At 34.3% G+C, this 72089-nt stretch overlaps 1 protein-coding gene across 2 annotated transcripts; it reads left to right on the forward strand.

The window, feature by feature from the left end:
- The first annotated feature begins 986 nt into the window (after nucleotides 1-986).
- On the forward strand, nucleotides 987-28983 carry LOC103574577 (POU domain protein CF1A). Of its 2 annotated transcripts, XR_008403402.1 has the most exons (2): nucleotides 987-4819; nucleotides 28575-28983. XR_008403402.1 is itself a non-coding variant. In XM_053737449.1 (1 exon), exon 1 carries the CDS (start codon nucleotides 2205-2207, stop codon nucleotides 3558-3560), a length of 1356 nt encoding a protein of 451 aa, XP_053593424.1. In that variant the 5' UTR covers nucleotides 987-2204; the 3' UTR covers nucleotides 3561-7829. The 2 variants fall into 2 exon arrangements, 1 of the variants encoding a protein (XP_053593424.1); XM_053737449.1 differs by lacking the exon at nucleotides 28575-28983 and having other exon boundaries at nucleotides 987-7829.
- The last annotated feature ends 43106 nt before the right edge of the window (nucleotides 28984-72089 follow it).

Consider the following 72089-nt stretch of genomic DNA (forward strand, 5'->3'; position numbering starts at 1 on the left):
ATTGTTAGTATGTTAAAAAGTTGAATATAACACAAGTCTCTTAACCTGTTGCACGACTTTAACATTATTATATTCATCCGTATAATCAAATCGTAACAATCCCATTGCGATAAAATATGAAAATTCACTCTAACGATATACCATTATGGATATTCAACGAGTTCGAGTAGTGTGAGGTATAATACATAATAATAAGTAATATAAAGACAACCTCGCGCTCTCTCTAGCTCTAGTTTGCCTCATCTATACATCATCATACTCGGCAAAACATATATCTATATATATGAATATTATATCCACAGCTGATCGCTAGACACTGACTTACAAATTCTAGCGACATCATCATCCAGACACCGTCTCAGTCTATCCCAGTGTTCGGTAGTCGGGGTCTTTTAAATTTATTCTTTCTTACTCCCTCGCTCGCCCTTCTCTTCTTACTTAACTATTCATCATAAATTTACAATTCTGCATTAAATAATTAGTAACCTGTTGCTCCAAAAAAAGTGACACACGTACATTAATGCCTCAAGTTCAGAGCTACAAGTGTATTGTATGAATACAAACGTGTTGGTAATGTTGTTTAATATCTTAAACAAAGCATATGAGTAGTAAAAGCTAGTATGCGCAGATGGTCTTTCTGGTTCTGTCTCTGAGACTTTATCTACTGGCATCAGTAGTAGCTACAGAGTTGATATGAGTTGGCGGATAAACTCGGAGTGTCGGATAGGAGTTTAGTATTGTGAATAAGGCTGCTGCTGGTGGTGCTGGTGGCTGCAAGCATGCATGCAGGCAGCCAGAGAAAAGCGCTTGAGGGGTAAAAAGAAGCTACAGAGAGTCGGGGGTTTGACAGGCGGTTCTGGTAACCTGGCACCGCCCAATAGTGACGTAGTACCGACGGCCACCTTGCTCGTCGGACGAATGAACGGCTGAAAGTTAAGTGGTGGGGGCAGAGACAGAAGGGTCGCGCGCATGACGCGAACCGAGCTGGAACCTCGGACGAGCTGCGAGGCGAGGCAGTCAGTCGCTCTCAGCTACGACATGCATAACGCATGAGAGCCAACAAGATATCTTTCTCTCCCGTATTATTATTATATATTATTATTATTTCTTTTTTATCTCTCTTTCTCTCTCGTTCGTGTCCTCGTGTGTACAGTCGCAGTCGTTGTCCCGCGAGCCGAGTTGAGTTGAGTAAAGTTAAGTAGTAAAGTTTTATAGTTACACTTGATAGTTTACTTGTACTACGGGTGTTTTACTCCAGTGTAAAAGATATTCGTCAAAGAGTTCAAGTCTTTTACTCGTGACTTTCGCGGACTCGCGTCAGCATTGCCCTCATAATTGATATTTTTTTTGTCATCGTCTTGACAGACGAAAAATTCGTGCGACGGTCGATTTTTTTTTTTTTACGTCAGAAAATTTGAAAATATATTTAACGAACGGTGGATCAAGTGCGCCGATAAATTGGGAGTGAATCCCCATCAATATTTATTGATGAGTTGATAAATTTGTTCGGGACAAAATTAAGTGAATAACTCGACGAATGTAGGCATGGGTGATAGTGCGTGACTTTAACACACGGGACCACATTTGTCGCTTGATAACAAGTGAAAAAAAAAAAAAAATAAAATAAAAATTGTTAAATAATTGGGTGTTGAAGTGACATAAATAAATATATAAAAAATGCGTAAGAACTCGGAAAGAGATGTAGTGAAAATAGTAAAATCGTGTAATCCACCGCCGAACATTGGCAATGAATGAAAATATAAATAAATAATATTAATTAATAAATATAAAATAGAGAAGGACAAGTTTTATTGAACATTATTTTACTATTATAATAATATAATAATAGTAATTGTGCTAACCCTTGGATTCGGTGAATCGAATCGAGTCCCACGGTTGTTGCAACTCTGTATACCTAGTACCCAGTACCTAGACCCTTAAAACCCAATCTCGGCAAGTGCTTTAATCGATCAATTGGATTGCCGACAGGTTGGCATACACATACACATATATAATATTACTTCTTGAGAGTGTGTTGTAATAACAATAATAATAATAAAGAAAGAGGCAGTAAGGGTCTCAGTTGTTGAGGTGAAATTTGATAAGCCGAAAAGTGGTATCCTGCTACAATCTAGTGGGTGCTACTCGGACTTGTAAACAATTACGAGGGCGGACAGTCTTCGCGTTGACTGGGCAGGGAGTAGATGGCAGCTACCACGTACATGCCGATTAGTAGCGCAGTATCGGCCGACCTGGACGGTGGTTCAGGTACAGCTCTCGGGATGAATATTGCTGTAAGTGGGTACTCATCGGGTTCGCCTCGCAGCGCTGCCGATGCCGGAGAAATGAAATATTTATCGGCGGCGCAGCACCATCATCACCATCACCACCATCACCAAGTGTCGTCGTCGCCGTCGCCAAACGGATTGTCGCATCCGGCGAGCTTGTCATCGGCAAATCCATGGGTCAGTTTGCAACCAGGAAACGACCCTTGGGCGGCATCCATGGGGATGCACCATACAACTCACCATCCTCATCACCATCCGCACCAGGGTAACTCGAGTTTAGATGTAAAACCTCTCACCGCCGCGGCGACGGCCACGGACTCCGTCCAGGGTATGCATCATCGGGGTCCACATCAGTCACCCGGCATGGGATCACCACACTCTTGGCACGCACCAGTTGTTCCGTCGGCTCATTATAATCCGAGCGGTGGTGCAGCATCACCGACTACCCTGCAGCAGTATCATGCTGCAATGAATGGAATGCTTCATCAGCACCCACATCAGCATCCACACCAGCTCCATAACCACCAAACGGGACTGCCACATCACCTGAGAGAGGCCCATAATCACAGTCCACCCTCGGGACATCCACTTCATCCGGGACATCCGCTTGATCGGGATCACAGTGCCGGTGAAGAAGACACTCCCACGTCCGATGACCTCGAGGCGTTTGCCAAGCAATTCAAGCAGCGACGGATCAAGCTCGGCTTCACTCAAGCAGACGTTGGTCTTGCGCTCGGTACACTATACGGCAATGTGTTTTCCCAAACAACGATATGCAGGTTCGAGGCATTACAACTGAGCTTCAAGAACATGTGCAAGCTAAAGCCTTTGCTTCAAAAGTGGCTGGAAGAGGCTGATTCGACGACGGGCTCACCTACGAGTATCGACAAGATCGCGGCCCAGGGAAGAAAACGAAAAAAGCGCACGTCAATTGAGGTGTCAGTAAAGGGTGCCCTCGAGCAGCACTTTCACAAACAGCCTAAGCCATCAGCTCAGGAGATAACTTCTCTGGCAGACAGTTTGCAGCTGGAAAAAGAAGTTGTGAGGGTGTGGTTCTGCAACCGTCGGCAAAAGGAAAAGAGGATGACACCTCCAAACACGCTGGGCGACGGTATGATGGAGGGTATGCCACCAGGACACCAAGGCCAGGGTGGTCTTCACCAGGGTTACCATCCGCAGGATCATCTTCACGGCTCGCCGATGGGTCACAGCCATAGCCCACCAATGTTGAGCCCTCAGGGTCTCACGGCACACTCGCTTGCGGCCCACTAGCGTTCGCCAGGGCCTCCCCCGCTGGGCCTCGCTATAACCAGCTCGCAGTCGAACCCAACCAGCCCTGAAGGGTTACCACCCTTCTATCATCACTACCTCCAGGCGCGAACCACCGGATATGGTGCTTCGTAGCTGCAGTGGCAGCCGCAACATCACTACCAGCCACATCACCATCATCGTCAGTTGGTCCGCGGTATGCAAGTGCCAACTGCTGCTGCTGCTATTGACGACGACGATGACAACGATCAGCTGCCATCGGAAGAGGAATTTATTGCGTTCGATTATGTGAGACGGAGCGAGGTCTCGTCGGAGCACCGGGGAGGCCGTCGGCCGTACGTCCAGCTCGATCAATTCGCGCTGCGACAATACGAATTACCGCGAGTTTAATTTTTGTTAATAAAAAAATAATATATATGAACTCTTTTTATTAAATTCGCGGCAACGAAATACTTATAATAATTAAATTTAAAACATGAATTAAATAAATATAAATCAATGTACATTGTGTCTCGCCGAAGAAGAGGACGTTTATTAATACAATTATTAAGTTAAGGACTGCCAGAAACTAATGACAGTTTTAAGGACAATCTATTGTAACAAATAATATATATATATAAATATAATTATTATTATTATTATTAATATTATTATTATAATTACGGACCTCACTCTTCGTCGTACCGACGTTGTTGTTATTAAATTGTTGTTTGTTTGTTCTGTGACGTGTGTCTCTCTCGACCAAGTGGCGTTCGCGTAGTGACTCGCCGTCGGGCAGTAACGCATTGGTTACGTCAAGACACCCTATTATCATCATCATAAACGTAGTAATAACTTAAATTTAAAAAGAGAAAAAAATTTTTCACGGTTAAATTGTATTGCTAAAAAAAGTGTCGTATTAAATATGTCCGTAAGCCCTTTGTTGTTCGTACTCATATCCGGGTGTGTTGTCCAAACCACTAATAGTTTATTAAAACTCATTAAACATCTCTCGCGCAGGGATCACATCATCAAGAGACAAACCGACCGCACAACATACATTTTAATAGTAATATAAATAGTAATGATACAACAACAATAACAACTACTACTACTACTACTACTACTACTACAACTACTTAATACTACTGCTACCTTCTACTACTACTCACATACAACCCAACCAGAAAATAGAGAAGAACGAAAAATGTAACTTCTTCTTCTTCTTCTTCTACTTCTTCTTCTTCAAGCGTTCCCGAGAACTGGCTCTCGTTCCAGTGAGAGTGAGTACTGCATACTCAGAACAAAAAAAAAATATAAATACCACCCACCCTACGACGGCAGTTGCTGCGCTTATATTTTTATTTTTTTTTTATTTTACAAATTGCAAAGTAAATTATTTTTCCGCAATTAAAACCGCGACGCGTTATTTTTTAAACTATAATTTTTGTGAGGACACACACCGAGATTAAATTTTGAAAACGGTCATATATATATTTGTATTTATCATAGATGTTAAATTAGTTAAATTGATGGCTATACGTGGTAAAAAGTTAAAAAAAATTGATCTAAGCGTAAACGCACCGATGAGAGAGGGACGAACGCATACAGGCAAACTTTACTATTACCTATACATGTAGGTATGTATATTTATATACATATGTGCATGGATAGGGGAGTGCTTTGCGACCGTGTGGAATTTGTCGTGTGCAAATCCACCGGGTGATGTAACATACGTAAATATGAACTGTAAATAATGTAACAGATAAATATCGTAAGTTAAGTATGTAAGCATGCTGCGTCGCGCGTCACCGGCGTAATTATCCTACGGCCCACCCCCCGATTTTTTAGAAAAAAATTCAAAACTAAGCATTATTGATGAGTATATATATGATAAATATTTTGAATGAGCGAAAATTGTATGTTAAATTAATAATGAACCGGAAAAATTAAATTATCAATTTGTATTTTTATTTTTTGGAGTTAGATAATTTTTTAATCCGCTAAATTATTTTTCTGATAAGTTTTATTAGTAAGTATGGAGGTGAGATTAATTGGAAAAATAAAAAAAAACATTAATGAGGAAAAAATAGTACGTGTAATAAAAGTCTATTAATTAATAATTTATATTAATTTTATGAGCGCATTAAAAAAAGAAAAAAACAACGCAAAAATTATTGCCGCGTTTTATTGTAAAAAAAAAAATGAATCATTCCGAATATTATTTTTATTAATTATTTTTTTTGTTAATTTGTTTAGTTAATAAATTATTGTAAAACGCTTGTGGCCAGATGTTAAACGAGTGTAATTTTATCAATTTTATTAATTAAAAACTTCTTTTATTTTATTCATTGAAACGGATCGCAGAAAAATAAAAAAGTAATTTGGAAAATGTATATATATATTTATACATTTATATATGGTTTTAATTGTTTGGGGATGGGCTGTCGCGAAGATTTTTCATTACAAAGGTATTTAATAAATGTAAACAAGCAAACAGAATTCGATAATGTGTGTTTAAATATATATAATAATACAATAATGGTAATTAATAATAAACCCGGTATATAAACGCGCTCGCTGTGCAACTGGCCCCGAGAATGAAACAAAGCGTATTATCATCGTCATATATATATATATATATATATTTATTATATACTTTTGTGTAATACTAGTATTACTTGCATTGTTCCTACATATTCTAAGTCTTGGGTTTTTTATTATTATTATTATTATTATTTTATTATTATTATTATTATGATTATGGTTATTATTACTTCTAATATATATATACATATATTATCTTCTAATATATGCATATATATACGCTTGCAGTGGATTTATCTCAACATAAGTAAAATTTTGTTCTGATGTTAATACTAGGATCTAAAATACCCAAGTGACTAGGTCTTAAAGTGGCCGTAAGGTTTATTTAAATGTACGAAGTTTAAAAAAAAAAAATTAATACGTATGCGATTAGACCATTTTTCGGAGAGAGAAAGATTTTTTAACAAAAGAATTTTTTTAAGCGAATATTGTTAAATTAAATTTATTAAAGCATGTAAATCGCGTTGACGCGGTACTGTAATATTTAAATTTATCAAAAAAGAGCGGATTTATTTATAAAATAAAAAAGATTATTGAAAATCCACTTTTTCATTTCTCGAGGATTGGTGACCACATCGCAATAATTGCGCTTTCTGTATCTTTTTTTATTCTTTTTTAAGATAAATATATTTTGTAATATATTTTTTAAGGTGTTTTTTTTTTTGTATAAAAGTAGATGTAATATTTTACGCATGGTTTTTTTATTTAAACGAGAAAAAAATGAATCGGATTTTCTGGTGATACATATGATATGTAAATTATTTTAAGCTATTTTTATTATTATACTTATTATCTTTATTATCACTATTTTTTATTAATTATATAATTATTATTATTATTATAAATATTATTAATTTTATTGTAATTAATCGATTGTTGTCATTGTTATTACCCACCGATTATTATTTTTCTCGTAAGCGCGTGTGTAAAATTTGTTGATTTTTATTTTTATTAAAATAAAACCGACGGAGAGAGAGATAAAAACAAATGTTTTGAGAAAATATTTGGGTATTACGTTGATGATAAAATAAAAAAACTGTAAAATTGTAATGAAAGCGGAATTATTGCGAAGATAACCGATCGCTTGGTGCGTTGTTTAATTATTGCATATTTTGGTTTTTGTTATTTTAATAAATAAAATAATTAAATAGGTAAATAAATAAATGAACGTGTGTACAGCAAATTGAGAGTAAAGAGAATTTAAAATAATAAAAAATATAAAATTATATAACGTTATGATTGGATGGGGAGTGAGGTTAATTATAAAGATAATAATTTTTTAAAATTAATTAATTAATTAATGATAAATAATTAAACAGCGAAAATATAAATTAGCCAATAGAACCCGTATTCTCTTTGTACATATTACCTGAAATCCGTACACGAGTTAAGAATTACTGTGAGAGACGAGTGCGACGTATGCGAGTTGACGTATGTGAGATATGTGCAAAAAAGACAGAAAATGACAAAAGGTCACTTGCGAGAAATCCATTCCAATTCCCCTGTATATTATTATTATTATATATTATTAAATATTATTATTATTAATTATTAATTATTATTAACGTAAAATAATATTAAAGATGACAAAATAAAATCTGCAGGCGAGTGGTAACACGTTTTGTTAGAATGGCAGAAAATTACTACTGAATTTTAATTAATAAACGAGATGAAAGTATACAATAATTCATTGACTACGGTTTTATTTATACATCCTTTATTCCATTATTACCTTTTTCTCCAATTTACTAATAATTATTTATTAGTCTTGATTATAAATATTTATTTTTAGTGATCTCTTCAATAAGTAAATTAAATCAATCATTTTTTATGTCTCAAATAATTGCATGCTCTTTATTTAAATTATAATATTTTAAATTTAATATACATTTTTTTTAAAGTAGAGTTTCAATATATATATATATATATTATTAATTTTTATTAGTGTTAAAATAAAATTAATAAGTCGTTGATGTGACTTGAGATATATTAAACGTCCTTGTATGATTTCTTAAAAATATATATGTGTATATTTATATATATATATATATATATATATATATATATATCTGCTCATTAAAAAAAATCAAATTACCATAAGATTGATTTATACAAGTGACAAGTGATTTTGGAAATAGATATAGATATCACGCAGATGGTTTGCCAGACATCGGTGAATACTTTCACTGTGTCACATGATCAGCAAATCTTTTTCTATTATTTTTTATCTTTATCTTATAATAAAGAAATTTAATTTATGAAGGCTACAGAGTTCAGCTGCAGACTTTTTTTTAAAATAAAATAATAATTAAGAGTCCAAAGGGAACATAATCAGTGGATATTTTATTTAAGTATTGGCTCACATTAAAGTCAAAATTATTATTTAATATTACATTGAAAAAAATCGCGAGTTCATTTGCAGTGATTACGGATTTTATTTAAATACAAATTCTCTCCGTCACTCAGAGTTTTTGAGTTTAAGAAAAAATTACTTCGCATAGTTTGTTTTTTCAGCAGAGTAATTTTGGAGTAGTCTAGATTTTATCTAAATCCGCATTTACTCCGTTTCGGAGTTTCAATATTAAAATAAATTCACCGGAGTTATTTCACTCCGTAAATTTTTTACAGTACAATAGTTATCGTTAAAACTTAATACTTCTCAGATATTAAAAATTGCGATCGTTATGCATTAGAGAAAAAAAAATCACGTGGATAAAAGTTAAGACTACTGATCGCGATGCATTAGATTGCGTGCTGGCGTGAGATTAATTTAGAGTAGAAATGCAACTAGTGGAGTGTGTTTATGCGTTTACACACGATAAACCCAGTGTATAGTACATATATAAAATAATATAATAAAACAGCAGTCATCATCAACGTATAAATACTTCTATACAAGTAGCATGCAAATATGCAAGAGCGGTTGATTGAATGAAATCGAGTTGCTTAATTGCAGCACTTGATATGAGCGCGACACCATCTATCCATCTTATTTATCTATCACATCAGGTTTAAACTCTGATATAATTGAAGGCTTCAAAATTTTGCACCCGATCGGATACTCGTGTTTTTATATAGAATATGAGTATACCTATATGTTCGCTGTATAGGTAAATATATATTATTATCTATAAGCTAAGTGAATGAGAAGTAAAGCGGTTGGTGGTTTGAGACGATATTAGTTATGACTACACAGTTTATGAGCATGTGCTCTCATGTTTCGATAGTCTCGATCGCTTGGGACTTTACTCGCGTATTATACAGTAGGCATAGTAATATATTGTAATAGTAGTAATCTCCGGGTTTGAAACGACGACGACAACGAAGACGACGACAGGCCAGTAACCAGTCGTTTACTTTCTGATATTGAGCGGTCTTTAAAATTTTTTTGTTCTGATAATTTTTTAACTTCAATCCCAAGTATATTTATAAATAAAAGAAAATATCTTTTTCCTTGGATCCTAAGCATTAATGCATAAACAACAAAATCTTATTTTAAAAAGTTAAAAACATCTAAACAAATCTGTGTATGTAAAGTAACATTGTTTGTAGACTAGGGGTCTGGAGTTGTAGTATAGTTTAAAAAAAGTAAAAAAAAAGGAAATCTAAAAAAAAAGTTGAAATAAAATGACAACCCACACGGTAATAACCCGAGAGTGTGAGATAGGACGAGAACGAAACAACGTGCAAGGGGAGAGATTACTGTGTGTGTAAAAAAATGTATAGCAATAGCGGTAGAGGCGAAAAAAATATAAAGAAAACGAGTGGAACCAGGTGTCATCAGGAAATCGTCGGACGGTTTCCCCGCAGGACGCGTAACACGCGCAAACAATGAGCATGCATCCCTAAAAGGGTGACCGGGACGTGCAGGGATGAAAAGAGATCAGAGCGACGTGTTCACGGGCGCACGAGTATAGGAAAAATTTAAAACGAAACGTCATTGGAAAAAAATAACCACCAAAGTCATTAACTTATTTAAATAAATATTAAATTTTATCATTTTAATTGATAAATTATTGATAATTAATTGATTGATTGATTGTTAAATGTCATATTGGTAGACATGAATTAAAAAAGCATAGTAGAGATGAAAGTGAATCGACGCTTGCGCTGAAAATTTATATCACTCTCTCTGAACATGCGCTTTAGTCTTTGCTTATCTCTCTCTCACTCAGCCTGGTGTCCTTGTCCACCCACACTCGTACTCTTATATACGTATTGTACAGCATACACTTACGTGATATCTGAAATACGAAAATGTTAACACCTACCGAAATTATCGGCGCTTGCGTGCGCATTAAAATGTCGACGTCTGATAATTAAAATGGAAGGAAGAATGACAATATAATGAACGATGCAATATGTTCAAATATACATACATACATATAGAGACAGTATAATAGTACGATAAATATATGGATGTAGATTAAACACAAGTGAACGTATGTATTTATTGACTTAATCATTTTTAAAAACAATATTGGTAATGTATAACACGGTTGCGCGTAAATATACTACTTATAAAACATGAGTACAAGTTTTATTGGTTTACCGCGAATAGAGGTACATGACCCTCGATTGGATATCGATTAAGACAGTTTATGTATAAAGTTTCCGAATAATCGGCTACTGAGCTCGCGAGACGTTTCAGTAAATTTACACCTGTATCTTTTATTATACATTACGCATTAATATTTTGTACTTGAGATCAACTCAAGTCCAATAGGTTAATTGAAAATATATATTTTTAGTATAACTGTAGATATATATCTATCACTTAATGTCAGGTTTTTTACTATCAATTATTATTATAATGTGTCGATTAAAGAGACTTTATTAGCATAATATTTATCTGATCTTTCATAAATTTTACTCGGTTTAATGTAACACGTGTTAATGTTTATTATTTTTTAAATTCATTTTATTTATAAATATGAGATATATACATGTATTTTGTTTTTTTAATTGAATAAGGAAGTACTTTCCGGTGCATCAGAGGCGCGAAGAGCTTCAACACTTGTGCGCATTGATTTAATAGCCAATGCCCACACTTGGTAGCAAACTTATGTCATATATATATATATATATATATATGTATGTGTGTTGAACGACTTGACAATGTCGAGAAGCACATCCGCGCGTACATAAAACATGTATACGTGGCATAGCAGTGGCACGCGTGTGCGGAGGAAACAATTGCGGCTGCTGTCTTTATTGCCACTAGTTTTACTCTCGTCTCTTTATCTCTTACTTTTATTAAATATATCTCTCGCTTACTTTATTCACTAGTCAAATGTATGTAAGCTTAACAAGTGCTGCTACCTACATTCCATTTCCGGTTAAGTTTACGTCACTATCTCAAGGGAGTCTGGTGCGCGCTCTTTTATTTTTATCTAATCCAAAGATTAGACTGCTATTTTTAAACCTAATTTCGACAATTGAACCTTCATTAGTATCCAAAATTACCCCTTAATTTTTTTCATAACAACCATTCATATTTATTTTTTAACAATTAGAAAATAAATAAATCTCTCGATAATCTTTTCAGATTATGCAGCGCACAATTATTAAATTGTAGATTAAAATTTATCAGCTATATTTTTTTCAACTTTTTTTTTCTACAAACGTGTGTTAGTTTATATAGTAAAGACAAGTCAAGGTTTTTCCTCTTATTAAAACTTCTAACCTGCCATGATGTTGGAAAAATAAGTACATAAAGAATGCAAAAAAAAAAACTTGGATAAATCTCGTGGTGATTCCGGTCGGCGATGTCACCATCGTCTTGGTACTCGATCTCAAGCAACCGAGAAATTAACTTCGATAAACATTTTCTATTTATTTATTTTTATCCTCACCATTTTTTCCACAATTCTACTTACATACATGCATATATACACACATATAGACATATATCGATATCTATATACATCTGTATATACATATGAGTATGTAGACTCAAGTTTGCCGGCATTTTTTCTCTACAACTTCGCACCTCCGTATTGCGCAGTCGTAGCACGACCAATCGTGGCTGTCTCTAACCAGGTAGGCCTTGAACGACTCGGAACTCGCGGGGACCCACGCGTTATTTTTTTCTTACTCTCTCTCTTGCTCTCGTGTATATATTTAAACTCTTTTAATATTTTTTGTCTCTCATATAATACTCTTCGAGTAACAAAGTAAGATGTATTGATGTATAGATATATGTATTGATGGAGCCATGAGCAACAATACACTAGGCTACTACTATATGACTACTATGTATATATATGTATATATATAGTCGTGGTATATTATGTATGTTTATTAAATGTGTGTATAACCGCATGTGCGCTGCCGGGCAAAAGACAGATAAATAACTCAGGTATGGCGTTGGCTGAGTAAACGATGTGAGCACGTGTGTGAAACTTACTGAGTCTACATCATCACACATGTATTTATATATAAATATACATATATTTTTTATTATTAACTTATATTTTGGACATTATTATTCTCATTACTCATTTCTTATTACACTTTGATATTGCGTTTACATTTTCAATTAATTATCATAAGCTTCAAATAATAAAATTATTTTATCATTGGGTATTGATTTTTTGATTACACTTTCATTGTGAAATTTTTTTTTTTTTTTTTTTTTTTTCATATAATATGTATATTAGGTTCGAATATGATTTATTGATTCCAATTGATATTACAGATTAATTTGAAACGTTTTACGAATGGATTAAAATATTAATTAAAATAAATTATAATTGATGAATTAAAAACTGCACGAGATATTATAAATTAATTTTTAGTAGGTATAAAATTAATAATTAATTACATTTAATTGATAATTGGGTAATTAATGCACGTGAGTAAGTTTAATTAAATGATGAGCGTAAATTTTAAAACTTTATTAACGAAGCTGGGTCTAGTTGGTACTTGGATGTAAATGATTTGATCGAATAAGAAAATCTCTAAGGAATTTTACCTCGTCACGCGATTGCTCTCTGCCATCAGAATAATCAGACTATCTTTGTATATATATATATATGTATGTGAGTTTATAATGTGCGAAAGAGTTGTATCAAGGGCGCACGTTCCAATAAATATATCGCGACGATAAATATACATTTAAGAGTGTTTAAGCGTGATTTAACATTCTGAAAAAATAATAATGCTTAAGAGAAAGACTTAATGTGAGTAATCATCTGCGGTGTGTACAAAATTACCATCTATCTTACGTATTAATCGACCATTGACTTACGTAAACTCTCATCAGCATTATACTGCTTTTAACTATCGCCGTTTATATATTTATTTATAATTGTTCAAATAATCGCCTGCTTAACAATTATTTCCTCTTACCAGCCTGGACTTTAACGCTAAGTAATTTAAATACTTATCAAATATAAACTTCGAGTCTTTCAATTCAAAATTTAAAAAAAAAACATGAACGTTTTTTCATCAACGTAAAATTAAAAAAATTATTAATGAGGTCAGACAGGTTCATTAAATTGTTTTTTACCCATGCATCGATCAATCGACTCGTTACAGTTATAGGTATACGAGGGATAAGATATTGGACCGCGTTCTGTCAGCTTCAGTATCAGTAGCAGTATAACGACGTCGTAGATCCCGATCTTTTTCTCTTTATACATGTCTTATTGTGACTTGTAACGTTCACTTTACTCTCTCTGCTGGCTGCTGTCCACTTGTTCCTATCCTACCATACCAGGAATCTCTACTTGAGGTACCCTGTACACTGTCTAACTGTCCAACGTACAACAACGGATAAGAAAAATACATAAACGCCTCGTCGTATCTATCGAGTATACGGTTGAGGTATAGGTAGATTGATAGGGCAGGTGCAAAGGCCTATACACACACTCCTCATCAAGTGATGGCCATCAGTAGCATTCCATATGGACACATGTCCGTTTATGAAAACGATTCATGTATTTATAGATATGTAGGTTTATGTATATGTATATATTTGTTTGTATGTATGTATATTTGAATGTATATAGTGTCTCTTGCTCACGAGATTTGGCACTTGTAGTCAATGAGAGACATTACGTTATACAGAGCACGAGTGATCTTAAAGAGCAACGGGCGCACACGCCTCCTTACTCACTTATAAAGTTAATTGAGGGCAAACGTCCACTATCAATGTAAATGCTATTGTCTCGTCCGAAAACATTAGTCTATATTAGTGAAGCTTTTAAAACCTTGGACTAGTCAAATACTATTTTTTTCCTTTCATCTTTCATCCCATTTTTCATTCTTTTCACATCATCGCCCGACAAAAAAATTATATGATGATTAACGAACTTCAAACAAAACATTAAAAACTAAATTAATTTAACTGAAACCAAGTTACTTAATGATATTAATTACATATCATTAATTTTATTGGATAAATTAATAATTAAAAACATAAATATATAAACAATTTTTTTGAGTCATTGAATTAGATGAAGTACAGGAATATATTTATCAATAAAACTAAATAAAACAATTATAATTCTCACGTAAAACTTTTACTTTCACATATATATATATATATATATATATATATATATATATATATATAAATACATATAATCGACAGCAATCACGCTCGATCTTGAACCTCACGTAAGATCATTTAGACAAGCCCAACGATTATTCTTGTCCCTATTAGGCGTACTTGAGTAATACTCCTTTTTTATATATAATACATAATCTACACGGTCGAGTCATTCATATTATATCTCACGGAATAAAAAACAAACAGACACAGCCTCTGGACAATTAATTTATCTTGAATGTCTACAATAATAATTACAATTATTATAAAATTGTTTTACAACCATACAATGAGTCTGACACAATAAAATAAAATAAAAAATTTTTAACAATTTTATAAGAGTCCAAGTTGAGTTCAGAGTGGTCAGTACAACAGACATGCTGCAGAAAGTATCAGGAGTAGCAGCATCTTGGATCAGATGAACCTGCAGGATCGTTGCACGTGCCGCATCGCGTCGCGTGCGTGTCATGTTATTTAGTGTGTATATATATATACAACATACGCACATACATATACATATATTTAAACAGACGTATAAATATGTATATGTATAAAATATACATTAAAACAGAACTTTGACAGTACATGTATACAGACACAAAGCACGCAAGGAACGTCCCTTTGTAAGTGTTGTGTCTGTATCGTGTCTCGTGCCGCATGCACATTCCGCATGCCGCGAGAGGGCGATAAAACGTATGCAGATTAAAACATTTTATTTGAATGATAATATAACACTTGTTGATGCAAGCGCGTTGGCCTAGGTTAGCATAATAAACATTATGTAGATCTCCACTGTACTGCAGGCTACATTCTGCTATGTTATGTTATGTTTATGTGTGCTACTGATGCGCGCGCACTTGTACACAATACTCATCGTGTATCACTGTATTTTATTGTCCTTAAGTCCTCAGTCTACGACTTTAATCTGCGTAATTATAAAAAAAATTTTCTTGATTTTTTAAGAGCACGAAATAAAAGGGAGGGGGAAAAATTGTATGTTTAGTCGATTTATGTAATATAAGGGCGCGCAACTGTTTGCTGTGTGATTGGAGATATGCTAGTTAGTACTCTCTAAACTCTCACGCGGCTTTCCACATTCACGAGACGTTCATTCATTCATTCATTAAAAGACCCCGGATTCAGCCAACTGTTCATTCTCAATTTTATCGATAGTCCCCATCGACGCAGTCGCGATGCAATCTTGCACTTGGTGCACGTGCCAACTTGTACTAGTACTAGTGTTGTTATTGTGTACTATAGTCTACTATTTGTTATTTTCGAGGGCAAATCATTGTTTTTATTAGATACATTCTTTTTAATAATTAATTTAATTAATTACGAAAATTTATCGTATGTTTATGACTCAGAGAAAATGTAGGGGAAAGTAGCAAAATCATTCCGGTGAAAATTTTCTTAGATGCTGTAATACGAGGGTCTATAATATAACACATTATGGGGCAAATTAAGGCACTTAAAATTTTTAAATCTGAAATCAATTCTCAAAAATTTAATTGAAATTTATTTATTTGTTCTGAGTAGAAATATAGTGAAAGTAAAAAAAATTTAGTACGGATTTTTTCGATATTTTCAACTCATTTTTTTGGAAGACACATTTGCCCTACATTTTTTGTCTAATTGCTGGATCAAATTTTTATTCAAAATTTTCTTTGTTATAAAAATTTCGGAGATTCTACGGTTTTAGTAGCGCCGCCAAATGACCGCGAATACATATAGAACTCAAGACAATAAGACTATTTTTAATAATAAAATTTTTCGATATCTCGCTTCGTTTTCGAGAGAAATGGATTTTGGGAAAAATTTGATTTTTTAAAGAAAGTGAAAAATTTCATCGATTTTAATATCTCAATTTTTTTTTTGTATTTTTTTCCGAAAACTACATTTAAAGATGAAAATTTTTTAAAAAAAGGTCTGAATTAGTTCATTTTTGAAAAAGTTACATCTATTTGAAAAAAAGCCTTATTTCGTCGTTCTACAAGAATTCGCGGTCATTTGACGGCGCCATAAAAACCGTAGATTTCCCAAAATTTTATATAATTTTTTGTTTTCATATTTAAATTTTTAATTTAATGAATGAACTTTTTTTCTACTTTTAATTGATTCACTGAAAATTTTGTTCTGTTTTGTAACGAGACAAAGACTGTAATAAGTATAACGTAATAATACTAAGTAGGTAATATATTGTCAGATCAAAGAGTAAGTAGTGGCGCCGTAGTTTGCAAATTTCTTAGTTAATTGGTTGACGTTGAGGTGAGCGAGAAACGCCAAAGTATGCCTAATTGGATTGTCGCTCGTTCGCGATTAGAAGCACGTATTTTCCTCTTCGCGGTTTCTCGATCCGCTATTACGCTATTATACACACTATAAATACATGCTTGGGTGTTGTGCGCGTACTTACTCTGGTTTATCAACTTTTTTTAATCCATCCTTCAGCTACTAATACAGTAATTAACGCATTTGTGTTAACTATTGATCTAAGATTTCTTTATCGCGTAAAAATTACTCCAGCAAAAAAATTATCGTCTATCTACACAGTTACAAATAAAGCGCTGCATTATTTCTTGATTTCTTCATTACCACTTACAGCACATAAATTTTTTTCATTAATTACTGGTTGTTTTTATATATTATAATTTTTATTTCCTATAACTGAACTCCCGATGATCTAGACCATACTCTAGATTATCGAGTTATAGCTCCGAAAGTTTACCAAAAAAATATTAATTATAATTTACATAACGAGGCATTAAATAATTCAGATAATATGTCAAGATAAACGCATACAGTTAATTCAATGTTGGACTTGTGTCCAAATATACAAATCAATGGAGCGCAAAGTTTTTATCTGTCTTTATACTCTCGCGTGATCGTTATCACAGCGTGTCTGACAGCAACTGAACTACCGTTCAGCTACTCTCTACTCTCTTTTTATATATAAATAATCATGATAATAAAAAATATCATACACACACAGGTGCATACTAGCCATACATACCTACACTTGTCATAAAGTACGTTCTGTTACAGTGACTGATATATTTTTAGTATAAATGTCACGAGAAATAAATTTTTAGAGAACGTAAAAATTTTTTTTTTTTCAACGGAAACAAAAAAAAATTTTTTAAACGTAAGAAAAATATTTTTTTCTCTTTATTGTTGATAAAAAAAAATGAGTAGTTTGTATGTCATTAGACTGTCGGAGCAGAAAAGAAGCCGAGTATTCCCCGAAGACTTCGAAGGTCAAGGTCTTTGAATAATTCAAGTCGTGACGTGAATTTTTTTTTTATCAGCCTTTGGATATGTATGTTTTGGTTGGAGATCATGTTGGTATCTCTGGCGCTGCTGCTGCTGCTGTTGCTTGCATGTCTCTTCTTTGGCTTCGTTCTACTCTTCTCTGATGGCGTGGCAGAGGTGTCTTGACACATGGATAAACAGTGAGACGAGATGATGATGACACGGAGAAAAGAATAATAATAATAAAAAATAATAAACGGAGTTATACATGTGAATTGATATGAAATGAAAGCTAAAAATACTCTAGCTAATTTTTTTATCATGGTCCTGACCTTCACACCCTTGAGTACAAATTTTTTTACGCTGAATTACTCTCGCTTGACAAACGTAATTTTAATGGTTTATCATCTCTCTTACTGTACTTACACTTGAGTGCCTGTATGTATGTATGCATGTTCGTATGTATGAAGTACATATATAAATGGTGTACTTGCGCTGGCGACGACAATCGGATGTTAATGCCATGCAAATGTCTGCGAAGAAAAGAGAGTGAGGTTAGTAGTGTTGAGTTAGTTGAATGAGATGTAGAGAGCGAGTCGTAAAAATAAGATTACTGATTCAATTGATATTATTTTAAGCTTTGAATATTTTTTCCTCTTTTTTTTTTTGCTTCAGAATTACTTCGTCTTCAACTTTTAAAGTATGTTCAATTGAATTTTTAAAATAATTTATTAGATGGTTTGAAGATAAAATTTTTAACAATCGATTTTAAATGAGTGTGAATGTAATGGACATCGGGCAAATTTAAAATTGAAAATAAATAGAGTAAATAATTTAAAAAAAAATATTTATAAAAAATGCACTTATAAATTAAAAAATTTTTTAAATGCGCATTTTTTAAAAATTTTGTTTTTTAAATTATTTACTTTATTTATTAATAATTATAAATTTGTCCGATGTCTGCTCATAATTTTGAATCATCTAACGTCTAATAATTTTTGGATTTTTTAACAAACGATAAATTTGAAAAAAAAAAAACATTTTTCGAAAAATTGCACCTATAGTTTTTTAAATTTTCTACATGTGCATATTTTTAATTTTTTTTTTTTTTTTTTAAATTATTGAAAAGAAAATCCGAAAATTGTTAATCGTTCGCTAACCAGGATCATAATTTTTATGTGTAAATATAAGAGTATTGGAAAATTAATTAATAGGAGAATGATTTACAGATGACAAGTCAGATGATGATTGAATGAAAGATAAAAAAAAAACATAACCAAGGTTATAACAAAGATTTAAAACATGAGTCGCATTTTTATTTTGTCTCTCGGACACTCCTATTATAAACTATACAATAATCACGCCTACGTACTCACGTGTTAATTTTTTTTCTTTCCGGTATTTCCATTTGCGCGTAGCACTTGGTGCCCAACGGGACACGTTGTCCTATTTAGAACTCGCGAGTTTCATCACAAATACACACACACACACACACATTACACTCTGTATATACAGTATAAAAGTGCAAAAATTTTACAGCATGATAATAAAAGGACGTATTGTAGTGTATCTACTTCCTGAAATTCAATTCCAGTTTTGGGGACATAGCGGGGTTGCAGCAGAGCCGACGAAAAAAAAGTAAAGGGAGTGTTTAAAAAAAATAAGTAAAGAGAATTAGCGGTAGGACGCGTGCAATGTGGACGTGGTTGTATTGTTGTTGCGTCGCATTAGCAGCTTCTGTGTCGAGGGGATGAAATCAGTACCCCTAAAATTTTTTTTTATTTTTTTTGTTTGCACTTAGTGCTGAATGTAACGCGTGTGGTGACTGAGGGACATGATCGAACGTTTTCCTATTTTATGGATTTTATATTTTAGGGTTTCATATATTTTTTTTTTTTTTTTTACTATGCGGTAAAATTTTTATTTGCTGAATTTTACGTCAATTTAATCATCTAAAGATCAAAATTTTGTTAAAATTTCTGTGGAAATTAATTTAATATTTTCAATTTTTGATTTGTGATATTTATCTAAATGTTTGCTTGTCAGTATCGTAAAAAGATCCATCACAATGTGTCATTGTATGTATGTATACAGACTGATGCAGGCTTGTGCATGGCTTTTGTTCATCCCTCGATGGCTTTGTATGTACTTTTACTGTCACGTTTTGCTCTTATTCTTCATATCAGGCTCTACCGTCTAAAACGTTTACAAATATATATAGTATAATATACATAATATAGTGTACAATAATACACGAAATAAAAGTAATACAAAGTACGGGAGGATTGAGTGGAGTCTGAGCACCTAAGGCATCCCGTGGGGGTCGGAAATCCAGCCAGCTGGTCACGAGTTTCATGATCTATCTCATATAGATTTTCTCTATACTAATATAGGCAGTATAAGGAACAGACGTTTCGCATTTCCTACATCATGGGGGATTTTTAAAAACATATTGGCCGACTTACTTTAGGTCACAAGGTCAGATATGACGATTAATTTTTTTCCCCAATATCTTTTCCGAAAGGAAAAATGAAAGAGACAATATGATACTTAGGGCTAAAAATATATATAAAAAAAGAAGAGAAGAATCATAATCCTTTAGTGAATAAATTTTTTAATGATTTTGTTAGAGGTTAATCCTGAAAGTAGTAGATCGTTACATTACTTCAGCCAAGCAGATTTTAATAAATTTAGGTGATGGCTGCTGAGAGCTTTAGCTTTGAAAAAATTCACGTATATGCTCGAGCGAAAATAGAAGATGGCTCGCTCAGCGGGAGGCCATATATATGTTATATGCCGATACAAAGTGCCTTTACCTTAAATATTATATATATATATATATATATATACATACATACATTTTATCCGCATATATATGTACACACGTGTAGTATACGTATATGACTATGTGTTAGCTTAGAGCAACAACGTTAATACCAAATAAGAAACAGTTTATAATCCGTAGAAGTTAAGATCACACGACAATGGAACCTGCGGAGCGTAATAAGGGGAGCTGCTTACAGGATTACGTTTACGTATATACTACTTACTGTTGATGTTGAGTTACTGTAGTGCACAGGTAAAATTTACCCTCATCGTGTGAATTTACTTTACTCTTCTGAAACAACTATTTCAAATTTTTTTTATCTAATAAAAAAATTGGGAAAAATTTTTTTTTTAAATTATTGATCAATCGGTATCATTTGAAAAGATTTTCTTTTAATTTATTTATTTTTTCGTTCAGTTTTTCTTTACGATTATATATATAAGGACATGAATTTGCTACATAGTGATAAATATTTTTTCGAGACATTGGAATAATTCTGCTGTCATTTTTTTATACTTAGGATAGAGTGAGCTAATGTAGAATACATACTATTTTGCCGGGATGTTACTTTTTCATGTAGGGGTCGCTGTAATTAATAAAAAAAAATTTACTGATGTTCGAAAGTGGGTAATTTTTTATTGAAGATAATTGATTTTCTTAATAGACCGGTAATGCTGAATAGAGTTGTGTGTATTTATATATATATGAATGTGTATCGACATGCGTATATAAATTATGGTAGAGTATATCGAGCGTACTAGTACAGTGATTCTTGTAGGTTCGATTAGTAAGCAAGGAACGTTTAGCAGTTAAATACGAGGATTGCTGACGGTAATAGCGGTAATTATCGCGTTAGTCTGCGGTGTTTCCGAAGGCATCCATATATACCCGTCGATACGATTCCCCCGTGTAATTATGTCTCATTACGATCCCACGGAAGTCACCATTCGATTGCTCTATTCCACGTTACATTTTTCATTTTTTATCGCAATATAATTCTAAAAAGCTTTTATTTACTGCTGGGACTATTGATGCCCACTATCAATACAATATCGACGTCGTGATTTATTTCCATGAATAAGAAAATAAAATAAAAATATATACTCGCAGTAATAATAATAATAATATCACTTGTAATAAAACTTGAAGAAGATCGAAAAAAAATGAGAGTTGATGTACACATTCTTGTCATGAGATGACAATCATTAAAACGTTTTTCGTCTCGTGCCAAAGTGGAACGTCGTCACTTATTCTTCGTGAATCGAATACATATCAGACGGGTATAAAAAAAATTATACATATATATATATATATATATATATATATATATATGAAACACATATGAGTGAACAAGATTTGGTCATCTCGATGGCCTTATAAATTTTTTTTTTTTTTGTAAAAAATATTTTTGCATTCTTTCAAGTGTGACCAAACTTTAAAATTGATTTTATGTCATGACAATCACGTATTTTTGTTTTATGAATAATTTTTTTTTTTTTTTTTTCAACTTACAATTATATATATATTTTCGGTCGCTCTATTGAGAATTACAGTTTAGTTATGAATATCCGGATGACGCGAAAGAACTAATATATATAAATGGAGTTTAATAAAAGAGACCAACACCTGAAGCGAGGTCACGGGGGAAACGTAATCCTTCGACTCCGTTGCCTGGCACGGATTCTTTTTTGATGCTCTCAGAATTTTATACATATATATATACTTGGTTGTATCCGCTTTAAGACCTTTACTTCAAAAGTGATCGTGGAATTTCGAGACGCAGTCAAGTTAATCTACGGTAAAACTTTCTCGTGCGGCGTTTTTTTCTTTATACATATATATATTTTTTTTTGATATTTGTTTCTATAGGTTTCTATTAGTCACAGTGTCACACTTGATTCAAATACATTTTAAAAATAATATATATTATTTAACATAGTAAAGTCATTAGGAAAATGAAATTTAAAATAATCTTAAGAAAACGAAAATAAATTACATGTGTATTCTAAATGAAGTAGAATTAAAGTAAAGTATTAATTATTAAAATGAGAAATGATTGAAAAGTTATCAGTAGCTGACAATTCGTCAGTCATATGTGTGTGTATATTATTACGAAAATAATAATCAATGAAGAGAATACTTATGAAAGAAAATGATTATAATAATGATGACTGATCAATCATGACATGCGATCGATCTTGAGGGGAATGGTAGGTCACCGGGGGTCACCGGACAGCGGACACAAGACCAGTGGCTTTTTAAATAAAAGAGAAGGATAAAGACTTCCGAAAGAGGGCGTATACAGTAGTAATAGTGAACAATACGTCATTTTTCTACCTCTGTCTCTGCCTCTTGCCTACTGTCTAATATTCCTTTAGGCCGACGAATTATTTTTTTATCCTAATAACTTACTAACTCAATTGTCATCAATTGAAAATGACTATCTATCATCACAAGCCCGCGTATACATTCACGCACACATATATTCACACACACAAGCGCAGATCTAAAAGAAGACACATCAAATCAGTCAAGTCCAATTTAATTAATCAAATCGAACATTTGGCCTCGTTTGACCTCACTACATTTCAATCTTCGAAGTTGACCTTTAGCCAATCTTCATCCATTCTCGGTGTCCGAAAAAAATGATTAAAAATAAATAAAAAAAATTGCAAGATGATTAACAAATCAGGTAATTACCGGGCCAAGATATCCATTAAAATTCCCGGGTTAGTTTGTAAGTCTCTTGGGTTTTTGGACACACGAGAGATTGGGAGAGGAAGTAGTATACAGGAGAGATGAGAAAATAAAAATAAGAGAGCTGGACTGTGTGTATTGTAGATGCTGTGGAATAAAAATGAGTGAGTAAGAGAGAGAAAGAGTGAGATAAGGCGGTGAGAGAAGCAGGTAAAAGAGAGTCTCAACGTCTCTAGTCGACGCCCGGTCAGCGGGTGCTCTCGATCTGACTCGACCGGTTTTACCGCGAGATTCCCTAGGAGTCTCTAGCCTTCGAGATGCTACTTCTTACTCTTTACTCCTTATTTCTGCTCCTTACTCCTTTTGCCGGCAAACATACATGTATATATACATACAGACCGCTAGTTTGCTATAATATGAGAACATATTTGAGTTTTAACTCCTTTGGGAATTGTTTCTGACCGTTGGTTCGCTGGTGCCGCTCATTCGCTCCGGCTTATCTTGGAGTAATCATTCATCATCGACATTATCTTCAAGGCTGCTGGTATATTTTTCGTAAAAAAAATACTTTGCGCAAAGTTTTTATAACCTAATATTTTTTAAAATTTTTTTTCCCAAAAATAAAGTCAAGTATCAACATAAATTTATTTCATAAAAATGAATAAAACGGTAATTAAAATAAATATTTTTTCAACTGGCATTTTGTTTAAAAAGTTGAATTATTATTTATTTAAATCATTAAAAAAAAAAAAATTAAAACACTGATTTATTTTCTTCACAACATTAATTTTGGCAAATTGCTCAATAAATGAATAAATAATAAAAGTATATAAATTTAAAATTCATAATTAAATAAAATTTTCTGAGTTTCCTGACACCTCTCGAACGGGATCGAAAATCCTGTTTTTAAATCGAGTTCTCTCTCGACCCCGATGTCATGTGCGTCTACGAGCCCACTGGTTATTTCACCAGTATATCTATATCTATAGATATAATATAAGCTAGCAACAGCTTCAGAAAACGGTCCAAGTTGATGGCGGTTTAAGTGCGCAAGTTGGGAGTTGCAACTTGGGAACTCTCCCAGTCCTCCAGATGCTGATCTGTGTGTTATGTTATGATTATTATGTTTGTTGCACAGCACTCACACACACACACACATACATACAAACATATATTTTTATGTAGTATGCAACATATATACTAACGGTCAAACGTTTTGTGTTTGCCTGTCAAACTACCCAACACCTGAGCTCGCCGATTGTTGCTAGAGAAGACAAGGGGGTCTGGTTATATTCTCACTCTTGTGGGAATATATTTCTATATTCTATAAATACTAATTTATTTTCAAAAATAATAAATATATGTTATAACATCTACCGAGTATATTAAGCGCGTAGTAAAGTTGTAAATGAGAAAGCATCGAGATAAACATATGTACATACGTGAGGGACGATACCCTCCATTCATTTCGAGCGATCCAGTCATCAAGAGTGACAAGAAGTGCCATTAACGTTGACGTTAATCGTAGTAAGGAAGCGGACTTGCTCTTGATACATCGAGAGGCGTAACTAAAGAGAGCAAAGAAGTTTAAAAGATGATCCTCGAGTTATATTTACCGAATAAAAACGTATTGTAGCTCTTTACGTCTTTACACTACGTCCTACATCCTACGTACGTTCCATCATACATCACATCTTGCTGTACTAAACGTTATTGACGCTCTGATCTGCCGAGATGAATAAAAAAGCTCTGTGTTAAACTTTGAGAAAAGATAAAAAAAAAATTCAATTTTCATAATGACGATCAGTTACCGTTTTTGATGTTTTCAAATGTATGTAATTAATATACTTGTTACTTTGTGTTGTGGAGAATAGAATAATCATTTTTTTTTAATGCTACAATGTATGAAGCTAGTATTATTATTAGTATTGATTACATAAGTGGAGAACCATCTTTACGTGCTTGAAAATTACTAAAATTTGCTTACTTTACTGTGTGATTCAGAATATGTGAAATTAAAAAGGACTGTCGGTTATTTTAAAAATCGTAACGTAACATATATCGAGATATTTTTTTAAACATCGCGTGATCTGCGTGTCGTGGAAAGGGTTACTACGTTATTTTTCTCAAAAAATTTCTGAATAATAATAATGTGTAATAAAAAATAATATTTTTATTATTATACATAAGAGAAAAAGTGGATTTTTTTGAGTAACAGACGAGCAATTGTAGTTATTAAAGTTTTTTATTGTCCCCATTGGACATACTGAGTATCACGATCATTATTATTATTTTAAATAGTTTAATGGTTTAATAATATTAAATGGGTTATTTGAAATTTTGAAATAACTTTTGTTGATTCTTTGTCGCTGCTTTTAAGTATAGATTTTAATTGTGGTTGATGATAATATTTTTATTTAAACACCAAATAATTTGTGGTTATTTTTTTAAATAATTAGAAAGTATTTTTTATAAAATAATCGAGCGTATCGGAGATTCTTAGGCAGGTAGTTTTAAAAGTGAGCACTCTTGAGACGGCGGTTTAAATTCCTCAAAATGTATGTAGGTATTTTTAGATATGTATATGTATATATGAAGACACCACACATACATGAGGGTGAGAGAGAGTACTGAAGTATCAGAGAAATATCGTGAAGAGTGAACAACGTATAATGATATTAATCAGGGCGGCGCGTTCGGCTTCCTTAAAATTGCCGGCAGGCTCAATTTCTCACTTAAAATCTAATTAGACCTTCCCTCAAAAGAAGAACCTGCGAGCTCAAGAACTTAGAGTGAGCACCAACATCAGACCCATTCTACTCATTTTCTTTCTTTCTCCTTCATTCCTTTATTCAAACACATTATTCTCTCTGGATTATGCTCGTGCACATTTTTTAGGGTCCGTACCACCCTCCCGCGTCCTCTTACTGCCAATACTTGACCCTAAAATTAAATGTAAAATAAAATAAAAAAGATTCAAAAAATAAAAGACCGTCGCTCGGGCCTCAATTTACTAAATTGCAGTTTGTTGAGCTCGGAATTGTACACATCGATTCTTCCTTCATGCCCCAATGAATCAATTTTATCAATTCGCTGGCTGTCTTAATTAAATTTTTATTAACTTTTTTTTGTAAATTACATCATAAAAAAAATTTCCAGTACTTTTTGTCCATTCGAAAAAATACTTTATCCGTCTCGGTGATTTTTGTGAGCCCGCTTTGATACGTATATGAAAAAAAAAAAATTTATTGAATACAAGAATGAAAAAAAATGACATGACGGCTCGATCGTTAGTAAAGTACAAATTTAGGCGTTTGCCGCAATAAACCTTAAGAGTTGGCTTGTAACTTCTTAAGACAAGGGAGAAGGCATCGTGAGTAATCGCCTTGTTAGTCCTTACGGCCCATGGCGCTCATACTTGCTGTTCAGTGTGTCGTTGTTTTTTGAGAACCGCCGCAGTCGAAAATCTTCTCTTAGCTCACTATATAGATGACTTTTAAAAATACACTGTAATGTTTTAAATTATACTTTTTCTGTTATTTAAATGATTTCATGAAAAATCAATCGATTAATCAATTTTTGAATTTTAAAAAATTATAACCTACGTATTTGATTACATTTAAAAATAAAAATATTTATTATTTTTATCTCAGATCCTACATCATTGTAACAATAATTTCCCATTCCTCAGCTTTATACAATCCCCTATACCATGCACTCGAATAAGACACGTGGTGTAAACCATAGGTAAGATACAGCAACAACAGTAACATAACAACGTACAACAACAAGACACAAGAACGCAGATCAAGCATTAAAACCACGCATGCTGATGTTGCATATGAGGCCCACACAGTTTTGAATAAAAGTATTGGTGTGCATGGATATTTGTAGGGTGGTGCGGCAATGCCAATAAATAAGCTTCGTTAAAAAAGTTTAACTTACACGGCCGAGGGAATATGTATATACAAGCAGTTGGTACGCGTGCAGGATATTTCCGGCCATCTTCTACCTATACATCTCTAATCTTGTTGGTGGATAGCATGTGTGTGTATCTTTGCGTGTGTGGATGTAAGGAGGATGTACTTTAGAAATTCTTTAAGGATTCTCGCGGCAACACGCACGCAAATGCGTTTAACACGAACGCAAGCGGTGTCCTGAGTTCATATAGAAGCGGTTGAGGTAGACGAGAGGGTGAAGACGCAGGATAGAGTGCAACAGACAAGTCGCGTGGCCCCATATCTTTACGAAGAACCAGGGGGTCTACACGACGACGCTCTCTCCGTACAAACCAACACCGTTTTATCGTGTAACCAATTAATAATCTTTCTCTTTTCTCTCTTTTAATACGTGCCATTGTAGATTTTTTACTACTACTACTACTACTACTACTACTAATACTACTACTGCAACATTCTCTCGAGCTGTATGGTATTAAAAAAAATTTTTTTAAACTTTGTTCTATGTATTTTAGTAGCGGAAAGAAATTTTCAAGCGGATAAAAAATTAATTTTTATTTAATGACATTTAAAAATTTTTAAAATTCATTTTTTTATTTTATCCGGTAATTAAAACATTTAAGAAAATTGATTAAATCTTTAAAAATAAATTAGTAGTCAATGGTTACGTAATTAATAAAAAAAAGTCTAGTCATTATTATGACGACTTAATTAAATTGGAAAAAAACATATACATATATATATATATATATATATATATATATATATATATATATATATATATATATATATATATATATATATATATTTCTCAAACGATATTTATTTTAAAAAATCTTCTAATCGTGGTGAAAGCTAGGCCATGACTTGAAATCATGATGATTAATAATGTACGGATACAGTATAAAAGTATCGAGTGATTTGCGAAAGTGATATTGCCCGGTATAATGGAAAAAAAAATAAGTAAATAAAAATAGCTTCGCAAGTGGCCGAGTAGTGGCTGCGGGGAGCCGGGTTGCCGTTCGTTAACGGATCGAGGATGATACGCGCAGTGTCTGCTGTCGAAGATCGATGGACGATTAATCTCTCTCAATCTTCTTTGTCTGTCATTTAATCACTTCTCGTCTTGCTTGTTACAGGTAAAGCACTCATCATCCAGCGGCAGCGACGTCGACGTCCGACATGTTGTCATAAGCAAGTGGACAACCATTGACGCCATGCGCGAATCAAATAAACGGTTGAAGAAACACAACTTGTGGCCACAAATATGACTACTTGTCGTCTGAGACTTCTGCTACTGCTGTATTGTCGCTATTTATTGTTAATATCTTTGCGACTGTACTTGTTCCATGCAAGACTAAAAAAAATTACCATAAAAAATGAAAAAGACATTTTTAAACAAAACATTATTATAAATTAAGTGCGTAAAATATTGTGTGAGAGTCGTTAGCTGTACATCATCTTGTCATATAAATATTGGGTACGGAATAAGTAGATATAATGTAATGTAAACTATTATATATATTGTGTCAACATTTTGAAAACTGCTGTAAGGAAATGGGACATCTTAATAAAAATGTTATTTTACCTAATAATTATTTTTAGTCGGAATTTTTTATTTTCAAATTTTCAAATCGTGATAAATAATAAAATTAAGTCGTGAAAATTTTATGGGACGTTATGAAATAATTATCAACAGTAAATTATTTAAAAAAAGGGTTTAAGACGTTTGACATTATGAATTGGTGAAAAATGTTTAATAAGGGGGTAAATAAAGAGAAAAATAAATTTAACGCAATATTCAACATCTGTGATTCTGTAATTAACAAAAGGGTTCATGAGATTTTTTTTTCGCCAGACATTTTTCTTCAGTACGTTAATCCCTTGGTCTTGGGTTTAAACACCGTCGACTGTAGTCGATGACAGTGTATTTGATTTACGTTCAAAGTTGAGTTAACTACATACTTTTTTTCCAAGACTTTATTATTTAATATTAAATATTCGTGAAATATGGATTGAGATAAAATTTTTTGTAGAATCAGAAACACAAACAGCTGGGGGTTGAGATAAATTTTATTATTTTTAATAGGATAGAGAAGGGGTTGGGAGTTTTAAATGTGGGACAATTTTTCATCGGAAGCAAAGATAATTTAGTGAAACATTTATCGGACCACCAAGCGGCTTTTCTAAGGGCTGTGTGTGCACACGTGTATACATATAACGATGCTTGACTTTGGGCTTTGTGTTGTGAGGTCAGAGGAAGAGAAATTGAGAGAAGGAAAGAGATGGGGAGAGAAACGTCATGGGACTGGTTGATGCGCGCTTAACTCGGGATTTGGGACTGGGGGCTAGTTAACCCCCTTAGATGGGTTATGAAATGACTTTATGGCTGATCAGAGGCTTGCGAGGGGTATAGGTATATATCGCACTATGAGAGACTTTGGCTTGCCACCCTCGATTATGGTCGCGGGGGTGTCACGTAACTCTAAAGGGCCATCCCTTTCACAATGAGGGTGACAACGAGTTTCTCCATGCATCTGGATACCTATTCTAAAGCTATAAAAATAATATATATTGTATATATTTTAAAAAACATCCGTAAAAAAATTACATATACATATTTTTATCTTAATATATAGAATAATTTTAGCGGAGTACTTAATTAAAAATTCACATAAAAAAATTTAATCGAAAAATCGCAAATAAATTTCTCCATAATTAAGTTTTTTTATTCGCGCAAAAAAAAAAAACACATAACATAGTCAGATATGTACACTACTACAGCGACAACTACTGCTCGGTTAATCAAAAGAGATTCGCAAAAAGATTTGTGTATTTACAAATGCGAAATGAATAATTCGAAAATACATCGATGGTATCCGGTGAGTACCGTTACGTTTTACGACGCAGTCACACGATTTATTTTTGATCATACGAGATATCGCTGACCTTTACGATCCACTATATGCTCCGGGTTTCTCTCTATATTCGTAAATACCACGCGTCAACTTCTCTCCATCTAAATTCACTTCATTTAACATGTTCGGCCGAGACAAACTTACAACAACGAGCCTTCTATTTAATTAAAAACTAAAATAAAAAAAAGCGTAAAAAAAAAAAAATAAAATGAAATACCACCGATATTATTTTTTCAGCCTCAAAAAATAAAACGAATGATTTCGCAAAATAAATAAAATAAAATAAAAGAGAGATCGGGTTTTGTGGCTCGACAGTAGCGATTGTTGGGTGTTTGAGCACCTCTTGGCAATTTCACTCGGATCCACATTTCCACCTTTCTTCCCCAGTGGGGTGGCTGGCATCAGTAGAGAGCTGACGCAGTGGGGTAGGTGGTCGCGGTATGCCCGGTAGCCAATTGCCGGCTCCGGGCTCGACTCGCCGGGTCCATTCATCGCGGAGCACTACGTGACCAGTTTGCCAATCCCCGTGTTCTTTCTCTCCGCTACACACCACGCGATCAGTTAGTCTGCTCTCTTCTCTCTGCTTCTCTTCCGTGAATCTCCTTCTCTGTCTCCCTCTGTCACGTACTCAACGCCAGTACTCACACCGTTCCCTCTTGTATCATTCTATATATATATACGTACACATTTATACACATATACCTGTGTGTACGTCCGCCAAACAACCCCCTCGTCTCTATCCCCACAGACCCTTTTAGCTCCACGGAATTCCGTGCTCTTGGTATCGACCGTGAGTCGACGTTTGCCTCTCTACTCATATTTCTGTTATTCAATGCCAAATTCAAAATTTATCTCTTACATTTATTTTTAAAAAACTCGTCAAATGTGAGTTGACCAAATATTTCCTCTTTTTTTTTTTCAATTGAATTTTTTTACTTTTGTTATAGTGCTCGAGTTCTATAGTTAACCGTTACGTTTGAATAATTTTTTAAATGAAAACTAAAACGACCACTTTGAACACTTTTCGTTAAAAATATAGACAATATATATATATATATATATATATATATATATATATATATATATATATATATATATATATATATATATATATATACATATATGTCATCAAAAATTTCTTTTTTGAGTCTTTCGTTTGAAAGATCAAAAGAACAAGAAGACATACTATTAAATGTCTCATTAATTTTTGATCAATTGAAAATTAATCTTTCATGAGTTTTAATTTACTAAAGAATTTTTTTTTCTGAAATTAAATCCAGTTATAAATTACAGAGTAAAAATTTCTCAATAAAAATCGAGTGATTTTTTTTTCGTGTTCAGTTACACGAAATATTAAAAATAATAAATAATTAAATATATATAATGTATAAATAATAAATAAAATTACATATACTGGTGATTAAGACCAACAACTTATCAGTATATATTTATAAAGGAATACATCATTAATAATGTGAAAGTATAATCTTATTAATTTAACATTTAGCCAGCAGCAAAAAGATTGAATTGAGATGTTGAATTGATAAATTACAAGTTCAAGTGCAAGAACTCTCAGAGTCGTGTTCGATAACATGTTAATTTATGAGTATGCATAACATGATATTGTGGCTATATAATAGATGTCTTGTAACGTGTGCAATATCCCGCACATCGAGTGCTTGATGATCGAGTAGTTATTGTATGTGCTGGATATGGGGACTTGTGTTGAGGTGTGGATGAAAAAGCCACGTGGTAGAGTGGTAGAAGGAGCTGACTCCTTGAGCAGAGTATGAGCTTATGCTCGAGACCCGGCCGAGTGATGAAGAATTAATAAAGGAAGAGTTTGTTCTTATAGTTAGACACGGGTTTCACGAATGAGGAACGAGGTGAGAGGTGTTCAATGAGGTCCTGCCCTGGTGACGACCCAGTCATTGTCGCCCTGCCTTCTTCATCTGCATACAATACTCCGCGACACAGACACATAGATCGACTATTCAAATAAAACGTTACTCGGAGACGAGACTCACAAGAGACTCGAGGCTCTATAACCGTCCATCAGTTTAGTATTTTTTATTATTTTGTCTTCGAGGTTCATTGAAATATTGTAATATTTATGCTGGATATATTCGATTGAATTAATAATAGGAGAGAAAACTTGATAACATATTACCTTTAATACTTTGACATATTTTATTTATTTCTGAAACTCATAAATTTATATGTATTAATATTAACTATTAATTTTTATTATTAAAAACAAGTCGTTTTTTTTTTAATATTTTCAAATTTATGTACAGTAGACTCGCGCTTTTTTCCGCTTTGATTTTCTTCCGTCTCTCTAAATATTGGAAATTAGGATATTACACTATGTTCCTTGAAGATCCTTTCTTCTTGCACAAATACACAAAAAATTCTTACAGATGCATCCCTACCACCAATTACTACGCCTTTTAACCTTCTCTGGATTTTCTTCCAAATATCCCCGAGGACCAGAAAAAAATCGTGAGCTTACTGTAAACTGAAAATCCAAGAAAATTATGACAAATTTACAGAACTAAAGACCCATTGGTTTTAATTTTTTTTAAATTCTTGTATAACTTCAGAAGATCTTTTTTTTCATAGCTCATCTGGCCGTGAAAAAAATAACAAAAAAAAAAAATAATAATAATAATAATAATTGACAAATCTCAACTTTTCACGAAAATATCTAGGGTCGAGTTGTCTATTAATTTCGAACTTTTTAAATCTTCTTAATTAACTCCGGAATAGAAATTTTTCGATAATTTTTATTTGAATTTTTATCTGCAGCATAGCCAATTAAAACAAATTTAAATAGGCGTAGGGTGATACAACTTTTTGGTATTAATTTTCTATTATTTAGTCGGTTAATTAGTAATTAGTAGTTTAATGGTGTTGAGTTAAAAATTAATTTTAAATATAATAATTTAATTTTCACTATTAATTATTGGAATGATAAATGATTAATTTGATTTAATAGTTAATAATTATAATATACATGGATTTTAAATCAAATAAATAAGGGAAAGATTACAGTCGGGGGGTTAAAAATGATTGTTTTTGTATTATTGGGTAGCAGTTTAGTTAAATGTCCATATTATGGTTTTATGGCGTTAAAGGACTACGATCCATCAGAGTTTAGAAATGGATAGACCGGATAGAGATAAAGAACCCAGGAGGACAATGTAATGAAAGAGAAGACGAGATATATATTATATAGAGTAGTATTATAGCTAGCCAAAGTACGTCGTATACGTTTAGCTACGCACCGCGGATCATAACTGTTAGTGCTGGCCCATTTCGAACAGAATAGAGGCAACAGTTGCGGTTTATGAAATTAAATCGGCTTCGGCGACCGAAACGAACGACTAACGTTTGTCCCCTCTGTTCTCTCCTCTTCCCTCGGCAGTTTTGCTGGGGAAAAGAAAGCGTAGGAGGCTTTAAAAAAATTTTAGCCATCGTCATAAACTTCAAGTATTGAAAAAATTTTATTTTAAATTGACCAAAAAAAAATTTATTTCTGTTTTGGTAAAAGAAAAAAATACAGAGATTCGTTGCATCGCGAAATTTAAACTCTGGATTTATTTATTTTTGGCCATCTATTACCAGATAGATGATAAAGATAATTGGGTAATGAAGTGAATTAAATGGCACTGATACATCTTTCAGGAAAGTCTCACCCTCGCTTTATAATAGAGGGCTGTAGCAATTTGTTTTTAGTTCTGTTCTATTACTATTATTATTATTATTGTTATTGTATTTCTTGTATCCCTTTTTGGACTATTATAACCGACGTCTGGCCACGTGTATTAATAATGTCTCTGACTAAGGAGCGAGATAGCAAGTGCACCGACTTTTATCTCCTCTATTAGCCCCCACTGAGGTAATTAAATTAAATGATCCACGGGCTCTCAATCATCTCTCTACCATCAACTTGAGCCAAGTGTAAGTTTCCATTTGTATCTAAAACTTTTATATATTCTCTTATATTTATTTCTACCCGTAGTTTTTTTTTTTTTTTTGACTCAAATGTTAAGCATAATTTTGTTTTAAACAATTGTGGTTTAGGTGCACGTATAAACAAAGCTATGAAACACGTAGTTGAAATAATGGCCTCGGGAATCTTATCGAGAATCGAATAAAATTTTCGGAATAACCATAGATAGAAAAGAACAATAGTGATATAATATAGGACAAGGTGCAGCTGTGACTACACAAGAACGCGAAGATCTGTAAGGCAGAGTTAGTACTCGCTGCCAGTATATCAGACGTTGAATCCCTTTGCATTTGCACTACTGTGACTAGTATTACTCTGATGTAGTTTTCTACATAAATATATACATATATAGATACATGTGTGTGTATATAGTTGTTTGAGCCATACTACGTCTTTGCGTTCACATATATATATGTGTGTGTGTGTGTGTATACTCACCCTCCATGTGATCCAAGAGCATCAGGATGATGTTCTAGCTCTCTCACGGGGGCTGGTTTTCTGTGGCTCCTCATTCGGGCATTGCGCACGTGTTAGATAAAGTCCGTAGACTATTCGGCTGGCTGAGGAGCTCCCGAGGGAGCTACGTACCATTTTGCATAAATCGCGAGACACCCCGTGCCGTACTCTCGTAACAGAGGCAGAACTTCGGGGAGATTCCAAAATAGCTTGAACCTATACTATAGTAGTATAATACTCGCGCACACTCGCCGATCTTGCCAAGAGGATAAAAAAGAATAGCTCGAGCGAGGGAGCTAAATTTTTTTATATATATATTTTTATTTATTTTTTTACTCGGATATGCCGGAAAAATTTAAGTGAGATGTACTTTAGATTGTGTAGTGTTGTAAATAATTTTTATTTTATACTTAAACGTTTTTTTCATCTCGATTAATTATTTTTTTTTTTGAGTATCTGAAATTTTTCGTATGATTTTATTTTGGGGTTTAATTTATTTGATAAATATAAAGTTATATTGTTACATTGCCAACGAAACAATAAGTTTTCCTTCCACAAGCTCATCCTCATTGCCAGGATTTACATGAGGGAGAAGTTATAAATGGAACATATAACAATAGCTCTGGGTGCTGTTTTAATACCCGTGACAATATTTCAGATTACATTTTATTTTAAAAAATATTTAGTACAGCAATAACCCAACTATCTCTTCAATACCGTTCCCAAAGTTAAGCTGACACGTATATTAAATATAAATTAAAAAAAAAAAAAAAACATATTTTGCGCAATTAGTCAGCCGTAGAGCAGACGATAATCAATAAAGGCATATTGTCAATTAAAAATGATTTATACGACACCAACTATCAGAGAATAAAATACATCTCAATGCCACTGACTCGTGAGTTGTCGTGAGATGAATCGGTATCGCACAGAAATCGATTCAGGAAACACAATCTCGATCTACTCTATCAGCCGTCTCTATCATCTATGACGGGTAGGACTTTGACCCACTTTTATTTCTTACATTTTTTATTCTCTGTCTCCTTCTAATTCGAGTGCACTCAAGAAGAAGACGATGATGTTGATGCCGATACTGACGATCACTGTGATTATGATGACGAAAAAACGGACTTGGGAACTTAAGTCATGGCTTCAGGCATCTCTTTCCCCTCATGTCTTAGTCTTACGTAACTTTCTGGATCCACATGTCAAGATTAGCCTTGCTTCACAACTATTAAATGAAAAAAATTTATTTCATAAAAAAAAACCTCATTTTTTGTCTGTAAAAAGTTTTCTTCAATTTTTTTCCTATTAAATTTTTTTTCCGATCGTCTTTATCGTTGGCGATCTCGGGGGGCTATCGGACGAGTTTTTAAAGCCTGTCAGAAGGCGAGCGCACATATAGAGAGCCGAGCTAAGCAGTTGGATATAAAGGTGCGTAAAAGGTGTAAAATAATAAACGAGGATGCAATATATCCGAGTGGGAGGCTAAACTCCCGATTTTATGTGCATTCCGACACTAAGACTCGTCCTTGTCTTGAATTCTATACAAATACACATATGTACGTATTATATCTGTATATATTTATACAAACGATATAATATTTTCTTTCTCTTTAGCCTCAGCTTTAGTTTCTCTCGATTCCCCCGGGCTTTTAGGCGAGCCCACTACTATTTCTCAGCCCGCCGAATGAGAATGGGAATGGAAATCAGGTTTTGAATCTCTCATCGAATCTCTGATAGTAAAAAGTTGCGTGTACGACAGAGACTCTGCTCCATCTAAAAAAGTTTTCATCTAAAAAGTCGAGCTCGAAAAGTTTAATCCTGAAAGTCTCATTTTAAGAATCAACCAAATTACTCTGCCGTTAAAATCTAAAAAAAAAAAAAAAAATAAAAAATCATTTGTACGTCACATCGAATTAACACAAGAAAAAAATATATGATTGATCGATTTAATATTGTAAAGTAATAAAACTCCGTGACTTATATAAGTGTTTAAAGGCTTTAAAGATAGAGTTGACGATATAAATATAAAAGTAAACTCTCTGTCTATGTGTATGCATATCTATATAGATATAAGGAGCAGAAAGTCTCGTTAAAGTGACCGTGGATCGTTTGGTAATTTATTTATCGCACAAAGTAGTTTAGACGAGATTGCCTCCGTCTTTTAAAAAATATGTTACTTCGGTACATAAATAAATATAGTGGAACCGGCATATGCGGCATCCGGTTACCGGAGAAGTACACACCGGTGATTGATAGTGATTTGGTAGATAACGATCATCGTAGACTATAAAGCATATAAGTTGAGTCTACTTTCAAAGATGCACCTGACCAAGATGACAGTATTTTCCAGTCTTATTTCAATTTAACATTTTTTTTATCCTCCTCAATCTTATCCATCGAACCACCGCCCATCCATACACTCTACCAAAGTACTCTGCCATCCTTCTATTAAAAAAAAAAAAGTAAACGCAAGATTTTCAAGCTCCCGTCTAAATTACTGTTATTCACTGCTCGTACATCAAATAACAGACATCGCATTTGTTTAAGCGTAATAAATATTTTGTTTGTCTTGTGAGTGACACGCAAATTTTAGTCTCGAGGCATGCAGGAAAAAAATTACAGAGGATCGAGAGAATGAGGATGAAGAAAAAAATAAAAGCTAGTAAACAGAAAAGAAAAGAAGCATCTTATTTTATATTACATATAAGTAGGTCTCGAGGGTGTGCAGATAAGGTCCACTGGGTTGCAGGGTGTGTGTGAGTCGAGCATTTGCCACCGACGAAAAGCATCGGGGAAACCATTATCCACCTAAGACACCGGTTATCGGCGACCAACGATCTCTGTGTGGGTGTCCGAGTGCTCTGTAAATGCGACCGCATGAGTCGTCAGGAGAGTAAGACGACTGAATAAGACTCGAGAGGTTGGATACGAGCTGAGGATAAGATATAAATGGATAGATGGACAGATATATAGCCACCCCGCAGGGAGATGCCCGCCCCCGTTTATATTACTCTGATCTACACTAGACACCTTCTTAGACACCCTTTCAATTTCCTATATTATCTGATAATCATCTTCAATACACTGGATGGATTTATTTATTTTTTTATTGTTATCTTTAATAGCTTGAGCACATCACTTTGCTATCTGATTATTTCTGGTCATAATATTATTTAAAATAATATTTCTTCCTATCAATTCGACTATTTTTGGGTTTTCAATGTGCACACCATTTTTTAAAAGGTGTGCATAAAAAATCCAACTTTATTTGTTAGAATTTTTAAAGAAATTTTCGAAAAAAATAGCAAATAGTTAAACAATATTTTAGTGTAAAAAAAATAAATATGGGATGAATGTATGATTAATTCAACGGACTAGCATCTGCCAGTAGCTTACTTTATGCACATGTATGTGTATATATATATATACATATATATACAAATGAAAATGTTATAAAATTTCTTTAGCAGCTTGTCAGCAGCAATGGCCCAGACATTGTTTCCCCAGTGGCACGTTCGTAATCTATAGCCTTCAAATTTTCTAAAGTCTCCAATCACCCGGGCATTTTCATGCAAACGCAAAGCGTCTCACCGCGGTTGTCGTAGTCGTCTCTTCTACTTCTCTTATTCTCCATAATACCCACTATACACTTTTTACACCCAGCTCTTCTCACCTTCTCTTCTCTCAGCAAAACTTAAAACTCAAATGTATATACGTTACAATAACATCACCCGTAGGGTACGAATCTACGTGTTTAAATAAAGTTTGCGTGCATATTATTAACGTAGTAGTTCCCCGTGAGAGTCACGCAGCAGCCTTGCCTGTTCTCTGGACCCGTGGATACCTGGGACCCCATAAGGGCGTCCCATCAGGCCCAATTCCTTCTCGTCACACGAAAAAACTTGCACGTAACACAGCTAACATACAGACCCAACAAACGTGTTTCAAGTACTGCCAAAAATTTAAACAATTATTTTTCAGTCCATACAAATTTATTTATATTCATCCATTAAATAAATACTATCGATTTACTGCGTCGCTCAAATGTACATATTTTTTTTTTTTGTATCAATGCTATACATTTTCATGCTAAATATTTTTTATGAATATTTTTTAATCAACCAGAGGCATCAATGGGGCCTTGGGCTCCCAATGATATTTAAAGTCACAAAAACCGTTGGTAATATTAAACTGATCGCGATATTAATTTCAAACATGTATCTTTTACTCGTTCTCACGAGGAATTATGTTTTTTTATGCTTATATATTTTAATTTACAATAAACCAATGCGCATAAAATGATGTACCGTGTAAACTGTCTAACAAGTAAGGCCCAAAATACGAGCTCCATGTTTAGCTTCATGTCTTTTGCCGTTTCCCATTCTCGTTGATTTTAATTTATATACATATATATATATATATATATATATATATATATATATATATATATATATATATATATATATATATAGATATAAGATGCACAAGTTGTATCTGTCTTTTAGAGGAACATACAGATTGTGGTCCGTAAAATGCATCATCAGACATGCGGCATTCGCCGACCGGCCGGCGAATACTTGGGCCATAAAGAATAAAACAGAGAGACAAGAATAAAAGCTAAGTTATAAGTAGTTGACTTATTTCAACCGGCCGGTGCAAAACGCAAGCCCGAGGGGCCCGACGAGATAGCCCGAGGCGCAACGAGGGGACTCGTCGAGAAGTTTTAAGGCCTCTTGGGGGCAGCTTGCCTCGAACGCTGTACATACTCTCCGACTCTCCTCTCTTCGTCTGTACTCAAGTCTACACAGAAGCAACAACAGCAGCAGCAGCAGCTTCTACAGTAGTGCTCCAATCGTGCAATATTGGCTCGACCTTTGTGATCCACGATACACAACAGTTTGCCCGCACACGTTGATTTATGAGTGCGTACACATATACCCGCCGCGTATATGATTGCGCGGTGTAATTATCTTAATAACTCTCAAGACGTTTATGAGCCTTTACGGATATACTGGTAGCTTAAATTTTACGCCGTATTTCATCAAATTCCAATCATATATATCTTCTTATACATTTTATTTATTACACTCATTCATTTAGTTATTACCGATGCAGAGTATTAATGAGGAATTTTCGAGTTAGAAGTGAAAGGTCGGACTTTATTTTATGTCTTGTATTTTTTAAAAAATTTATTATTATTATTTTTTTGTTCAATTTATTTAATGCGGTGTTGTAGAGATCGTAGATGCTGTGAGTTATTTACTTTTTCATTAGAGATGTAGAGATATTAGTTAGTTACCAGTTGAAATCAATAACTTAAACTTTTATCAGATGATCATAATGCTGTTGAGTAGAGAAGAAAATTAATTACAAATAATTGTTACTGATTAATATAACCACCACAGACAATCTATTAATTTAATCTTTTTCATTATAATTAGATTAATAAATTTCTATTATTTCTCATTACTTACTAAGTTTATAAATTTATCAACATTATAAAGTAAATACTTTTTTAGATAGATTTTTTTCACTATACCTGAGCTGAAAGTTTGCATTTCTGTCCTATTTAGAGGGAAGAAAGTCGTCCTTTCCTTTTATGAGAAATCAAAAGATAAAGATTAGCGCATGCGCTATTCTTCCTTTAAACAGAGACAAAAATTTAGACCTTCAAGTGCAAATTTAGGTGAAAAATCGTATACACACCGCAGATAAAAATCAACGTCCCCTTCCGCGTGTTCATTCGTCTATCGACTCAGGTTGAAAATTACACACGCGGGTCGAAATGTCATACTTTTCTCCCTAGGTGTGTAATGTACTAATTATAGCCACAAAAATTATTACAGAGTGCGCACAATTATTATTGAATCGTAATGAAAATTGTACACTTATTTCTTAGGCGCATACTTTGATCAAGTTCGAAGATGCGCTAAATCGGTTGCTTAGTTTAAAACCCGAAGGCAGTCGAAATTTTTTGAATTTTCATAAAAATCAACTTCCACTGAATAATCTCTAATTAACTTTCAATCAAAGGATAATAGACTTGTTTTTTAAAACGTAGCATCAGATATTGCTGGATGACACTATTAATTTTTTCACCCGCTTGTGTAGCAATAACGGTTAATTAAAAAACTCTGATCTTGGGTTTCATAATCTGGAGGTAAAAAAAGTGAATATTTATAATGTTTGTATGTAACGCACTAGACACGTATTTTTAGCAAGCAAATCATGTCAACCGGTCTACCATAAAGTTGGAACCAGTATATACTTGTCACGACAACTCTTGAGTTTCATTGAATTTCGGCACGATTGACACTACTTGTTTCTTTCTATACTCATACATTTATATATATACATACGTTTATAAATACATGTTATATTTGCGCAAAAGACTTTAAAAAATATTATTTACTGCTTGTCAAAAAAAAAATACGATAAGTTAAACATTACGCTAACATATTTATAATTTATAATATTCCATATATAATATCATAGTCACATCACTAGATTTATCAAAGTCAGTGGTTTCATTGTCTGTAATTATGTACCTCTGACAGGTTTCTCATCTACAATATATAATAGAAATATATATGTATATATACACGCACAAATATATATATATATATATATATATATATATATATATATATATATATATATATATATATATATATGTTTAGATGGTAAAACGTAAATTGAATTGTTGAGGATGATTTTGAAAATGATTTAGTCTTTTATTATATGAAAAAATGAAAAGAAACAAAGATTACGTCGATGTAAATATAAAAATGACAGACGTGTGAAGGAAGGCCGAACAAACTACACAGAATCCTTTATTCAGAAGCAGAAATATTTATCAATGCAATATTTGCACATAAAACGTTAACGCGTGGTCTCGTCTTGTCAATTTGTTCATGTGTTTAGACGTTACGTTGACTCATTTTTATTTACTCTCTTATTTAACACAGTAATTTCCTATACATGGCTGAGACTTTGACTTAAAACCTAAGAGGACTCACTATATTTGTATAAAAGAATTCTTTAAATATAGTATGCAAATATACTTAAATAATTTTTTTTATTTTAAAATGAATTTAATTTTCCGCGGATGCATTTTCGCTTTGAATTTATTTTTTAGGCCGCGTGTTCGTAAACACGATTCGATTAAAAGAACTCAACTCGTTGAATTAGATTTTTTTCATTAACTTAAGGTCATTTTAAAACATGACTATGGAAAATAATGATTACAGTCTTAGCCATTTAATTATTATTAATCATTTTCCAATATAACGAGTTTGACAGTCTACTTGCTTAGTTACAATATCTGTCAAGTGTACGCAATATGCATTAGAGTAATAAATATTTGTTAATAGCCACATGCAATTTAGTGCTCGATAAAACAAGAATTTCTTATAAAATATTAATTAAGTGATTTGTGTTTAATTAAAAAAAAAAAAAAAAAAAGAAAAAAAAAAAGTAGCAATAAAAATCTAAAAATGATCATTTTAACTTTTCGTAGTTTTCAATTGACATTTTATTACACGAGCATTAAAGGCGTGTCTGTAAAGTTATTTCCAACAACTTTTTATTTTTATTAATGAATGAAATTTTTTATTAATATCAGATTGATGATTAGCAATGCAGATTTATTATGACTGATTGGATATCACTGATTTGAGCAGTAGTATTTGTTTTTAAAAATTATATGATTATTAATATTTAAGATAAATATCTCAACAAGTTTGTTGGCTAGTGTAGGTAAAACCTGGTAACCCAATTGCAATGACTGTATCAATCTATCCAGCAAGTAATAACTAATAAGTACATAAATAAGTAAGCAATAATCGAGTAAGCAGCAAACTACGAGCTAACAAGCTGGATTGGAATGTATGCTACTTATGTGCCTGGATAAATATATAAATATACATATATATGTTCCTTTCGACTGTTGATTATCAGTAGTCTTCACGCCCCGTCGCATACGAGAGCGACGAGTTTTGCGAGAGACCACGTCGTTGTTATTAAAAAATTGAAAGTCATATATCCATATACCTTGCACTTTATATATGCACATACATTCGAAGGCTAACGTGGTATCTTTAGTGCGCCAGGTGGATATGAAAGGACGTGTTTAATAAGTTGGCTGAGCTACTGGCAATGTGGAATTTAGTTTACTAAAAAATAAAATTTAAAAAATGACCAAAGAAATAAGAGAATTAAAAATAAATAAATCACGAGACTCAAGTGGTCTATTAATTTCACTTGTAATGTGAAAATAATGAGTCTTTACACGGTTTAAAATGTCTATGGAACAAAAAATGGTTTCAACGTTTCGAGTTATGTGTGTAAGGATGAGTAGAGATGATGAGATGGGAAAAAAACGTAAACGAGCAAGTAAAGTCTTGAGACTGTTTATAGATTTTTTAGCCCTGGGCTACAGACGAAAGTAGATGTGATTATCATTATGATGATGATGATTATCAGTGTAGTGACCCATACACGCAAGACAAAACTATACTTTAAACCTAGTTGACCTGCCAGCCGTTCTCGAGCTTCTCCGTGGAGCAGTCATTAGTATCTTCTAGTTTCTACGCACCTGCACCACTCACGAGTCCGGTCTACTGGAACATCTCCAAAATTACGATGATTCGAGAAATTCTTGGGTGTATATGTCTACATGTATGAGAGTATCTCTTTCTCATCGTTTCTAAAATAATGGAAAGGAGGACTACAATTTAACGGGCCAATTGGACACACGCGACGTGAAAGTATTCAATAATTTTTAAAAGCCTATATTAAATCCCGTAATCGTATCCAATAACACCAATAACTGAAACCACAAGACTTTTTTTTTACACTAAAATCTTTTGACGTTAGACAGCTGACTAGAAAATTATCCCATTGGCACGCGACTAATCATTATACGCAAGTAAACTTTTGCACGCCACTTTGCATTCAAAATGAAAGTGTAAATTCGTATACTCTCATTTCAAAAATTATCCAATAAAAACGTATACGTATATTCATTCATTTTTTTTTCCAAAGTGGCTTTAAAGTTAATTAATAAATTATAAAATTAATTAAAATATTATTACTGAGGATTATTATTATAATTTTTTTTTACCCAAGTGTTAATACGAAAAAAAGTGTGACTAACGTTCTTGTTTTTGAGGATTTTAATGTTATGCGGGATTCCGAGTATGAATGAATGAGCGAACGAGACGACTGTATAATCAAACGTGTGCATATATATGTATATAGATATAAAAAAAAGTATAATACTATAAGTTGTGTAAATAAGCTTCTCTGCAGGCTTAGGAAGTAGCTGGCCCACTTGATATCGTCGTATACTAATGAGGATGAAAATGAGATGACTGCATTTATTACAATTTCATCAGGTGTTCTATAACGCGTGAGCACCTGCAGAGCTGAGTGTGTGTAACTGAGCGACGTAACGACCTGTATAGTGAGCAATAATAAATATATGTACATATAATGAGCGACAGAGAAAGAGAAAGGCTAGACTCATTTTTTTTATTACACATTTGCTATGATTATTATTCCTATGGGTTATTATAATTTTTTTTTGTACTAATGGATGTGAGAACCGTTCGTTAGAGAGTGTAATGTATAATCATACGATTTCGGTAATTTTTTTATTCCGTGGCGCCAGACTGGCTAATAAAGATGAAAATGAGATGAGTAAGTTTATTTAAATTTTACGAGGTGCCGACGCGGTGGTTCTCTCTGTGGCTGATGATAATTAGGCACGAGCACGTGTGCCACGTCATACTCAAAGATTTTGCTGTGTTTCATTCATGATTATTCTCTTTCCCTCGAGTACTCCCGAGTAGTATATTAGTATGAATTAAACTCATTTTTTTTTTTTTTTAATTTTTTTTTTCTGTTTTCATTACGGAATAAGAAATCCTCAGGCCAACTTTTGGAGGAACGTATCAATTTAAGTCGAGTCACATTTGCATAACACGTCGATATAAATCCACTCTGATTTACGCTCATTTTGTATATTATTAATCATACTAATAAATAAAAATATGAGTGTTATTTATGTACACCATTCAAAATAATTAATAATTAAAAAAAAAAAAAAAATGATTCAATTTGCTGTTTATCGAGATAGGAATAAAAAAAATAGAAAAATTTTTTTGAATCAATTTTTCTGCCTCATTTTTTGCCGGTAACGGTCGTTTTTTTTTTTTATAACAATCACGGCTGTGCGACCGGTAACGTGCATTCAAGATGAGTAAACCAACTCTTACATCCAGAAGACAGTCAGTGAAATAATGATGCAAAAAACGGTTGGATAAAAAAAGTGATCCACGTAGCGTAGTGACGGTTGCTTCTTTTGGTTAACAATAGGATCTCATGAGCTCGGCTTACTCGCGGTCCTCGCGTCTCCGTCAGCATCATCGGCATGAGAATAATCGTAGCTGTGTCAAGATACACGCATCGAATTTTTTTAGTATGCATTAATAAGACATAAAGAACAAGTCGTGTAAGAGAGTAGGTAGGGATACAGCACATCCAGGATCACGTTCGAGGATCGACATCATCACAGCACATATATATCTGTGTATGCATACAATAAAGGAAGTGAAAATAACCCAAGAGCATTGCGTGGTATATTGCATAAAGGGTTACCGAATAAGCAATAGGATTCACCAGGTTATATCTCAGGGGTGTGATCTTTTTTCCCCCACTCCTTCACTAATTCTTTCTCTTATGCCTCAGCACGACGTAACATATTCTAGTGTATGGGGTCACAATGGTTTGCATATATTTTCCCATGAGGATGACACCGGCTGGCGGACCTCTACCTGGACCTTTAAACGCGGGAGAGCGTGGTAAAAAATATAAGAGGAAGCTAAAGCATATAGCATATAGAATGTAGTGTGTAGCATAGAAAACCGGGGACATACTCATAACATATGGAGATCTATGCAAAATCGCGGGCTTGTCTACCTGAAAGGAAAGGTGTGCGAGAGAGACCGGAAAAGGGTTTTAGTTTTGGTGTTGGGTCTTGTTTGCTCTGCCAACTAAAGCTTGAGAGAGATAGGGAACAGGGGGTAAGCGAGTTGGGTCCACGGGCCCAGTCCTTCCTACGACTTCACCCCTTATATTTCGGCTCACTACTCCATTGTTCCAGATCGTACATATGAGGAAGGAAGGAAGCAAGGGTTGGTTAGGATCCCCGTAGCGGGTCCACCATCACCCCTAAATTTAAATATATGCAACGACCGGCCGTCGGAAGGACCAGCATCCTTGCAGTCTACACCACCAGGTATATTCAAATGCGCTGTACACATTACCTGAGCTCTTCCTATTCAAACACCCTGTCCTCCCCACCCCGGCTCCAGTGTTCGATCATTTGAGATTTATAATAGACCGGCAAGGTGGCACCTTTACTTTCCTTCGCATATATTATAGTACACATATGCGAGGCCGTATAACCACCAGCAAACTGTGGGAAAATAATCGGAATCGTTTCCGTCCTCACCGCGGCAACTGTTTTGCCTATCAGGCATAACCAATTCATGCTTAAGAGGTTCAATGCAAAAAATAACCGTTGCCAGAACTTTTATAACAACATTTTGAGGCCTAATACTCTTAGAGTTAATAAACTTTTTTTTTTAAATTTTAAACAATGTGTTCGTTTTGTTCGAATTCGCGCAAGTTATCTTATTAAAATAATTTATTGGATTAATGGTGTCGTAGAAAATAATGAGGATTTAAAATTAATGAATGCAACGCGAATAAGAAGCCGAGCAACTCGGGGGCTACCTAAATAGTTGGCTAAAGTCGTGAACCAGCCGTAGTAATATGCAAATATGTGGACGAGTGGCGCACGCCAGCCAAGATGCCACGAGGAAACGGCCAAAGTGTGGCCAAAAAGAATTGCATACATAATAAAAACCTTAATAGTAATCAAGTGTGTGTCTGTGTGCACGTGTGTGTCACTTGTTTATTTCTATGAATAAAATTTTTTGTTTACATGTTATGTTTTTTTTTTTTTTTTGTTTTCATCATCCACTTGTACATTATCATACATTTTTTAATACATTATTAAATTTTTTTTCGCTCTGGTTTTTTATACTTGACTCACGAGTTAGATAAATAATTCATCGGGTACTCATAATTATGCTAATTGACCAACCTGTTTAGATCGTCACCTGTTTACTGGGTCGCTGTGTTTTTTCAATTTAAATTTTAGAATTAATTTTACATGATAGTTTTTGGATGTTCTAGGGTTATAAATATACAGAAATGTTTTGTTATGTCTGCGTTATAATAACAATAATAACACTAGTGTTATTGTGCTAAGGTAAAGTTGCAATGGGGGCAACGACCACAGGTAATTTTCTGGTTTTAAGATTTTTCAAGTATGTAAGAGCAACTTGACGAGTTAAAGAGTAGGCCCACGCTCTTCTATTGCTTCTATGGCTGTTACTTCTGCTCATGCTTTATTGATGCTGTTGCTACAGGTGCGGGATTATTCTCTTTTTCGAAATACGAGAAATCCCAGTACAGTAGCCCGTCCCCTTTTTTTTCCAGGGCAATGACCTCATTTCTTTAATTTCCTTTCACGTTTCTCCTTCACGTTCACACGTATTTCTATATAATATTACTAGTTTATGTGTTAATACTGTACATCTTAAACGCATTCGCGGTCCTCTCTGTTGAAATATATTTATTCATCTTCGTAGATAGTAGTCACAGTAATTGAAAATAGAAAAGCGTTTTCTAAAAAAAGATTTAGTGGATTTTACATTTAAAAGGTTTCTCTATTTTATAATTTCGTTTCGGCGTTTTCAACGAGTTAATAAATCTAGATATAAACATAAAAAAAAACTTTCACATTTTACTCAATACCAAAAACTTAACACTGAACATTTTATTGAGCTAATAAATTTAAAACCAAAGTTTCGTAATATTTTATAGGAAAATTAAATTAGGGAGTACTCAACTATTTAATATATTAACTATTAAAAAAAAAAAAAAAAGTAATAATTTATTATTACTTAACATTTGGTTTATTTTTTTTTAATTTTTTTTTATATTGTAAATGTCATTGGGAGTAATAAATTGATCCCACGCGGGTAGTGATCCTCGAGAAACTGCCAAGACCCGGAAACAAGGAGGTCGACGGGTCTCTTATCGGGTCTCCTCCGGTGGCATTTATACGTATTTTATATATAGAATAAAGAGTGGAGTAAAATAAAAATATAAAAAGATTAAAGCAGAAGAAGAAGAAGAAGATGAAGACGAGGATGGAGAAGAATAAAAAATAAGAACCGTGGTGGCGGGCCAGCGGGCGTTATTAGCATTGGCTGTTATCCCAGGCTATCTAATAAATTGTTCAAGGGGCGTAAGTGCGTGTGTGCGTTAACGGTTAGAGCCTAAAGCTACGATACCATACTCCTTATACTCTACTCGTATTCTCAGTTTTATACCTATCTATCTGTGTACTGAGGAATGTTGACACTCGCGTGCCTATTACTCGCGTACGTACGACAACCGCGTTCCCTCTAGCTCTAGTGTCTTCGGTGATGACACTCTCCAAAGAACCGTTGCATTGAAAAAATTTTTTTATTTTTTTAACCATCAACTTCTACAATAACACACTTATTTGTCACTTGACCACATAGTTTTTCACTCCCAAGGAAAAAAAACAGGCGCTGCAACAAAACATAGTCCTGTGGAAGCAACAGGATTTTCCCTGTAGAATCAACAGGATAAGGAACAAGTTTTATGTGCCATTTTTTTTTTTGCAGTACAATAAAATTTCAAAATTTAGAAAAAAATTCGAATTTTCATTTTTGTTTCAAATTTTAAAATTTCATTATACAGAAAAATAAATTAGTACATGAAACTCGTTCTTATCCTATTGCTTATACAAAAAAAATCTTTTTGCTGCAACAGGATTTTGTTCTGTTGCTCCAACAGGATTGCGTCCTGTTTTAGCGCCTATTTTTTTTTTCCGTGAAACTGAACTTTTAAGTAAAAAAAATATATTTTTTAAATATTAAAAGCAACACAGAAAATAAAATCGGGGTCACTTGTCTCCATCAGTACCTCGTTGCTCTATATAGAGCACAATCAGATGAGCAAAGTAGTCAACGACAGATACTTGATTCTATTATTCCCATCAATGCCATCAGATCATTCGAATTTTACCGAATACACATATCTTTTTATATCCTTTGATATATTTTTAGTTTACAATTGGGGAGAGTTAGCATCGGCTGTCATCCAGAGAAATGTATTTAAAGCATAGGAAAGAGTGTCGTGGGGTCCGTGACACCGATCCAACAGGTACGAGATTCAGTGCCAGCAGGTAGAGGCTGGGGCATCAGCCCTTTGCACTTCACAGTAGCGCAACCCTCTTCAAGCCCCCGCCACAAAACACCGTGTACTTAAATAATATATTCCGTCACTGTAACCATCATATTCACCCTGTTGTTATATGTACAGCAAAGATTATAAGGGAAAGTAAAAGTATTAAAAAAAAAACCACCTTGACGGTCTCTGTCCCTGCCACAGTCACTATAAACCATCAGTCTTCACTCTTACTCGTATAGTAATTTAAAATTTTTACGCCGTCGAAGAGCTGTCGTGCGTTAATATGTTTCTTTTATTATGCAATATATATTTATTCGTGAATATAAATAATATAATAGCTTGCGATATGACCTGCAGCCGAAACCGTTTAGAGAAATAATTTCTCTAGTGTTATGTAAACGAGGTAACCGACAAAAAAATATTTAAAAGAAAGAAAGAAGGAAGGAGTAAAAAAACGGCTGTAAGATGATGACGAGGACGTGAGGTGGCACGCGATAAAACGTATGCATTCATAAATCGATCATCATTTTTCGATCCTTTTAAATAAATAATTTATGCTGTATATTGTATGATGCAAAGCTTAGAGTGTGGAATGTAGCGAGCGGTGAATTAATTTTTTTGAGAAAAGGATCTGATGGTACAGCTTTCGGCAGGACCAACGGTTTTATACTTCACGGTAGTCTCAAATCGCTTGACGGGAGAGAAAAAGAAGAGTGTAACTTCTCCACACGATGGGTTTGCATACCGGAAGATGATCTTGGCCGTGGCTAACAGAGAAACCGGCAGTAACAGTACCAGCAGCATCAGCAACAACAACAACACAACAGTAGCAGTGTAGCAGTAGCTGCGAAAGCTGCCTGTTGAGATCGATACCTCGGATAAACGGGGATCGGGTGTGCATATTTTATTAGCACCAAGTTCGTTGACGGAGGATGCAACGGATCCACACACGCTATATGCACATATACTCATGTAGAGATTTTTATTGTTATTTTATATGCATACTTAGACAAATACATATATATGTGTGCGGACCGCGGGAAAAAGATTTGCCATGAGTATCATAAACAGAATTTATTAATCCACGGCCGTTAACATTCAAACCTATTGCTAATTTTTATTTTTATTTCATATCCTTATTGGGGATGGCTGGCCAGACTGAGGCACAGAAAAATTCGCACTTTTTTATCCTGAATTCGCTGCATCTATTCAATACTTTTCAGTTGTATCTAAAATATCAATTATCACTTGCATTAAGAAGTTGATTTTTCTCATTTTTTCAGTAAAACAAAATTTTTTCCGTTTTAATTTTCTGGTGAGTCATTTTGTCTAGACATCCTCTGTACTGTGACGTGAAATTTATTATAATTGAATTATATTTTGATAAGATAATAAAATTTGTTTAGATGAATTAATTTGTCATTGTCAGAGCATTAATTGAAACATGTATAAATACAAGCAAATGATGATGAGGAACACTGCATCAGTACGAATAAGTACACACATGAAGCAAATGAAGTACATATAGTTGAGTAGTAGGTATAGCGCAATAGCAGATTGTAGGATTTGACAGTAGTGTAGTGTAACTGGCTCTTGTGTGAATGAGGATCTAGTGCGAGTAGTCTGCCGGTTGTGTTGTGTTTTGTTTGAGAAGTAAATTACAATAATTGAATAGACCGCTAATTTGGCCCTTGAAACCTTTGGAGGAGTCTGCGAGCACGCATGGAGATGCTTCCGGTTAACCACCAGACTATACTCACGCCTCCGGCTTTTATTCACGACACAAACACACAATCTATCTATATATATATATATCTATGTATAATGCATGCTCTGAGATGTGCTCTATACTCGTGATCGTGGTCACGTGCACACGTGTCTCAAGATTAATTTAATCCACCCAAATATCATAGCTTTTTAGAAACAATTCATCATAATACGTCCGTCTTAAAAAGATTATTCTTTTATTAAATGCCGCCAGAGATCTACATTTCCGTTGATACATCATATGTATATGTATATTCTTCTGAGTATATGTAGAGAGTTTAATCCTTTAAACTAAAACTACTTTCATAGAATAGTTATTTATCCAAGGTGTGTCCAAAAATGTTTATAGTCTCCACCTAAAAAAAAAAAATAAAAAAAGTTAAACCATAATTCCTTTGTTTGCAAATGTTTAAATTACAGCTGCAGATAAATTATTTAATTTTATTATAACTTTCTTTATATTGGACATTTTATTTTCTCAAACCTAAATATATATAAAATAGCTATTTTTTAGTTAAACTTAAAAATAAAAAAAAAAAAATAAAGAGCCAAGTAAGCGGCTCGTCTTTAACTTTTCTCTGGTCTCTGCTGCGAGTCGGCGGGCTGTCGAGCGAGAATGCCCTATAGAGTCCCCCAGGAGTGTAAGGGACTGGCGATTATAAAGAATGGAGTGAAAAAGGACCGAGGAGAATGGACAAGAGTGTAGTGATGGTTCTGCCGGCAGAGTCACGGTTAAAAAACCAGTTGTGCGACCCGCGAAAGAACCAACCACGGCTATACCCTGCACACACTAGCTCATTGTGAGCCTATGTGGTTACAAGCGCGTGGGCCGCACGGGCCCTCTGAGGACGATGCCGAGTTGAGCTAAAAGCCAAAACGAGGACTAGAGACCAAGGGGGAGAGACGACTGTGTAGACACTGCAGAAAAGCAACAAGATCTGAGACGTACACTCAACAAAAAAAAAAAAGTAAATAAATAAAAAAAAATCTTTCTCATTCTCGACATCAGGCCCAGGGGATCGCCGTCGCTGACTGCTCGTTCAACTCAGTGATTGGGTCGTTGATGTGTTCTCGAAAAAAATTCTTCATGAATTACAAATAAAATATATATATATATAATAATAACAATGACAAATGAATGAACGAGTCTAAATAAACATTAAAATTGTGATTTCAAAATAAACAGTAATGTGTTTGAAAAGAATCGAATATTTTCGAGATAAGATTATTAATAACAATAATATATAAAGTGATAGTTGATGCTGTACTGCGGTCTAAATTAAATTCCGTAATGACATATAACGGGATCATATTGTTCAGTAACAAAGAGTGACTAGTATAAGAGTAAAAAAAAGGATTGTCATTGCTGGAGATCAAGACCAGAAGCTGACTACTCGGTTGGTTGTGTCTCGCCCACGGAATTTCATTTTGAATCCTTAGGCCGTTAGTGACGTCATGACAGAAGCAATATATCGTATGTGTGTGTTGTAATATAACAATATAATACCTATGGATGTTTATTCGTGTATGCGTGTCTGTGTGTTTAGTTCTTGAGCCACGGAAAAGGATTACGAGACGCGCTAGTGCAACGAAAAATTATGCAAATACGATGCAAATCCCGGGTTGAGCGGTGACGCTAATCCACGTCACAATATTGGAGGTAATTGCCCGGATCCAAAAGGCCACAGTTGTTCCTATTTCTTATTATTATATTTAGATTCTTTTTGTATGGTTAACTTTAAATTTTCTCTTGATCGCATACAATTCCTTCGGAGGATAAATCCAAAATCAAAACCCCGAAAGCTTTTTTAACCGTTACAAAAAACGTTACATCGTCATTCGATTGACGGGTATCAACAAAATGGCATTGGCAACTGGATTTTGGCAGATGGAATACGAGAAAGTAACAGAGACATCCTAAAATAGACTCCGAAGCAGGTGAAGAGGATAAAAAGAAAGCAAAAGAGTTTTTGGTTTAGAGACGGCGTTTGTAAATGAAGAAGATGATGAATGACGAGCGGGCAACTGGACGTGGCTAAAGTTATCAGTGTAATCTGATAGTGTGGTGACGGCGGTCGTTTTTGCGGTAGATTTTTATGGCGTTTCGTTGCAAGGGCGAGGTCAGGAGACGAGGGATAATTTTAAAGACTGGGTCAAGTTGGTTGCATCAGAGACGCACTCCTCCTATTATAGAATATATACTATGTTAATATATGAATATATGTATAAACGTACTATAAAGAATTCGGGTTTTGAGTAGGTGTCTTGAATTGATCATGGTGGGTTTTAGATGACGCAAAAAAATGTGATTGTTCTCGATGACTGCAAACAGTCCTTGGCTTGATGACCCTGCTCATCATATTACTCAATTGTGACGCAAGTTGTTTTAAAGTTACGACGAGTAGCGACGTCTACAACCAGTACACCAACAATTTATTAAGAGTTAATAAAAAATAACCAGCAGCAGCATACTTATAGTGACATCTGTGATGATTTCGGGTTTTAAAAAAAAGTTCATACCTTAGGTATTTAACCGAGGATATATGAGACGGATTGATGTGAATTGGGGCGAGATGCTGCTAATAAAAAGGCTTAAGATCCAACAAAGAAAGATAGATCCAGATGTTCTCGTCGACATCGGTACCCCTCTAAGGGTAACGACGGGTGCAACTCTTTATAAAAAAAATAACATTCATAACAACCGAGCAGGAAATTTTGATTGCCAAAATTTCACGGAGGTATTACAGGATGCTGTATCGCAGAACTCTTTAACGGATCGATCTTTTGTCCTGGCAATGCAGATTTCTGCATAATTCGAATCACAATAATTCATATTCATATTCAATAATAATACTCCACTGGATTAAATGGTACAAAGAATATATTATTTTATTTTTTAAAAAAGTGAAGAAAAAATCCGGTTAAATTTTATCGAAATCAGCGACGTTTTATTTTTTTTTTATTTTTAACTCGTCGTCTTCGTCGTGACCGCGTATAGTGCCGACTTTTGCCTTTTGGAAAAGGTCAGACAGGTTCTCTTTGGGGCCTACAACTGCTATACTCGTTGTTCTGTGTTATAACCCGGCGACGAGGCCGGTCGCCGGGCATCGGATTTAGATTTTAAGCTGATTATAATACCGCGAGACCGGTTCGTTAGAGATATCTCTCGTTACGGGAAAACAATGCCAAGGTCTATATATAAATATATATAATACTATTTTGTCTTATGTGTAGCACACAATTTTGTATCACACAATCCAGTAGATATGGACTTGTACACAAATATAAGATACATAAGTATAACGACAGTCGTCTTACGAAATGTTATTATTGTAAAAATAAAAGTATATTTCTTTTAGCAACAGTCAGTAATATAAATAAGATATGATCTACATGCATGTCTTAATGGCGCACACGTTAAGTGTTTATGAAGTTAAATAAATTTTAATAGTATAATAAAATAAATCTGTTACTCAAAAGGCAGTCAAGGCAATAAGCCAATAAAACGTTTTATATTTTATTTAATATAATAATATAAATTTTAAATAAATATCTCGAACATGGTCTGCTTTCTTGATTCTGATACTTGTAAGTAATACCATTGCTATACACCATTCATTGGGCCCCGATGAATGAATACGAATGGTTGATGGCAATATGTGTGTACGTGGTTCTGATGCTGCCTGGCTATTTCGTCTGCACCAGCGGCTTCAGCGCCATATATATCGATATACACATACACATACAGACATAAGTTAGCGCGTGAGCGTGTTCAGAAAGAGAGAAAGACGAATTATGTACAAAGTTAGCATCAGTGTAAGTGAGGACTGATTCTGCTGAATGCATCTGAGAAACTGAGCTGGAACTGTGTATGCTGGATCTTTTTCCTCCTTATACTCTTCCGAATGAATATAATCTTGTTGGCGCGTGTGAGTTGTATTCACAGTACATTGTAGGTTATTCACTGTAGTAAATATATATATACATATATGTGTGTATACATATATTGCTGCATCGTCATTATTCAATGGCGATAGAGTAATTGATCTCACGCCTTCAGTAAGCTGTATCTACCATTTTTATAATATCTGTTTTATTCTACTCAATTTCTCTGCCGACTGTTCTAGTGTTAAATATTTTTTATTTCACATTTTATTATCTTTTTACCTTTCTCCTGTAATAAATTCAATAGATGGATAGACGAGCATGCTGAGAAATATTTTTAAAATATAAAATTTTAATTAATTGTTATAAAATAGATTTAAAAAGTTCGTAACTTTTACAGAGGGAGTGTTTATATAAATAATAAAAAAATATGAGAAATATATTTCTTAAACTATTTAAATGATTAAAAGGATTTAACAATCTTGACAACTCGGGTGTGAATAATGTGATAAATTGTGACACTCGCATGTGGTTTGTGGTTTTAGGAGTAACGGCGGATGTGGTATTTGATTGCAGTATATATTAATATATTTATATTTATATATTATAACGAAGACTCATCGTAGTTTTTTTTATACAAGCGTGGCGCCGTATTAGTGTGTAATACCTGTGGTGAAGACATGCCCTCACAAAAATATTCATATAAATATATAGTCAAAGTTAAAAAGTTAATTTCCGTAAGATATCATACAGTTAATTTGTATTTTTATTACAAACATTAAAAGAATAATTTATCTCTACTGTTATCGATGCAGATGAAATTGGCATGTAATCTAAAGTCGAAAGCTTGTCTTCATCTTCCATGTTATGAGAGTATAGAGAAAGATAAAGATTAAGAGTAGTAGGGTATTTCAGCTTTTTATTTTTCGAGTCTTCGAATTCCAGAGCATGAGCTATATATGTATATATATAAACAAGGAGGATGAACGAAAGAAGATGACGAGGACAAGCGATCTGTCGCTTCTGCGTGCCTGTGTCTACTACAGTATTGGAGGACCAACTTTTTTTTTTAATGATCGAAATCAATTTTGATGTTTCTTATTCTCGTCTCTCGCAAAGTTCCTCAGCATCTGCCTTGGAGGCCTATATGTCATATCCTATCCGGAGTTTCATAATATTACTAGTGATCCTCAGCTCAATATCCACTGAGAGAAAGAGAGACGGGAATAGGATCGAGAACACCAGCAAACATGCCCTGAAACCTCAGCTTCAATATTTACAGTCATGTTAATGTAATGCATACATACACCAAAGTATTATTAATTAATTATTTTTATCTTTCGCGTATTATATTCTCATTATACATACGTACATACATAAATATATACAATTTACAATATGCAATAAAATCCTATTGGGTAATTAAAATATCCGACAAAGTATAAATACGATTATTGTGATACGCACTTGTCATTTATACAACAAGTATCATCACCCTTTCTGCGTATTATTCACTCACTCTCATCCGCACATGTTGTTTATCATATCCATACACACATAACTATATCTCATCTAAAATATATATATATATATATATATATATATATATATACATATATATTCCCAAGTCTGTTGTTTGTATGCACATGTAAATAGATGGGCATTGTGTTTGCTGATTCCATCATCACAACTAATATATATATATATATATATATATATATATATATATATATATATATATCGACCTACCTATATACATACTCAATACTTGGTACCTATCATACACACAAACGCATCTACATACACCTACAACACACATTGCATACAACGAAACCCACATGATCAAGTCAAAATGTCTGCCTTACCCACTCTTCATGTCCTTCGTTTACTTTCTATAATGTAATCCACACTTCACCTACATTTCTTAAAAAAAAGTTTACAGGCGCCAACAAAATCTGACTGATAATTTTTTTAAAGTTTACGGCAGCCGTCTTTGGTCATTAGAGATTCTTTGTTAATTATAAATTTTTATCTATTGTTAATGAGAGTAGACGATGTATCGGTTGGCCACAGAGTGGTGTGCATACGTAACGGACTCATAAAAAAAGCCATCGGCTGTGTAGTCTGTGTTATCCGAGAATGAGACAAAGTTCTAAGGTATATATTCTAAAACTTAGAGACACAAAACGGAATCAGCGTCACAGGATTTTTATGATGGTGTGAGTGTTGGGTAGGACGCGTAAACCGTCGGTAGAGCGCGGGCATAAGAGTGTAGTCCGCAAGAAGGTATCTTCTTAGGCCCACAGCATCACCTGTCTTCTCCCCCCCTCTCTTCTCGCAAGTCTGATGGGCCCACTCAGTTCTATCCGCTGGTGTCCCTATACTCGGTACGACGGGCCCAAACACACCACTCGGAGTGAGCTCCTCGAGGCACAACTTGTTCTCTCTTTTCTTAAACATATATTTCTTTCTATAGGCTGCGGGGCCTGAGCCATATCATGAAACTCTGCTGTCTCCTACACCAAACACAAATCCATAGGTTTTAGCGCCTTGTTTGGCTGGTCCACTTTCCTTTTTCAGGGCCTATAGGCCCCCATCACCACGGTTACGGTCGTATGTTTTGTGCTTTGCGATTAGACAAATGAATATGACGGCTTTAAAAATTGATCCCTATTTATCAAAATGACTTTTTGTGAGATTAGCTTCGAAGATTGATTTTTAAAATTATTTTAAACTCAAAAGACCTGTTGTTGATGCGGTGTCAGTGATACCATCGTATCATATGAAAACCTGTTTGTTATTTTTATATTTTTTTGCATTTTCTTTCGTCTCTGCCCGATGTTGAAGTGTACGAAATCTGTCATAATTACAGTGCAGAACTGTTATAGTTTATTTTTTTTTCGCTTCATTTGTTTGTGAAGAACATCACGAATATCGAATCCACTGAGTGGCGTGTGCTGGCCATCGGTCGTTCGCCACCGGGCACTTATATTCCAAGAACTTGATCACGTTCCACCGGCATCAGTTTTAGCGAAGCGGTTCGCGTGCCGATTACTCTCGCGTCTAAGAAACCAGTCTACGTTAAATTATAACGTTTGTGTCACGCTTTAATATCTGCAAAATTTTGAAAAAACAATAAATAAGGTAAACTAAAATTCTAGATGAATTATCATCTGCTGTAGAAGCACGTGTCTAACGTCCGAGTAGTTTGATGGCATGATGCTCTAAATACAGCTTAACTCACTTGACGCGCGCCAAGGGATGAATCAGCATCCTAAAACACGCATCTTCTAAATGGGAAATAACTCCACACAAAATTTACGTTTTTTGATATTTATGATGTTCTTTAGCAAAAAAAAAAAAAAAAAAAACACGAAAACTCTATAAGGAATTAATTTTTTTCGTAATTGATGTCAGGCAGACACGGGCACATGACACTGTGCATGTACATGGAGAAATTATTCTTGTTTGACATGCTATGGTGCCATAGTAAAGCCGGACCATGTTGGCCACCCAATGGAAATTTAAGTAAACGCATGCAAGAATTACTATGGCCATAGTAAAATTTACAATGGTTATAGTAACGTTTGATATAATCTTTGGCAATTTTACTATGGTCATAGAAATTTTTGCATGTGTTTATTTAAATTTCCAATAGGTTACCGACAGGGTCTGGTTTTACTATATGACACCATAGCATTTCAACCAAAAATCATTTCTCCGCGTATACGCGTATCCTAATATATTTCTGTGGAAAGTAGATATATTAGATTTTCTCCTATGGAACATGACTCTACACAACATTATGGTCAACTTCTCGGTTGATGCTACAATCAAATTAAATAACTGTAATCAGCAGACCCAAATTAATTGTCTCTAATTGTAAATGATAACACAGTGCCGCTTTCAGTTCAAATTATCTGTAGAAAAAAAATGTATCCCATTACCACTGTTATTGGAATTCTTTAAAGATGTGGGATTTTAAAATAACAGTTATTGTCTTGCTCACTCGAAACTATCAGTGTATGATATTTTTAAGTCATCAAGATACCACTTTGAAGCACTAAACAACATAAACTTATTCAAGGCTGTAAGGCTTCCGAGTGCTTTGAGGTAGCCAACGTTAAATGGTTTGTGGTTCGCGGTTTTCTCCACGGAGTTTTACCGATTCTTATGCTTCATCTGGCAACATCACTAATAATAATAATGGTAATAAAGTAACAGCAGCCGTAGCAGTGGTAGTAGCAGTATATATACTACAATCAACGATGATATTCTCGTACATTGTCATGGTGTAATACTTCTTGCATTACGCGACACGCGCTCGTTTGCACGTACTCACGATGGGGTAAAGAAGGCGTGTACACGCATTTACAATGACGCAAGATAAGCAGTACACCACAGGTATGTGGACAATACTTATATATATATTCAACATTAATAGCGCCACTTTGGCCATTTTCAGGTGCTACGAAACCGGTAAGTAATCTTGATATTTTACTAGACTAGTGTAATATATGTAATTTTAAATTATTTTCCTGGAAGAGTCATCATTGTGACACTATCTTAACGCGATGGAACCTGTTTTTTTTCTATAAAAATATTTCGTAACCGTTTTTATTTATATATATATTTTTTTTTAGATATAATAATATTTTTCGACGCACCGGCTTGCTTTTGAAATTTCAAGAATAATTTTTCTGATAATAATTAATCTTTTGAACTGCTGGTGACTGGATGTTTCTCGAGACTCTCTAAAGACTTTTAATATAACTTTTTGGTTTTTAGATACCTTTGTCTCGGTATTGTCCCAGTCTACTGTATGTTTATTTCTTTGGTCGTAAAAAAAAAAAAATTTCTAAAAATTTATTATTTTCGGAGGAAGAAAGTTTGTAGACGAGTTACTTTGAAATGGCCCGATAGAGCTGCATTCTATCCTGCATACCGTCACTTTATAATATTTACAGTCTTCAGTTAAATTCCAGTCGCGGTATTTTATCCAGCTGATGCTCTTTAACGGCAATGCATCGTCTTTTGTCCCTTTACTTTTATTGTATCTCCTCTTTCGGGTTTTTTTTTTATCGTAAACTTCTAGCACTTCTATTCCCATTTTAAAACTCATTGTTTTCTGATAATAATTTCATAGCTTTAAATTTATATTTAAAATTATCAGCCGTCACAATATAATCAATTTATATATGTAATTTTGGTGGTAAGAAAATAAAAGTAATGATTTATTTGGTGCAACGATGAATGGGCTATTTTTAAAAAGAAGAATGAAATAAAATAAAGAAGATAATACATACACATTTATATAAGAGAAAGAGAAGAAAAGAGGAGTAAGAGTCTTCTATTTTTTGAATTAAAAACAGCGGCATTCAGGGCACTGAAAGAACTGGGAAAAGAAGCAGAAAGAGAGCTGAAGAGAACCTTCTTCAATCGAGCGCGGACACTTGAAAGCCGAAAGCCGAAAGTTGTCGTTGATCTAGTGCCCCAGAGTGTTGTTAACTAGGTCCAAGTCTCTGCCGCGAGGTTTAAATACGACTCACCAGCAAATATAAGGGTTCGAAGACTTTTATAGCTTTGACTCTATAGACGCATCGACAGTCACTGATCCTCTGCAAAAGGACCCTTTATTTATGTGCCCATACAAAATCCCCAGGAATGTCTATTCTGAGACTATAAAAATTTGTTTTGTTTTCTGCAGCTTAACTATTTTATAATATATTTAAGAATAGTGGAAAATAAATAGTAGGTGCATTTAGGTAAGACTTGGCAGTTAACCAAGATTCGAAGGATCGTGTTGCAATGTTCTTCTTCAAGGTTCCGGGGGCCGGCGTATAGAGGCGTCCCGTAGGCGTCGCGAGCCGTTAAACGCATTCCTCCATAGAGGTTACGTTGCGAAACTTGCATATACACACTCTACATTGCTACTGCGACTACTATATCATACATCTATACATATGTGTAAATATATATATATACGTACAGGTCTAGTTAGCTGCGATTCTCTTTCATGTGTCCTTGTCTCAAGTTCGTGTTGGTCCCGTTCCAATGCTCTCTCGAGCACGCGCAATAACTCTAATGACTATCATTTGCCAATCCATTGATCTGATATATATGTATATCATTATCTATATCAAACTATCATAATATTGTTAGCACAGTTGTTGGAAATAATTGAACAATTTTTTTGTACGTATAAAACTTGGGAATAAATTAATACGTTAGTTGTACTTGGTACGAAATTTAAGTTTTTAATTCAGCGTAAGAAAAAAATTCTGCGTTAAATTTAATGTCGAGTAAATATCTTCTTCTTACAACAGATTGTTTGCTGTACGAAGCTTTTGCGCGTTTAAATAAATCTTATGTTTATAAAATTAAGTGTTCGCTCATCATAAATTTCATGGGAAGGTTACCATGACTCAGTCAAGAGTGACGAGTAAAAAAAAAGCTAAAGCGCCATGATTCACGAAGCTCAAGTCAGCTAGGATTTACTTTTGCTGTAAAAAAATGATGTGCACTTAAAATATAAATTTAAAAAAAAATATAATATCTGACTCGCGAGTCCTGAAGCGAGGACTTCTCTCCACTTATAATTCAGTCTACAAATTTTTACTCTTTTCTCGCAGTAGTTACGGCTGATCGGCTCTGTAGCACTCGCTGCAGGAACGTCTACCAGTAGTATAAGTAATAACATAACATAACATAACATAGAGAAAAGAAACAGCAATACCAGTCTATAGAGTGTACACTGTGTATACTAGACTAGCCGAAGGCGAGCGAACAACTTAGACTGATTGCGTAATTCCGCAACGCGACGAAGGCGAGCGGGATCGCGGTCCGGTCCATTTATACACGTGATAGGTAGGTAGATTATGCGTCCTATACGTTCTTTTAATTTTTATATTTTTCAACGCTCTCATATCGTTTCCGATACGTTCATGTTTATCTCAATATTTTTATAAGCAGTTTTATTTTTTATTGACATGGACTTTTCTCCGCGAGTATCTTATTTATAAAACGAGGCAATAGACTTCCGATCGACGTGACTCTCTACTACCTCTCGTGACTTTTTTGAGATTTATCCGGCTGATAGTGTCCCTGAGACGTTAAGCAGAGTTGGTAGACCTGTATATACATAAGAGTATTAAACCGCTGGTTCTTTAAATGCTCGTGGAAATTTCCAAAGTCCCAATAAGAGAGTGGATAGGATTGTGTGCATGGTAGTTGATAGTTGATAGTAGAGGACTAATGCTGCTGAGACTCCAAGGCTCGCGTATCTCTCAATGCTGTCTTAAGAGCTTATGGAAGGCAACAACGCAACACGCTTTCTTCACTTACACCTGTTCCCATACTTGATGTCGCTATCAATAAAAATAAATAAAAACACCTGATGGAATTTTAAAAAAAATATTTAAGCGCCTTCAGTAAAATTACTTGAGCAGTTGATGACGCCGCGAGCAAGTCATGGAGTTTTATTTTTTATTTAAAATTTTTTTTTAAAGTCAATGAATACAAAGCACTTTGTGATATGATGATCCATTGCGTGAGCTGGTACTTGAAGAGTGTGACGTCAGGAGAAGGCTAAAGGGCGAGATATGGCAAGGTGAGAGAGGCTTACTCCATTCTTGGTGTATGTAAAAGCCTCGAAGGTTGCCGCGCATTAATAAAACAAACACAATCTTTGACGCAACTCTACTCTCATCGGCTTATAATATGTTAAGAGAATAATGCTTCAGCCTTTTTTTTCTGTCTTCCTTTTTTTTGTTTCAATTATTGATGGCTGGTACATTTTTTTGATGCCGAGCATTCAATTTATTGGCTTTAATTGGGTTATCAGTTTATTAATCCAAGATACTTTGTGCGTTGATAAAACTATTTGGAGACTGGAGACATCGAGTGGGCTGTACATTGAGATTATGATGATAGTTGATGATGATGATCATGATCATGAAGATGAGGATGATGATAGGTCGCTCATTATGGACACTGAGGCTTGGCAGTGCTGACGTAGTCAAATGTAAGTTGCGACACACGAGACACAGGCAACGCGTTACTCGCGTAAACCCGACCATCCTTGACTGCTGCTGGCTGTCTCGCGCAGGCACTTAAGAAAGCTGTTATATGGTTCTCGTGGATTTCTCAACCTCTGTCTATAGAACGACAGCTAAGAAAAATAAAAAGTAAAATATCATGTATCTATAAAAAATTTACCATGTGTGCGATGAGTCGTGATATTATACTATGTATTATATATAAAAACGAAAAAAAAGAAAAAAAAACTAATACGGAAGGATGAAAATTACGTGATTCATTAAATTATAGGAGTTATAAACGGCGATTTAATTTTTTTCCGTGTCGCGAGATAATGACAGTGAAAAATTATTGGCCATTGGATGTGGTCATATATATATATATGTATATATATATATTGTTGACAGACAGTAGTGGTGAGCTGCTCTTGGTGTGACTGATGCGCATGCGCGATAGATTAAAATGTCGCGGCGTAATTATGCGCATGCGTGTATGCGTAAAGGCGAATTTTATTCAAATGGAGAGCCACTGAATTAAATGTAGAAAGAGTAAGTAGTATACGCGTGCGTTGTAGATTGTGCAGCACGAGGTATAGTCGGTCTTGATGGTGACAAACTAAGATACGAGTGTCGGACCTGGGTGTGCCTTTCGCGAGAGCGAAATTCACTTATATTTACTCTTAACGACAGCCATCACACCTGCATTCAATACGTGTGGGGACACGACTAATGTCGTGGGCAAGCGTGGATGATTGGTGTATTTCACGCATCATACACTATGTAGCGTTATTAATATTTCATATTTATACCTTTGTACTTTTACAATATTAATTTTATGATATTTTTAAATTTTTCTCATAATTTTTCACTTATCAGTGATAAAAAAATTTATGGATTGGAAAATTAAACTTGTAACGCCTTAAGCGAGAAATAAGCAATCTTTTCAAATGCGAGCAGGTTTTACAGTCCAAGTAGCTGTAAATATATATAGAGATATAGATCGCGAATCCCTTAACTTCACAGGACGATTATTTGCGGCTGCGGGAAGTAAACACACAGCGTAACAGAGAAATATGCAGATTGTATGGTAATCCTGTAAGAAAGGTGGTACGTTTGTTGCTTAGTCGCTTGCCGAAAATATTGTCAGTTAAGGATTTTCGAATCACGACAAAGGCTTTTGTCGCCTTAAACTTTATACATCAAGATCCATAACTCATCCTGTTTTATTAGCTAAAAATTTAAAAGCTCTTACGTAAAAGTATTTAGTCGAAATTTTTTTTCGAATATTGAGCTGTTATTTTATTACTTTTTTTTTTTTTTATATATATAATAATCTAAAATGTTTTTCTAAGAAGGCATATTTGTTTCGAAGATGCCTGAATACAAGTGTCCAGAGACTTTAGCTCGGGTACCGTTTCACATTTAAACTTCACAAACCTACCTGGCAGCGTCTGTTCGCGTCGTTCTGCGTCGTCAAACTGGTTTATTTGCCGCCACTATATGCTACAAAATATATATATACATATATATATATATATATATATATATATATATATATATATATATATATATAGACGCAAGAGTCGTATGTTGTCTCTTGTAGTCTCTCACTATGTTTTATGCTACACAACTAGTATCATAGTGTAGAAGGTCAACGGCGAATTGCCGAAACGCGTTAGCAATTTTTTATTATTTTTTTTGCAAAACTACTCTTTTCAAACTCCTCAACATCGTCATAAAAAAGAAAAAAACAATTTCCAAGTCTAGTTTCTCAAGTGCTCCAAGTAGTCAACACAAGTATTAAATATTTTATCAACAACAATAACTCTCAACAATTCCGGATTTTCTAGATCTCATGTAAATAATCCAGAATCTCGTGCATACTGTACATTAATTTAAAAATATTTAAATTGTCGTCGGTATGATAGTCGTTCTCGTAGTCACATCATTACGCGGACATGGTGATCAGCACCATAAGAGGCCGGGCAACCCGGTGATGAGGCTAAGGACAAAGATCAGAAGCCATTGACTTGTGAAAAAGACACTTTTCTTCCAGCTTAAATATCTCCCTTGCTCTCGTCACGATCTGGTCACGAGTTTAAGAGTAGCAGCTTAATCACTATAGTAGTCGCTGTGGCTACTGCTGGCTGCTAAATAACTTGAGAGAAGACTCTAAAGACTCATCCAGATAGAGAGATCCATCCAGCAGCGGTGGCAGCGGGCGCATAGTCACGGCTTAATCGACAGATTAATTATTTATGAGGCGTGTTTCATTCATTAAAAGTATATATGTGGGCTCTGTGGTAGATCATTATGACGTGATAATGTCTTAATTAACGATGGTTAATGAATCTCTATCGTGGGATGATGATCATCATCAGGGTATCCAATGCGAGCATACCTATATATCTGTATTTGTATTCACTTGAGTTGCAGAGTGCATAGACTACCAACTGGTACAGCCTTAGCTACATCTACAGCTCCACTGGACTCACTCCAGGTATAACCAAGTCTTGTTTAAATGGCGAATTAACCTGCGGTTAATAAACGATCCGGTGTCAGCGCACGTGCTCTCGTGACCGTCTCGTAGTCCAGAGAATTTCTGGTTCCATCCGAAGCATCGTTATCATCCACTTCACCTCCAGCTCCTTCGGATTGAACGATTATTCCTACTTGCAAGACCACTCACGTGCTCAACTTACACCCGCACCTCGATCGTTACTGTTGTTACCCTCAGAGTTTTCATCAAGACTAACGTCTTCATTTAGTCATCAGCTTTTAATGCTTTTTATTTTTTTTAGACCTTTGCCTTCTTAGCAAAGGTAATATCGTGTCTCTAGAAGTTATCTGTACTTTATAATTAAATATTAAATGTGTAATTTAATTGATTTTATTATATCAATTATCATTACTATTATTATTATTTTTTTAACGTTAATTAATCGATTTTATATGATTTAATTGCATTATATATGGTTTGATGTACAATTAAACGATCACTTAGGGCTCGACGGTGTGCGCCGAGTCACGATGTCTTATTAAGTCTCGATTCAGCTGATCATTGAAGCGCGTCGATGCCAACGGGAATACTGAAAGAGAGAGGAAAGCTTAACACGAGGAAGAGTACGTGAAAAAAAAAATCTTTTATTAACGACCAAAATAAGCTAGATCGTTCGATGAGATACCCGATAGTGATTACTAACTACTGATTATCGATAGGACGACGATCATGACCGCGATTAGCTGATTAGGAAAAAAATTTATTAATATGAAAAGGTGTTGGGCTATTCGCTTTTAATGCCCGATATAAGAAGATTGAATTTAGTATTTATTGATGCATAAAGTCATAATAAATATTCCAAGTACGTGATTGTAATTACACATTGAGCTTAAGGATTGCTGTTGAATTACAGGCGCCGTTTTTATTTTATTTTTTATTACGTTGTCATTAACATCAGCCAGCTAAAGGAGTGTTAATTAGCTATTTTGATTTTATTCTCGATAAAGTTCATCATGAGGTATATTTTACTTGTTAACAAGTGTGTACTTGATATACACAGTATCGAGTCGCAGTCCCGGTGGTAAATTGTTAAGTCATTATTTTTAAACATTCATAAAATCCGTAACTGTTATTAAAAAAAAATTATTATTATTACTTATTAATTTAATTTTAAATTCTTTTTATGTTTAATTAAAATTTTTTATTTACTCTACTTACCGGTAATATTTTATTTCATTAAGAAAATAATTTATTAGCTAAATTATTTTTTATATTTTGAATCGAAAAATTTTGTAATAAACATTTAAATTTACATCAAGCTCTGATGATTTACGGGTTTGTGATTTTGTACTTGTTAATTTGATGAGAATTATAAGAGAGTATAAAGAATAGTGTGTGTATGTGTGCGCACGTGTGTGTATATAAAGCTACATATATGAACCAGGACAAGTGAGATAGAGGGAACATAAGCATATCAGTATAGCAAATAACTGAAGGTGTGTAGAGTGTGAGGGCTGTAGTAGTAACTGAGCAGAGAGAATGAGAGACGAGTGGGAATGAGACAGCAGGGGTGGCTATCCCCGATTTCCATTTTAATTGAACTCAACGCAACATCATACTTAATGCCAGCGAGACCGGTGGTTGTGCTTCAATTAAATGTGCCGCTGTTTCACTTTATCACACTCAGGTATATTGCGCACGAGCATTGGATTGTGCAGCCATCAACAACAACGCACTATCGATTATATTACTTACGACGACAGTAGGAATTTATCGAAGGACGATCGTTCAACGTTTTAACGAACGAACCGTCCTTTGATACTGTCTCCATACTTTAATTTATGCCTATTATATTACGCATCTCGAGAAAAGTAAAAGAGATAGACGTAAAAGTTTAGATAATCCTAAGCAGCATCTGCCCCGCGGAATTATTCATGCATGGCATATACTGAGATATTTATATTTATATTTTAACTAATCGTAAGCACACTGAGTGCACTAGGACAGCGAGAGGCATCTGATTCCTCAGGGTAAATCAAGAAATGTCCAACGCGTTATGAAGATAATCGATAAAATTATTTTTTATTATATTCATTACACAGATTATAATCACACTTTGCTAATGTATTATTTAATTGAATAATATACCATTTAATCATTTATCGCTGTGTCTAGTAAATAAATAAATCCATTAATATTAAAATTAATATTAATCTTTAATAGTTTCTCGATAAAAAAACTTTTTCAGTTCAATCGAATCGGTAATTGTGGGATTATTTTATCTAAAATCGATGAAGAATTTTTAGTGAGATTCACGTAAATTGCTGGCAAGTTGTATATGATTATAAGGAAGCAGGGAGCGGCGACGGTGACATAGTCATGCAATGAAGTATAGAGAGTCCGCAGAAATGCCGAGGCCGCCTCCCCGCGAGCTGTGTGTGGACCGACTTGATTTATTGACAGGAAAATCTAGTCACCGTCCAGTGTTGGGCTCGGTTTACCTCACCTACACTGTACCTGTATCTCAACTACTGTGGTGCTTAGAGCTATTTCATCGTCGTCTTACTGAGTCTCACTGTGTGTATTTCCTACGACGTCCTTCGACTTGGACGTCGTGCTATATATGTACGTAACGCCACCATCACTTTAGATACGAGTGAGCCTGCATCAGATACAAGCTCTCTTGTTTATGTTATATAAATAAATAAAAAATGATAAATAATAAATGAAAAATTAAAAATGATAAATAAAATGAATGTTAATTAACCTGCTGATAAACAGCTTTTTAATGCCTGTTGATTTTTTTTTTTTGCTCAGTTAATTTAATGGTATTGACTGGGTATTAAATCGTGGGACTAATTTAAGAGTTAGCGAATGTAAACGAATGGAATGAGCAGAGACGATGAGTAAATGTTACGTCAGTGTTTAGAATATTCAGAAATTTTGGGAGACAGAATTATTGCGTAGAAATAAATATAATAACAATAATAGCAATGATAAATATATATATACATATATAAAAAATGGAATAAAATAAAATAGGAAGTCGAAGAAGAAGACGAAGAAGCAGTAGTAGGTGCGATAACCTTGGTTGACCTGTCTGGAGAGTAGAAACGGTTCCTCGAGGTCAAACACGAGGCCAGGAGAGACCGTGTCACTACACAGGAGAGACAGTCAATGAGTTTTAGTCGTTTATTTTTTTTATTTTTATTTATCCACCTCACACTCAACAGATACTTCGTTTACTGGACTACGTTCTCGCACTCCCCGGTTACAGTGAGGATCCAGGTGCGCCAGCACCACCGAAACAACACACAATTCCCTTAATTTAATTCTTTATAATCCGTTTAAGCCAACCATTAACGCATCCTCAATCGTTTTTCCCTTCGCGATATTTGAATTCTCCCTTTTTTTTATTTTTATTTTTATTTTCATTACAAGATCTATTTTTAAATCAATTGTATTCACTTAGTTTAATTAACAATATTAACGACAATGGCAATCATTTTAATAAAGCTAACGAATTGGTTTTAGTTTTAGTCATTATAACTTCTCAGTTATAATTATCCAACACCGTTAAATCAGATCTCACTTAGTCTGATTGGCTGGGAAGGCTTGAGGCATTTAGATCAGCCACGACGTCCTCGAATCTTTGGAATGTGCCCACTACCATCAGCTACCCACATTCCAACGCCTCTAATCATATATATATATATATACACATATATGTATCGGTAAATTTTCAGCCAACCTAATCATCAACCGGATTCCCTTGCAAAAGAAAAAATATAAGAGCAGTCGATGCAAAATTGTGCCCTCTCATGAATTACAAAACAATTTGAGCTACTGGTATTACTGAAACTCTTAAATTAAAGCCAAGAAAATTTAAGTAACTTAAAAATTATTAAGAAATGTTTATAAAATGGTCGCCTTTTTAATTTATAAGAGGTTGATTATCATCAATAATAAATGCATCAGCAGCAAGCTTGTGAATAAGTGCAGGCACTCGCAAATTTAACTTCGGCCCTATAGACTATTGGCCCACGAATAAGGAGGAAGGCATTGAGATGCAGAGAGCGTGGTGCTACCGTGCGATGGTCCCGATACCGCCTAATGGACCGTTCCGCCCTCTTCTCCCTTCGCCATCTCACGGATCCTCACTTTGTCGCGTTCTCCGCCACCTTAGTTCTTCGTCTTATTCTACTTCTTCTTTCTCCAGCTCCAGTTCCAGTTCCAACTCCAACTCCAACTTTAGTATCAGCCTTTGCTACTATTTCTGATGCTCATTCTTCTTTATTCCTTATAAATAAATCGAGACTGGACTCGTCCACATAAACTCAAGTCAAGGATCCGATCTTAAATCATAACTAAATTGTTAATACTCAAGTTAAATAAACAGAAATTTTTTTAATTTGACTAGTGTAGTCTACTTTAGTCAATATAGAACAATATGATCGTCGAAAAGATCATAAATTTAAGTGTATTCTAATATGTGACATTAATGTTCACAGTGAAGACACCGAGTAAATAATATGTGTGATAAATAAAAGGCAATTATATATTATAAGCCTTGTTTTTCAATCGATCGATTTAACGGAAACTATTCGACTCGTGCCTGCTCTCGAATTCGCTTATTCTTTTTCCCAGCTACTGCCTGGTTACCGTCATCACGTACCGGCTGCTAGCTTTCTGGTCTTTTATCCCTTTTTTTTATCTCTGCCTTCTATTCTTTTTGGCTGCCTCCGACACCCGATTGCCTATGGACGCAAGATAAAGGAGGCAAAGAATTGGGCTGCGAGGCTGAAGCAAACCCGATCGAACACCCATACCCAAACGATAACGATCGATCTTCTGAAGAATGAAATAAATAACTCGCTACTCTTGAGCTATATATGTATACATTCTTTAGCGCGTTCACCAGAGACAATGAAAACTCCGTAGCATCGACGGTCTCGTACATAAATTATTCCTCTGATTTTTTATGATCAACTTTGTCAAATGTTTCTTTAAACTTTTTCATATTCAAAGTTACTGATAAATCAGATATCATCAATGAGTATCAGTATGTCGAATATTTATTTATTCAGCAGGCAAGTTGACGGTGGAAATAATTATTTGTCGTATCGCGTTAACGAGTCAGATAATATATCGGTAGTATAAAGCAGTTGGGATGCATCACGCCAATCAGGATCCATCGTACCAAGTATATTTCACAGTTATGGGATAGATAAACCATGATTCTCAGTGCTACTGGATGTATTATACCGGCGTCCTGGGAATAGGGTTGCATCAATGATGCAACGTCTAGTATATAGTCGATGGCGTCGAACAGACGTTTGTCTTCCTTAGGCCACTATGGACCAGAATATTCCAAGCAGGATCCAATGTTACGTTTTATACTTTACGATTTTAACAATAATTTATAGATTTCCATCCCATATATTTTAGCGATTTAATTTTTTTTTAAGAATGTGATAAATTAATTTAAATAATAAATTAAATCTATGACTGTAGTGTTGAAAAATATTTGGGATTTGATATTCGAGGCACACGTTTGATAAAAAAATCTCGAGTAACTTTTGGACAGTATATATGAAGGGAAAAATTTAAAGTTTAAGGGAGTTGGTTTTTTGCTGATCCACGAGAAATCCCTAGTTTGGAGTTGACACAAGGGTTGTCGCAGGCTACCGTACAGCAACTCAGTGCTGGCAATATAGGATAGAATAGGATAAGATAACAGTCTACACGACCCTGCCAATGGTCCAACTAAAGAGAACGATGCTTTAAACCGCAACGATATCTCTCAGTTTTATAAGACATAACAAGCCGAACCGATCATCCCTCGCACACTACTGCCGAGCTACACGTACAAGTCCGGGTTCCCTTTGGGATCGTCAGCGCCACACGCCGCACGATCAGGGAGTCGGAGATACTCCGTTGGCCCACTTGCGGGGTTACCACTAAATTGGAAAGGGGTTTTTTTTATTTCTTGTTATATATAGATAGGAATTTATTTTTCGTATATTGAGAAGGGGTGACACTGATGTTCGTCATAAAAATAAAAGAAATCTTATATTTATTTTATAACAATATTTATACTCCAATCTTATAAATTTTATTTTTATAATTGAGGCCCGCGATTCCAAAACGTGTAAGTGCCGAGCTGTCAGATCAGACCTACTCGTTACTCTGAAATATTTTTTTGTCCACGAAAAGCTTTTCGAATAGCAGGCCTCAATTAGTAAAAAAAATGTTTTTTTAAGTCAAATCATTGTTGTAATCGACATCAAAATCTTAAAAAAACTTTGAAACGAAATTATTAATTTTACCTTTAAACAAAATATTTATTAGATTTTTTTGAGCTCGTAATGGTAGGGCGTATTTTTTGTAAAGGGAATCAAAACTTTATTTATATGAAAAAAAATGATGTAGTAAAATATAAAATTCCATCAAAGTGTAATATATAACTGGGCAATATACATTTTTTTTCCCTTTTTTTCTTCTACTGATTTTTTGTTCTGCTCGCTTTGATTCGCGGGCAAGTTTTTCTATAGATATATACATATAAATAAATATATATAAACTTGTATGCTAGTAGGGTGAATGTGATGTAGAGAGTGTAGTTGGCTTTTATATATTTGGGGTTTTGGATCTTATTAATGATTGATCGGGGGATATTGACATCGGCCCCTTTCTGACGCGAGACTGAT

The sequence above is a fragment of the Microplitis demolitor genome, chromosome 3, assembly GCF_026212275.2.
Source record: "Microplitis demolitor isolate Queensland-Clemson2020A chromosome 3, iyMicDemo2.1a, whole genome shotgun sequence".
Taxonomy (NCBI): Eukaryota; Metazoa; Arthropoda; class Insecta; order Hymenoptera; family Braconidae; genus Microplitis; species Microplitis demolitor.

Coding starts and splice junctions, on each gene's coding strand:
- LOC103574577 (XM_053737449.1), top strand. CDS start 2,205: ATGGCAGCTACCACGTACATGCCGATTAGTAGCGCAGTATCGGCCGAC.